Below are 72089 nucleotides of genomic sequence, written 5' to 3'. Positions count from 1 at the left end.
GTCTGTTTTGTTAAATTGGTTTTATCCCAACACCAGGTCACATTTCATTTTTTACTTCACATTCTCCAAAAACAAAAAAAAGAAGGAAAAAAAAGAAAGAAAGTAGTTTCATTTTAAAGGAAAATGAGGTTACCGTTTCAGCTTCCTGCTGTTTAATATCACCACCATATAAACAATACATGAGACCCACATTAACTTTGTTGAGTCTTTTAATAACTACAGCTAAAGTTTCTAAATCGTTAATCAAGCACTAAAATATAAAGAAAAAAATACTGATCAAAAAGCAGCTGTTTGGGACTGTAAAGACTGTAAATAAATACAAAACAGATTTTTTTCTTAATCAATTCATAACAATCATAAAATCTGTAGGACTACTGAACATCACCAGCTGGTATTTATAAATCCTGTTTATTACCACTGTTCATAGGTCAGCAAATGAAGACTGCAAAATCCTTATAGACCAGCTGGCATTTATAAATCCAATTCCTGATTCAAATAGTGATTTTTTTTTTTTACTTGGTTCATAAACTCTGCTGGGTCTTCTAACATTACCAGCTGTATTTATTAATAGAAACTGAAGCTGATGGTGTTCAGCTGTTTATAAATGCTGCACAGTGACAAGCAGCTCTGGACAATAGAGTGTTTACAAATGTCATAAATCCATACTGAAACTGGGTGTGTAGCTACTGTTTTCATTGCAGTTGGTACATGCCATCAGAACTGGAAGCTAGGGACCAGTTTTCAGAAACAATACGTGCTGTTTATGGAGGTTTAACATCAGACTGGTGATATTAAATCATTTGTTTGTAGGAATTAACAACAGATTAGTAGAGAGAAACTGTCTCCACAGTGTCCCAGAATAAAACGCAGGGAGCATCTACATTTTATTAGAAACTTCTGTATTACTGGTGGGATAACCTGACTCCAAATTGGGTTTACAGCAATGCTTTAGGTCTCAATGGGATCTAGTGGACAAAACCCAGAGAGCGACAGACAGAAAACAGAGCTACTGGTCTAAACAAACAATATGTTTGTTTCTTCTAGGGCTGGGCGATAATTCAATAACGATATATATCGATCGATAGACGTGTGGCGCAATAGAAAAAAAGAGGGTCGATAAAAGTTCGATAAAAAAGAAACGCAGTTTTCCTTCCTTCTCATTGTAGCCTAGCATGTAGGTTTATGCTAGTCACTGCTTCCTCCCAACCAATCACAATCGCGGACCCAGGCATGCCGTCACCAAGCGCCGCCCTCTCAAACCACAACACAGAGCACATGAAGATGCAGCAAGGAGAGGCGGAGGAAATTGTTTCAAAGAAGGGTTTTTGTAGTTCGGCAGTCTGGCAGTATTTCGGTCATGGCAAGTCGGACCAAAAACAAACCACAGTCATCTGGAAAATGTGTCGGGAACCAGTGAAAACCAGTCTGATAACGAAACCAACTTTTTTTTATCATCTCAGCCGCTCACAGCCGCAGGAGTACGAGCTGTGTAGGCCCCGACGCGGCTCTCCTCCGAGGAATCTTCGGAAAATATATATATATTTTCAGTTCTGGGCAGTTTCCCACGTAGTTCTAACAATTTACCTTTTTCACGACAACCGGAAGCTGCGTCTGAAAGGGCTGGAGCACTTCCTGTTTTACTCTGAAAAATGTCTCTCCTCCGGTGCTTTTCGTCATCCTTACTTAGATGGCCAACACTTGCTTTCGCGGATGCGGAGAAAATCGCTGCGGCGAATTCCCCCACCAACAAATCTGTGAAAGGATACAAGTTCTTCCACGAAGAATATATCCACAGCTATCAAGGTAAGAAAAGACGTAGCATAGCGAGCTAACCGCTAGCTGCAAGATATGAGCTACACAAACATCGTAATGAAGCCTAACTTAGTATCTAAATTATGTGGAATATTGGAGACGGACATAGTTTAAACTTTTCAGTTATATTTTGACATTCTGAAATTTGTTTGCCACTACAGTTTGTGAAAAACAGCATGCTAGAATGTTATGTTAGTTCTGAGATTCTAGATGATGCTTGATGTTGAAACTATGCTTTACTTCTGCATGCCTGTAGTGTCAAATATTGTCGAGGGGCAGGTAGTTGTCAGAGCTAGATGCTTCAGATCCATGAAGAAAAATGAGGAACCGCACAAGCTGCAGGTTTGAAACAGTCAGAAAGCCGGTTGGCTCTTGTTCGTTGGTTCGAGTTCCTGTTCATGTTTGACGGCTGAAGAACTTTCACGTACGACTTCTGGACTACTTAGAGCTTATTCTAACATTTTCCTGTTCAGTTGTTACTATTTGTTTTATGTTTCTGTTGCGGTTGCAACATAATCTGTGGGAATGCATGATAGGACAGATATGGCTGTTTTCTTGCCCCACATGAACAACCAGGTACAGAACAAAAACAACTGCGCCGAGACTGAGCCATTTTCTTAGACTTTTATGCTAACGCTATAGCCACCGGAAGTTGTCAAACCCCACATCCGCTTTAAAACCCGGAAGTGTGAAAAAGGTCTATTGAGATAAAAATGCTGAGGGCCCAGAAACTTCAAAGTAATAACTCAGGTTAAAGCAGGAAACGGGGGCGGCGGCGGTGGGGGGGCATTTATTTATTTGTTATATTTATTTTGGTCACTTTAGTTTATTCTTTGTCAGTATTTAATAACATAACTCAGGTCTCTTAAGTTATTTTTCTTTAAAACAATTCTGTTATGGTTAAAAAAGTTGGTTAAATAAAGATTTAATTCGAAGTCTGTGTTTGTGTTTTTTATTAAAATTAAATCATTTAGCAATATTATAAAAAGTCCAGGCAGAGCTGCACATAAAATATGGTTTCAAATCTTTTCAATAATTATCGATATCGATCAATATGCATTTTTTTTTATCGATAAGCTTTTTTTCTATATCGCCCAGCCCTAGTTTCTTCCATTGATTATTAAAAAATTAGCTGACAATAGAAGCTCCTTCTCCACATTCCCAGCAGAGTCCACCTCAATACAAACTAATGGGGAATCTATTTAATAAAACAACAATTTCTTTATGCAAAATCTATCTTTTTAAGTGTTCTGTGACATGTTGTTGAGCAGGTTTTTAAAACAGGACAGGGAATGTCATTACAGAAATTGTGTATTTTATCTGCTGCAGGGATTTTTCTAAACTTTCTAAAATTCACAAAAAACAACCATACAGGTTTTTAAAGCCAACTACAATACTTATTTTTTGACATACACTATATTGCCAAAAGTATTTGCTCACCCATCCAAATTATTGGAATCAGGTGTTCCAATCACTTCCATGGCCACAGGTGTATAAATTCAAGCACCTAGGCATGCAGACTGTTTTTACAAACATTTGTGAAAGAATGGGTCGCTCTCAGGAGCTCAGTGAATTCCAGCGTGGAACTGTGATAGGATGCCACCTGTGCAACAAATCCAGTCGTGAAATTTCCTCGCTCCTAAATATTCCACAGTCAACTGTCAGCTGTATTATAAGAAAATGGAAGTGTTTGGGAACGACAGCAACTCAGCCACGAAGTGGTAGGCCACGTAAACTGACGGAGCGGGGTCAGCGGATGCTGACGCGCATAGTGCGAAGAGGTCGCCAACTTTCTGCAGAGTCAATCACTACAGACCTCCAAACTTCATGTAGCTCAAGAACAGTGCGCAGAGAGCTTCATGGAATGGGTTTCCATGGGCGAGCAGCTGCATCCAAGCCATACATCACCAAGTGCAATGCAAAGCGTCGGATGCGGTGGTGTAAAGCACGCCGCCACTGGACTCTAGAGCAGTGGAGACGCGTTCTCTGGAGTGACGAATCGCGCTTCTCCATCTGGCAATCTGATGGACGGGTCTGGGTTTGGCGGTTGCCAGGAGAACGGTACTTGTCTGACTGCATTGTGCCAAGTGTAAAGTTTGGTGGAGGGGGGATTATGGTGTGGGGTTGTTTTTCAGGAGCTGGGCTTGGCCCCTTAGTTCCAGTGAAAGGAACTCTGAATGCTTCAGCATACCAAGACATTTTGGACAATTCCATGCTCCCAACTTTGTGGGAACAGTTTGGAGCTGGCCCCTTCCTCTTCCAACATGACTGTGCACCAGTGCACAAAGCAAGGTCCATAAAGACATGGATGACAGAGTCTGGTGTGGATGAACTTGACTGGCCTGCACAGAGTCCTGACCTCAACCCGATAGAACACCTTTGGGATGAATTAGAGCGGAGACTGAGAGCCAGGCCTTCTCGTCCAACATCAGTGTGCGACCTCACAAATGCGCTTCTGGAAGAATGGTCAAAAATTCCCATAAACACACTCCTAAACCTTGTGGACAGCCTTCCCAGAAGAGTTGAAGCTGTTCTAGCTGCAAAGGGTGGACCGACGTCATATTGAACCCTATGGATTAGGAACGGGATGTCACTTAAGCTCATATGTGAGTCAAGGCAGGTGAGCAAATACTTTTGGCAATATAGTGTATGTCTTACTATTAGGGATGTCCAGATTAAGGGTGAGAAAAAAGAAAAAAAAAACATTTTGCGATATATTGTGATTATCAGGTTTCCAATATAACATTGATCATTTCAGTTCCTACTATCAATAATAAAAATAAATAAATAAATAAAAAAACTAAAACAAACATTTAACCTAAAACAATGAGGGAAACTTCTACCTCTGCACTGCAGCTCTGGCAGATAGAGCTGTTGAGCCCTTTTGCAAGCAGCGCAGCACCATTTTTTAAGCTGAGCCAGTCACAGTGAAAGACGCAGACTGACTCAAACCCCAAACAACATGAACACCAAAATAACTAAATTATCAATTTCTTCTGATGAACACGTACAGCGCTATCTTTTTTTAATCTATACATTAAATTTTTTATAGCTGTGAAAAATATATAGAGATATTGCAATACTGTTGTAATGTCGTATCGTGACCCAAGTATCGTGACACGTGTCATATCACAACACCAATGCCAATACTCAACACTTGTCCCGATCTAGTATTAATATGGGATTTTGGTCCGATACTAGCCTAAGTAATAATATCCGATTTCATCAGCTGCATCCTAAATATCAGATATTATCATCCTGATAGAAACAACCTGCTTCAAAAGTTTTAAAATTAAACTCACTGATTCATTTTACATGGGTCAGTTTTTTTATACCTTTTGTTGTTAATGTTTGTTCCCTGTTTTAATAATATTATTTGATCAAGCCTATCCTAACATTCTAGATGATAAAGTAAGTAATAAAAGCTGGTAAGATTCATGTTAATATCGTATGTTGTCAATGTCTGTATTGTCCAAATGTCAAAACTGCAATATCATCATAGTGGAAATGAAACAGTTGTATCGGGACAAACCTTACTTACGATATATGCTGCCGATATTTCTGGGGCCGATCCTTTAAGCCAATATTGCTTTTTCTTTCTCTATTTACATGATAAAATTAACAAAGTACTGGTAAATGTCAGATAAATTATATAAACTGAAAAGTCTATTAAAAAATCAAACAAAACATTAACAATGGATAGAAAAAGGAGGGAGGGACAATGGAAGCGCATCACGCGATTTTAAAGCATGACTGCTAAATGCTCTATTGATTCAGAGATCATGCACGCATTAGTCAATGCCAATAGAAGAATAATGAATGAATGAATGAATAATGACAGTGGACGTTTATAGCCAACGCTTTATTTTATTTTTGCATTGTTTCAACACAATCTGCAATATTGCAGAATGGGTTTTAGACTGTTAAAATTGGAAAAGCCTTATTGAACCAGAACATCAACCTTACAACAGGTTTTCATAAATCTGATAGAAGCTGACCTTGAACAGGTAAACAAATCCTAAAAGCAGGCTGGGATTGCAGCCATGTCTTCACTCTGTCTGAAAGGGAAAGTTTCTTGTTCATCTGTTTTTCCCTAGCCCAATCATTAACTGCTGTAGAGCAGCTGCTTAAAGTAACATCAAACTGATACACAGGTAAACAAGAGCTGCTCAATATATACAGTTCCAGCCAAGTATATATACCAATGATATTTGACAAGCTGAATTCTTGACATTATGTCTCTCAAACCATGCTGTATTTCCACCCCGTCATCGAACAGGAGGGGCATCTATTCTGACCCATGCAGATCTCAAATTTTACAGGGTGAGTCGTTGCGGTTTACATGATAAACAAAGTCGAACAACGGAGTCAGCATCTCCAGATCCCCTCCCAGATGGGCCAGTATCTGCTTCATGAGCCGTGGCTGAATGTTCACTTCCAGGGGAACCCCAGTCTGTCCAGGACTCAGTACCAGAAGCGGCTGTACTGCAGCAGGGGGCCCCCTGTTAGCCTTTGTCTAAGAAAAGCTTTGTATCTAATGCGCAATCAATCACGCATCCAGGGCTTCAGTGATTAACATGACCCAAAATGCTACAGAAGTTCAACGTTTCCAAATACTGTGAGATTTTGGTTTGCTCTATTTCCATATCCAACGCACCAAAAGTTGTGCAACTTCTCTATAATCGGCCAATTTGCAAGTCTATTAATGCATCCTTGACATCCCTGCCTGCTTTGTCATTCCTAAATGCGCCTTTACATTTGACGAACAGAGAAATCTCTCAATCCACATCTCTGCCAGCTATGAATGTGCATTTTTGGCAAGAGTTGCATCTGGCTTAACCCTATTGAAAATCTGTGCCCACACCCGACATAAATTATACTAAATGATGAGGGTCATCATGAGGAGAAAAAAAAAAAGAGCATACAGCAATTGCACCTCTTCCTCACATTGTTACGAGCTAGTTTATACCAATAGTGTCTAGTATCCCCCAGAAGATGCTTTCAAACTGAAGTAGACTTCTAATATGCATTATTCATCTCAGAGGAGATACAAAAAAAAAAAAAAAACATAATATCAAAACATTAGCCTGTTTTTGCTGTGTTCACACTACAGTTAAAAATAACTCACTTTACCAAGGATAGGTTTCACTTTATAATAGTGTGTTAAGCTGAAGTTATCAGGGAGAAGGAAGTAGAACCTTCTGAGAGAAAAACTTTCAGTTCAAAAAGTTCAGTTCGTTCTCCCTCATGGCTGACCTTAAATATTCACCTTCCTCTTTTTTAACCAAGGTTCTTATTATTTCTTTCATCTTAAGGCAGCTCAAAGCACAAACATGGTGACTCATATGAAACCGGAGGACTCTACATCCCTCTGAGCTCATATATTACAGTCAGAAAAGAGTTGGAAATCAGTGACAATAAGATGATGGGAAGCTGTTGCCAAGGTCAGTTATGACTTTATAATTTACCTCACCCTCCATCCCAAACTTACGTTAAGCATTATCTTACAAACCTGAGCAGAAAACCAACGCCTAACTTTATTTATAATACAGCCCAGTTTATTTATAAAGTCACAATCAAAAACAAACTTGACACTTTATGGCATCATCCTATCAAACCGTTTGAGTCAAGTGGAAACTAGCAGATGTGCAAATTAGGAACGTAAATTTTACGATACGATCGGTATCATAATACACGTGTCACTTTTTTAGTTTTTATTCCTATTTACCCAGATACAGTAACAAAAACGATATATTGTGATTTTTATATTAACGTAGCCCTGGAAAACCTTATGAGATCTTGTTGTTGCATTGTTGCAGATGGTGCACAGCATCTCTTGGGCAGGAAGTTGTCAATTAGCAGCTAGGGGTTTATGTTGAATCGATAAAAATTATTTCTAATAAAACATCATGATTTTTGAGAAAATCAATATTCTGTGCCCTCCTATAGCCAAATGATTTAGTTCTTAACCATTAAAAAACTAAAATTAATATTTCATTTTAGGAATTAAAAACAAAAAACATTTAAAGATTAATACAAGTTTGTTACAGGGTAAGAAACTGTGGCTAGTTTTAAAAGGGGGAAAATATATTCCACACTGATGAATATTACATTCAAGCTGAAAAAAAGGATCGCAGGAATGACATTTACAGTCTTTAAGAATTTTTTTTTTATATTTCAGGTCAGTTTCTTCAATTTCTGATTATGTTTGACAGCCTTTGACAAGTTTTATTATAAATAGTGGGAAATAAACAACAGCTGAGCTTTTCCTTACAACCTACTTTCTTGGTATTGGTTCTAAAGATATAGTTTTTCATGAATTTCTATGTTCTGACAACCATTTCCAGTGATTTTATAAAGACAACACCCCAATGGGAAGACTATCACCATTCCCACTTACTGGGTAATACAACAGTATGGTAGATTACATACTATGATCTCAAGCACAATTAGCTCAATTTTCATAGCTTATTTATACAAATCAGTAAACAACTAATTAACACAAAAACAACAATCAGAGCTTTCTGTAATGCACCAACATCCATGACACCTGATTTGATAGACTGAGTACATTAATAAAAATAGGATTTTGAATTAAAACTGTTTGGTTGATGGAGTTTGATTTAAACAACCAGGTCATGGTGAGATTTGAGCATTCATTCATCACCTATGGGTTTAATTCATCTGTAAATCAATCAATAATCAATCATCACCTTTCAGTCGCTGGCATGTATGAATGCGGACCTTTTTTTACTGTTTATTCTATACCTACAAGCACCCAAACTTCTCAACGTTAGTCAACGTAGGAATTGTAGTTACATGGTCCCACTAAGTGTGCCAGCCAGGTGTGATCCCCACGAGGATCTGGGTTAGTTTGCGAGATTCTGGTCACACAGCTGAAACTTCCCTGAGATGTTTCTGTAATGGCAGCTAGTAGGCAGCAGCTTCTTAGCAATAGCTAGGCAACCTAAGGCATTGCAACCCAAACTCACCGGGTTCCGTCAGCGAGGTGACTTGCAGCATCCGAACCTTCTGGGCCTCCAGTTGGCGGAGAAAGGGGGCTATAATCGCTCCAAATCCTTTGGACCACCAGCAGCTTGATTCTGTCTGTTCAGATAGCGTTAGCAGAAAGCCTTAGCAGCTAGCGTTAGCCACTGGAGCGCCAAAAAACAATCACAACTTCTTTCAACGGTCGTTAACGCTCCTCTACGTGGAGAATAAACGAGTAGAACTCGTCGCAATCCATCGGTCGTCGTTAGTGGGTCACTATAAGCTCCGGAGTTCCTCTAAAAAAACTTTTCCTGCCCGAAATTAAGTTTTGTGAACTCGCTAAATCTTTCCGCTGTTAGCTGTCTGTGGGGCTAAATCACGGCTCAACTTCCGGCTCTGCCGCGGCCTGGCGCGCATGCGCAGAAGGGAAAGTAAGGGCCTAGGACTAAACAGAATTTACTCATAGCAATGACTCACGATAACCTCACAATAACACAAAACTGACACCATAAATCTCAGCACGCAATCAATATCCCACATTAGATTTATGATATTGCAAACAGAGTTAATAATACAACTGAATAATACTGGACACAGACATAAAAAACACAAAAGTCACAATGATAAAAAGAAACAATAATGCACAACATGGTCATAATAATTTACAAAGTCACAATAACCTACAAAACTCACCATAACAAACAACATACTTATTATGGAAGTGAGGCAAACCTTGAAATACTGTCACAAAAAGACTATCTTAAGATATTTCACCGAACATTATACACACCTGATGTGCTGTGCTTTAGTATATTATACTATATGTTTTGCTGCATTTAACTTATTAGGTTTTGCATGCTATAGTTCCATTACTTGTTACTACTCTGCAGTTTCCTTTAGTGTGTTTACAGTAGCTTTGCAGTGTTTTAAATTTGGCAAACTTGTTGCAGTGTATTTGTGCTATTACACCATTGTTGCAGTGCTGTTTCAGTAAAACTGCAAAGTGATATTGTTTGTTTGCAATGTGGTACATTGACAAGATATTTAGTGGAAAGGCAACAACATATTTGCTGCAAAGGTGGAGCTATTGCATTGTTGTTCCCTTTAATTCTCAAAAGGTCTTTTATTGTTAAATAATGTAATTAGGATCGTTTTTGTCTCTACAGCTGTAACATAGATGCAGCTGTTGTTTAAACTAATGTCATACTTTCATACTTTGTTTTAAATGTTGTTAAAGCTACAGTGTGTAATTTTCAGCGACATCTAACGTCCAGACTGCAGACTGCAGCAACATGAACGTCTCCCCCCCACCGCTTCTCCCCCCCAACAGTACGGCGAGCGTTACGGGAAAAATGTCTTCCACGACGTCGGAATCACCTACCTTCTCAAGTGATGAGGTTTGTTTACATAGATAATTTTACAGATAGTATTTCATTAGTCTGTGTAGGGTATAGATTTCATGTAGACTTTAGATAATAAATATACCCGTTATTTTTTCTACGTCGTTGTGACGTTTTTGTGAGCTGCTTTGCATGGTGATATAAACAGACAAAGTAATTGTAGTCATTAGTTTAACAGCGAGATTGTGTTCGCTGGAAGAATATATATTCCCCGTTTACAGAGTCCAAGTCTTGTTTGTGGCACGGGGGTTACAAGGCGAGGAAGAGGGAGAGGAAGAGGGTGACGGCAGAGAGGCCGCGGTGGGCGTGCAGCTAGGGCCAGGCGAGGGAGGGGTGCCAGCGGGGTGACTAGAGCAGAGGAGGAAAGGCTTGAAGATCTCCAAAGGAGCCGGAGAGAAGTAACCGAGGTATATATCCAGAAAATTATTTTACAGAAAATTACTAAATCATTACCTGTGAAACGTCAGGGACGTTGCTGAATAAGTATAGTGGAGAGTAACAGCATCATCACGCAGCATGTTATTGTTTTAGACGGGTCTGAGCATCCTGTACTCCAAAAACTGCAGTGATATTAGACAATTGTGTGTGTAGGATTAATTACCTGTCCAAGAGAAAACTGGCAACTTGAGCGTCACTTTGAAAACCTTTTTCCTCCATCAGTGACTTCCATCGTGTAAATGCCGTGCCAATGTTGATCCGTGTTTTTTGTCGTTTCTTGTCACGCTTGCGTATATTCTCGTCGTGTTTCCGCTTCTTAGATGACGGGGGTTCGGTGTCTGCCGCTTTTCGTTGTGATACAGAGTAGGCATGATCCTCCATTCGTCTGATGTTTGGCCACACAGTGCCAAACAGTTTGCAAAGTCACTCACGCCTGCCGCCTTGTTCACCTTTCTTGTTACTGAGGCGCAGTATACCTGCTTCTTCTTCTTCTTTGGTTTCAGGCAGACTAAACGCTTCTCAGGCATAATACTGCCATCTACTGTTCAGTACCGTCTCAGTTAATCTCTCTCAACTTGCCGTAGTTATTTTCGAGCGTAATGGGAGATCTCGCAATCGCTAGTTTGTTGCCTCTGCGCTTGCCGTAGCGCAAAGATGTCTGCCTCCATGGCTGCGAGACCCGCTCCTAGGTAATTATAAATAACGAATTCTAAGGCAACGCAAATATTATGGTTAAAAGGCTGAGCTCATAGGTGATGATAAATAACATAGTTATGTATAATATATTAAATTTCTGACTTTATATCCCTGTAATTATTACACACTGTAGCTTCAAAGAGTTTTTGCATTTTTTCATGCAACTTTATCAAAGTTTTGTCATCTTAAATATTGTTTGTTTCTTTTTGGTGTGTTGAATAACTACCAAAGCATAGTTAAAACCGTCAGAGAAATATTAAGTTAGTGTTGCTGAAGTTTAACAGTGTTGTTGAAGGGTTCCAAAGTAGTGGTTAGGGTGTTGTTGCAGCATTTAAAAACAAAAATCCTGCATTGTCCCACAGCAAGGAAATTCAAGTGTGTTAGTGACAAAGCGGACAGGTTAACACATTACTGAAAAAGCACTAAATGAAAAACAGGTTTAAAAAAATTTGTATAAAACATAAAAGAAAGCTAGAGTAGTTACAAAATTGCACTCTTAGATTAAGCTAAGTTTGCAACAGTCGAGGGACTCTAAAACCGCAGACACCTGATGGAGCGTGAGAAAAAGAGCAACTGAAAACTGAGCTAGACACTGTGCAAACAATAGCATGAATTTAAAGACACTTACCAAGCTTGTTTTGAGCAGTGGTAGCACTCCTCTGTGCATCTATGGAGCAGCATTCCATAATTGAAGAGAACCTCCAGCTCTTCAACAACTTCATGCACTCGGTGGGAGACACCGTCCAACACTAATTATTTTTGTTTTGAAATTGCGGTTGGATAATTTCAGAGCCTATATAGAAAACCTTTTGCTGTAGTTTTTTTTTTTTTGTAAACTACTGTGTAATTTCAATGTTGATTTAAAATCATTAGAGATCTGTTGTATCATTTTTGCTCTGCCGTTGCAGTGTTTTTCAGTGTTGTCAAAGGTGCATCATCTTTAGTGCACTGTTAGAGTACTGTTAAAGGAATTTTTGTACTGTTGATGCGGTATTGTAATTGTTCTATTAAAGTGTTGTTATAAGGTTGAAGCTTATGGAGTTTACATGTTCTCCCAGTGTGAGCGTGGGTTCTTTCCAGGTACTCTGGCTTCTTAGGCCAAAAACATTTCTGACAGATAAATTGCGGCCTCTAAATTGTCTCAAAGTGTTAATGCATGTTTTTTTTATCTTTGTTCCCGCACTGGCAGCTGGTCCAGGGTGTACTATGCCTCTTGCCCATAGACTGCTGGAGATAGACACCAGCCCCCTGTGACCCTGACAGATGAGCAGCAGAAGGTGTGTGTATGGATGGACAGATGAAATACTTTTTCCAGTGTTTAACAGCATTGTGAGGAGTTAGAAAAAGTTCTTAGGAGTGTTTTTGATTCGGAGTTACATATGAATATTTCTTTGGTGGCAGAAAGTTTTAATCAATTTTGATCAATAACAACAGAAATCAGGTATTTGTACACGTGCTGCATGTTTAATGAGCTGTTCACACACAGGTATTGTTAGGTAGAGGTACAGGCTTGGAATTCGGTACAGAACTTGCACAGGTACAGATTTGGCTACAAGCAGATCTCCAGGTACAGGTTAAGGTAGAAGAAGATGAACAGTTAACATACAGGTACTGTTGTTCATCTGTATACATATATTTAACGAGGAGCTCAGTCTGCTATTGATAGAATACATTTTCAGCAGTGGAGTGTGCACCTGTGATCAGAGCTGATTGAAATATTCAGTCTCCTGAGGTTGTTTCATCGCGAGCTTCATCGTGACACAGAAACACAGTGTACAGCCACAGACGCACTCTAAATCCCGTTACATAAATTATAATAATTCTTCAGAATAAAATATGGACACTGATAGAAAAATAAAAGGTTGTGTTTTCTTTTTTTTCTTTTTTTTTGTTAAGCTCAACAGTCACTTTGCAGGCAGTACAATCACAGTATCTCTGTGGGGAAGGATTAAGACTCCTGATTAGGGACTCTTCTGATGGTTGTTGATAATTCACAGCACGATTGCAGGCTCACTCACCTCTCTGCCTGCTGGGATTCACATTCTTGGAACAGTGTGGATGAGGCTTTCCTGCTCACTGCGCAGCTTTCGGGCTCTGAGAACATCACGAATGCACTGATGCAGGTACAGGTACTGACCCTGGTGGAAGAGGAGGGATCTGTTAACGACAATCTGAATACAATTCCCCTTCAAAATACCAGAACAGAGCTTGGGGTGTCATAGGGCTACTGGAGTTAGAAAGAGAAAAGGTGATCAGTAATAGCTTCTTTGTTTTTAAACCTTTTCCTGAAAAAACAAGCTAACTTTTTATCATCTATTGATTTAAACCAGGGAAAATATCTAAAACTCAAAGAACAGAACAGAGGCCCCTGAAGAATGGCGTATAGATCATTTGAGTAGGGTACTCACGCAATCTCCTTAGGACTGTAGACCCTGAACAATCTTACCAGAAAGCCCTGAATTAACTGTAGGGTGCTATCATGAATTACTGTGGATCCGACAGAATTAAATCAGTCACGCTTTTATTATCCATCCATCCTTCAAGTTTTGAAGCTATACTCTCTATTTTCTAGACCTCAATGAGGGTTTTAAACATGGGTGGATTGCAGCAAATTTGGAGAAGCTAATCCCCGCGTGAAGAACATCCTATTGCTGCTACATTCTTCTTGGCATGGATAATAAATCTGCACTTAGATGCTCATGTGTCACCCTACAGCCACCTTCCTAGATGCTTGGGGATCTAAACTTTACGCAGGATTGAAGTGCCAAGTTTAATCTATTAAAGGGCAGTTTAGAGTCTGCAGGATTTCCTCAGTAGTAAGTGGAGATGACCCATGATTTACCATTCTAAAAAAACTTCATCAAACTTGCATGAAGTTTGACTCTTTCAGATTGACCAAGATAAAGTTGGTGTCATTAAGCACTAGAGAAAAAGTATATATGTAAATGTATGAAAGCCAAGAGTAGTTTTAAAGCTATATCCCCACCCACTAAAAACCTGTTAAGCCTCCTTTTCCTCTTTTTTCATTTTCTATTTAATTTAAATACCAAATTCGTACTGATAGAAAACATCTGACAGCTCCTTAACAGGACAGCTCCATCATAATGACGGCATTAATCCCAGAATGCATCAGACCCACCTCAGTCTGCACCATGTGTGATCGGTGGAGACGCAGGTCGAAGACAACGCCGTATATGTCCGCTGTGTCTCTTGTGTCGAGCTGCTGCAGTACTCGATCCAGGACGATGAAGGTTCCAGTTCGGCCGACACCAGCACTAAAATTAATTCAGCTGACTCAGTTACGGTAAGAATGGTAAAAACATAAACATGTCAGTCTAATTATAGGTGTTAGTCATTAGACCCATTAGGGGTCTAATCACATGGGTCTAATGACTAACCTGGGCTGCTTTGCTTTGAAGATTTGGTAAAAACTGTAGCCTATTTCTTAGCAACTACAATTTCCTCTATGACTCTCAAATAAAATCTATTTATCAGCATATTTCATCAGTAAAGAGAATTCACTAAACCATCTTTAAAAGGCTACAACAAAAAACATTTATAGTCATTTAATAGCTTCAAATCAAAATAATTTACTTCAGGTCAAATCGTAGATTTTTGGTAAAGTTGCTCTTCAGGTATTACCTGCAGTGGACCACGGTGGGACCAGAACCGGGGGTCCTGTTGACATAGTCCCGGACGGTTCGAACAAACTGGATGAGTGACTGTGTGCTCTCTGGTACTCCATGATCGGGCCACACTGTGTAATGAAACTGCCGAACAAGGCGGATGAAGCTCAGCTGCTGCTCCTAAACACACAGGAACTTTAAGTCAACACCTAAATTCGCTCAGTGAGGGAGAGTGAACATATTGTTCTAGCTGGTTTAGTGATCAGGAAACATACACTACAGATTCTGAACTCTCTGATTGTCCATTCGGGCAGAACCGACTCTGACAGCATTTGAACTATGAGGTCTCCATAGTAGAGAGGATCCTGATCAAACGGCCAGTAGTGATCGCACTTTACCTAGATGGAGAAGTAAGATGGGTTCAGGGGATATTTTCAGAAACTTTAAAACTCTATACCATAGGCGTTGGGTCACATTGTACTTACCCTGCCCTTCTCCACACACTGAGTGACCATGACCACATTATGGACATTCTGTTCCCATACCATCTTCCAGAAGTCATCCTTTGTTCCAGGGAGAGGACCCTGTGTAGCGATGTACTCCCGACGGAAATTGTTGCCCTAAATAATATACAGCAAACCAGAACACAATTCTTGTGAAACATGCTCACATGAGAACATCTTTGACAATAGATTAGTGAAAATCATTCTGCTGCATTGTTTTAACAGTCTGACTGATGAACAAATTCAAGTTCATGTTTGAACCTCAGAGATGATCATGCTGGTCCACTGTTCTCACCATTTTCAGGCTGTGATCTAGAGTGCGATTCAGAGTTCTGCCATAAAGTCAGTCTAAGCTTAGGTCCAAGTAACAACCAGTACAAATCACACCAAAACCAAATTTGCAATAAGAAAACCGCTGTTCAAGCTGAAAAAAAATCAAAGCTGTTCCAAACAGATTAAATACATATAACTACCAGTCTACTCACAAAATGTCCACACATAAAACACAAGATTTAACACAATCTAAACCCAAGTCACAGTCCAAAAATAATGCCACAACCAGTGTAATCCAAGTAAGAAAACCACTTGAAATTCCACCAAAGCCAGTACACACACAACCAGTACAGAAGTAGGTCAAACAAAAATGATAGTTAAACTGGTCAAAATCAAGGTCCAAGCTGATGCCTCAAAAGGCTCAAATTTTACACCATAAAGCCAAGCAAATTTTTCATGTCCAAAAGTGGTTAATAACTACTCCCAACAAATTTAATCCCTTACACCACAGCCAGTCCTTTCTTAAAAGCATGAGTATAAACTAAATTCAAACCAAAGTCTAAATCACATTGTATTGTATTGTAGAGCTAATGCCACTGCTAGAATAAACCCAGTCAATCCCACCAAAGCCAAGATACAACAGTAGAGAAGTAAATCTCATAATCCAAAAAATGGTTGAAATCCAAGTTCAAACTAAAGTCTTAAAGCCAGGGGCGTTGCTAGGCACAAAGCTTTACTGGGGCACTGGCCCCCTACCGCATATGCCCCTCCTGCCATACACAAATACAGACAAGCACACTGCCCAACCCTGATACATTCCAACCAAAATTACCAGTTGAGATATTAATAACTGTAAGAGCATATTTGTTTTAACAAACATGAACATTTTCAACATTGCAGCTATAAAAAATAAGACATTACCAACTTTAAAAATTAAACGTTTCCTTATACACATTCTGAAGTAATCATTAATTTCTAGGTTTCAGAGTTTTAGTTCGGGGGAAATGTTAACTCATCCTGAACTAAGTTCAGGATGAGTTAATTTTTTGAGCATTAAAGTGTACCTCCTATTTATCATTTTTGCAAAGCAGTCAATCACTTGACTGTGACTCAGCTTAGAAAGTTCTTCCTTTTCAACTGATAAAATAGCAAGATGATGGAGCCTGTCTTGTCCCATTGTGCACCTCAGCCAAGTGTGGAACCTTCTCAACACACTGAATGACCTTTCATAACTACAGCTTTTGACTGGGATTGTGAGGGAGATCTGGATGACCTGTGTTAGTCTTGGGAATATGATGTTATCAAGCAAGTTGAAAACACACTGCATATCCTTGATGACAAGGCTTTCTTTTTCAATCATAAAAAGCTTTCAAACCATTTTGAATTAAACAAACGTTTTTTTTACTCCAAATTTGTGCTGGGGATAGTGGGATAACTTCACTTGTTTAGGACCATCATGCTTTCCCCCTAAGTCACTAATGTCCCCTTCTTGTTTTTGGAGGCTGGTTGTTGCTCCCTCATCACCTTCATGGTCCTGTATCTCCTGTCTCTCACCTGTCTCTTGCCTGTCAGTCTCGCCTCATCCTCCCTTTCCTACTCCAGCACCTTCATTCTCATCCTCTACAGCAAACATTAAAAAACGTAAATCTATAATTATGAAAATATCTATCATATTGCTTATAACGTCCCTAATGTAACTGCTTAGCTTAAATCACTAATTCATCACGGGACCTTACCTCCCTCTCTCTCATCTTGTTTTACTGCTTCCCTGTCTCTGCTTCGTGTGAGGAATTTCCTGATATCCATCTACAAACCAATGCAGTCATTTTCAGTTAGTAGCCTATAAATCATGTGGTTTCACTGGGAAAATAATAAAATTGACAGGTAAGAAACGTTACCAGAACTAAAAATGCGTCGCGGCCGCACAGTGTCCCATCCAAAACAGTTGAGAGCAGTGTGTTAGTTTACCTGCAGTTCATGCAGTGACATGCGCTGACGTGGGGGCGCTAATTCATCCTCAATTTGGAGTTAACAACACACTTGCTGCGCGTTGGAATTATCTAAATTGATGCATTAAAAAATTTAATACTGTTGCAAATATTCATGAGATTTATACTGGGGCACAGCTCATTTATACTGGGGCACGTGCCCCAGTAAATGGGGTCTGGCGACGCCGATGCTTAAAGCCCAACACTGAGTTAATAATCATGGCAAGGAAAAATTGAATCAATATAGACAAATATGAGGCATTTGCTTTAAACCTACCCCAGAATGAGTCTAAAAGTTTAAATCAAACACTGAACCAGTACAAAACACAGTCAAACCAAGAAAAGAACAACAACACATCTTAACTCAAATCGAAAGTCTTTACTGGAAGTCTAACATTTGTATGAGTCAGAGAGATTGGTGTCTTACTGGAATGTAGCTGGCATTGATGTAGTCTGAACAGGGATCATCATCCATGTAGGTCAGCTTTACCCTTGTAGAGTCATCTGAAGACAGAAATAACAGAAATAGTGAGATGAAGACACAGATGTGAGTGTGAGCTGAAGGAGATGTCACATACAGGGCAGAATGTTGTTGTATCGGTTCTTCCCTCGGTTCTCTGGCAGCAGAGCCGAGTCCAGTGGTTGATTATGGCCAACGTCCTTTAAGTCCTGTTGAGAAAAGTAAAGGAACAAAGGCACATTGTTAGCAACTGACATGTGGATTATTTTTCAGTTACAAACAAATCTTGAACAAAGACCCATCTAAGTGAACCGGGGGTCATACTTTAGGGTGGTTCTGTTTGATCTAGCCAACCCTAACAATACAACCTCTCTAGTTTAACAAGGTCTGACTGCGGATCTGTGCATTCTGAGGTAAATTAAATAACCAATCACAATCATTCATTTCAATCAACCCTTTTTCTAACAAGATAAACAAACATCTCTGTTACATTAAACCCAAACTGCTCTGCAGCTCAACAGGTTGCAATCAATCAAAGAAAGGTGAACCCAGAGTTACCTGCTCAGACTCAGACTTCAATTGGTTCTTAAAGAAAAAAAAAATCAGGTTCTGATTGACTGAGAGGGAGATGGCTTACCTCATACTCCTCAGATAGGAGATAGCTTGAGTCAGCCAGCAGTTTATTGTAGTGAGATTCAAAATTCATGATCTTGATGGGGCTGAAAAAACAAACAAACTTTAAACTGCAAAGAGAAAATTATAAGAAATTTTAAGACAAAATCAAAGAAATCTGAATGTCTCACCTGGAAATTCTCCGGCTGCTGGGGACCAAGAGGAAAATGTATTAGAATTCAACAGATATCTGATCATTAATAATACGATATAGACATTAGCAAATGTATTCTTATTATTTTAATATACAAAATAGTGTTGCACCGATACCGATACCAGTATCGGACAGGGCCCCGATACTGCACTAAAATGGTGGTATCAGTATTGGAGAGTACTGACAAATAGGGCACCGAAACTGTTTTGAGAGCCATTAAGAGGTAAGCCGTTCCAGGTAGGCAATAAAAAGTTCTACAGGATTCACTTTGTATTAGGTTTTTTCCTGCTTCACAAAGGTAGGCAGCAGCTTGACAAAGCAATGATGGAAATTATATTACATCAAGGTAGTATGCAGTTCTTCATATACACACACATCAATTTCAAAAAGATGGTATTGGTATGGTATCGGTATCGGCCAATACTGCACAGCCAGGTATCGGGGCCAAAAAATGGCATTGGAGCAACACTAATATAAAGTGGCTGCCATGATTAAGTTTTTCAACGTAATTTCCACCTGATAAAAAACTTTGTGTTAGAAAGAATTTTTAGATGAGAAAAGCTAGATGACATAGCAGGAGGGCGAAAACAATTAATGGGATTAATTGTTATTCATCAATAATTGAAATAATTGTCAACTAATTTAATAATTGATTAATAGTTAACTGGAGTATGGAGACTCTAAAACATGCATTTAGCTGACAGAGCAACTCACATAGAGCAGTAATTATAGCAACTGCCAACATGTTCTATCTAGAACTCCTCAAGTGGAAATGTTTGAGTTTCACCCGCTTTGATTTCATAAAAAGTCTTCTTTAAAGAATCTTTGGCTATCTTATTATTAATCGGAAAAATAATCAACAGATTAACTAATTTGCAAAATAACTGTTAGATGTAGCCCTACATAGGAGCATTGGCACACTATATTATTTTCTTTCAATTAATTTTAATCTAATATTAGAATCACGTCAATATGATTGACACATTTATTTCATTTATTCCACTCATCTGGAGTATTAATGCTGTTCAAATAAAACATTTTCTTCTTAATAGATAATAATATAGAATATGATTACAACCTTTACGGTAATCAGTACATTTTATGTAATATTTCAAATTCTAAATCACAAAATAAAAATCACCAATTTCAAGGGTTTAAGAAATGACCAGCAGCCAGACAATTGTCTCAGTTAAGGGATTAAACACATTGTTATGTAAATTGTAATTCTTTAAGTGCAGAATGTATTTCTTAATTTGTACTCTCCATATTGTCTTTGGTTCCAATGTTTTCACTGCACTAACATCTAGTGGCTGTAGATGGAACTGCATTCTGTTTTGGTTAAAACAATGTTATCACTTAAAGTGACTTGGTGATTGATTCTTACCCTCTGACTCCCATTTGGACTCCTGCTGTCGACCTTTCTCTCCTTAATCCTCTTCTTACTGCAGGTCTCTCCTCCACCCTGATGACAACATAAAAAAACTTTTTATTTTCGGTAAACCTTAGCGGTTGTTAAGATCTGCTACACAGGTATCATATTCTATATTGATGTAAGTTTTTCTGGTATGCTATAGTATGATGTATCATCTGGTGTTTCTGTCATATGTTGCTATCATTTACCTTGTGAACCCCCACTCACTTGTGTCTACAAATACTCACAAGTTGCGAGCCTTGTGCCTGCAAATGAGTAGAGCAGTGATGGCAACAATCATCATTATGAGGAAGAGTCCGGCACTGATACCTTCGATGACACCACTCAGGGGTTCTGCAGGAGAGAGAAAAACAAAATGCATGCAGCTACTAAGCCTATTATATACATCTCCACTTGTTTCTTTTTCTACCTGAGTTTAGGAGGTTGTATAATGCAAGTAATTTATAGGATATGCCATTACCTGTCTCTGTGACAATAGGCAGGGACAAGAATGTGTCGGTGAACAAAGGAGACGATAATTTTGAGTTAGTAGCTTCTTCATCAAACAGCTGAGTGAAAGCTCGGATGCTGATCCTGAGAAAAGGAAAATAGATAGGCCTGAAGGGTTTCTTATTTCTGGAGGATTAATGATCCTGAATTTTTCCAGTTCAACCTAAATCATTAACAGTCCACTAGAAATTTTATAGTCGAACTAAATCAAAGAGTTAGATTTTTTGACACAGTAGAATCGATTCAAAAATAATTGTCAGTAACCTTAAATTTTTTTCAAGACAAACCAAACCTGTTTCAGCACCTAATTCATTAATTTCTTTGAAAAAAATAATAGCCTGTTTTATATGTGTTTAGTACCTGTAAGATGTCTTTGACTTTAGAGGTCCATCACAGAAGTGGCTGAGGTCTCTGATTGCCTCTCCATGATTCAGATCTGTGCGGTCACAGGGACCCCCCAGAAAGTCTGTACCAGACCCTAGGCTGACATTATAGAGCTGGTTGCTACTGTCTGGGCCATCTGAGCAGAGGCTGGGAAAGTAGTTGGTCTGGTAAGACTTTACTGAGCTGTTGTATCTGTAGTCCAGATAGGAGGGCAGAGGGTGGTGCTGGTCTGGCTGCATGTCATTGACACCTACACGGACAGGTTTCAGGTTGAAGGTAGATTCTGATGTTAGTAAAGCTTAAGAGTAGGACTGATAAGATATAAGACAAAACCTTTATAGTACTTATCATAGTCTTAACAACTGACTCAAGCAATCACTACCAGAATTCTGTTCAGAGACTGGTTAGTTCAGTTACCAGACAGTGATGCAAATAAAATATTTATGATGGAGAAGAAGGAAACTCTTAAGGTTATTTAAGCCCCTTTTGGTCTTGGAAGTGGTTTTAGGACTTTGATCCTGCTCACCTTCAGATTCAGTCACAACCACAGCGAAGAACTTCACTGCTCCATTAATATCACTGAACCAGCTACAATTAAACTGGAATATGATTGAGGACCTGGTGACCATAGTGGACTTGTCACTGACCCGGGTAGTCAGGGGCGGCAGGGGAGGACCTATAAGAACCAAAATTTAAAAAAAGATCAGATTAACTCATCTAGCATGTCTCTGGAGGACAATGTCAAACTTTGTTCTTTCTCACGATCGATCATGGTGATTACGCTTTCCTCTGCCTCCTCACTGGTCGTTCCGTCAGATATGACCTTCACAGAGATTGTGTAACGTTTGTGGGGTTCCAGCTGAGTGATGACATAACTGGTGGAATCTCGACTTGTACGCCTTGAATAGACTAGGTTGTGAGTGTCCTGGTGAAGACATTCAATGGTGTAGGAGTCATAGTCGGCTCGTGGAGGTCCCCAAGAGCAGGAGATTGATGTAGAACTCTGAGGTCGACAGTGGAGGTTGTGGACCCGTTCTGGCTCTGCGGAGGTAAATCAGATAAGATGACACTTCATAGTTGTTTATAAAAGGGACTCTGTTACCTAGTAATCTAAAAATCTGCCTTGCACTTCTCATTGTTTTCCTCACATAGATCTCCCTTTGAATAAAATACAAATTTTACATTCCTGATGCATGAATAAATCCAAATTACTTGCAACTTCAAGACCAGTATTTGAAAAACAAAAGTAATATACTGCCACTTACTTGTTCGAATGCTCTTTTGTATGGGAGTGCTGTAGGTGGCTGTGGTGGCTTGGTCCGTGGCCCCACTGACAGTTCGGAGGCTGAAGGAGTAAAGACGTCCAGGGAACATTCCCTTCAGGATTCGGCTTCCAGACGTTTGGCTGTGGTACGGATTAATGACAGACAGCTGGTCCTTGGGAGTCCACTGCAGGTCGAAGTTATCATAGTCAGAACCTACTGGACCATTCCAGGTGATCTCCAGGGATGTGTTGGTGACTCCCCCGAACAGGAAGGAGGAAGGGGGGTTGGGAGCTGGAGGGAAGGTCGATCAGACACAAATTGTTACATTTCTTGCTGTGTTTGATCTTGTGCAAAATACTTCGAAGTGAAGGAAGAAAGAAGTTGGTTAAAACTATTATTATTTTCTGGGACAGGCCCATGCTTTCTCAAAACCTGGCTGAATAGGTAATGCAAAAAGGGGATACTAAGTTCCAGCTGCCAGTCAAAGTTTCTTTAGATTAACATAACTGAAGTGTAGCCAGAAATAATCAAGTAAAAATAAATGAGGCACTGTTTGTAAGTAAAAATGATTCAGTGTTGTTAAATGTGGATGTTTTAGGAATTGATAATGTAAAAAGCTGTAAGATGTAAAATTCAACAGGCCAAAACGTACTAAATAACTAATAAAATAAAGCTAATCCAAACGGGTATAGGAAGAGCAAGAAAGTAGAGGATATGAGGGGCGGCCAGATTTAAAAATATGAGGAACATTGGATTCAGATATAACCAGTCAACAGAAAACCTCTCCTAACTAACCTGAGAAAGATTACCATAAACTGAGGCGGACCAACAACATTAAACAATACATACTATAAAACAACTTTGCTGTATAAAACTTTGTGCAATCGGTTGGTTGGACTTACCGGTACGGCCTAAAGTGCTTGCTCGGTTGCGAAGCTCTCCACTGAGACTAAATACATCAGCTTGGTACTTTCGGCCAGGCACGAGGCCTGTAAATCTGAATTCGGTCACCTCGGAGCTCAGTTGATGCTCAGCCTGCCGGGATCCATTGGGATTGTAAAGCAAGAGGATATACCCAGTAATATCACCGTCACCATGATCCCACTTGATCAACAGAGTATCAGACTGGTTTCCACTCTGAGCTTTGAGAGATGCTACAGCTGCTGGTACTGAAAAGAAAAATGTTCACTGAATTTACCTTTTGGTGATTCAACAGCACAGCTTCCCTGACTGATTGAACATTTGTCTGCTCTCACCTGTCCTAGCTAACATTGATGTGTCATTGGTCTGGTCTCCACTGTGGACCAGGATCACCAGATTGTACAGCGCTCCAGGTCTGAGACCCTGGAAGGAGCACTGCTGAATACTAGGTTGGATCCATTGACTCTCCTGCAGAGATTCATTACTTTTATACAGAAAGACTTCATAAATTTGGAAGTCTCCTTCTGGTGGTGACCACTGAAAGGATAGGCTTGTAGTTGAGCTGGTTTTGATGGACAGACCAGTAACAGACGCAGGTTCTGATTGCAAAAAAGACAGGGGAAGACACCATATAGTTAGCTTTTTTGAGTAACAAATGGTCTTAAACACAATTGAAGTTGTAATAATAGGAGGAAACTCAAACATTCGTTTTCCTTTCAATTAAACTTCCTTCTGAATATTTTGTAACATATCGGCTTAAGGTCATGGTTCATTCTCAGACAGATAAAAACCATATTGTCTGTGTAGAAGCAAAAAACATACGTGTTCGAGCTTCAGTGCTAATCCCCAGGCTGTGGAGTCCCCCGCTGGTGGTCTGCACCTGGATTCGATACTTCTTGCCCGGCGTGAGGCCATCAAACCTATACCGCGTGAATCCAACTGGCTGTGAGCCATTGGCAATAATGCTGCCTCTTTCATCCAGAACCTGGAGGATGTATCCATCAGACACACCAAGAGCTTCTTGCCAGCTCACCTGCAGACTGCATGTGCTTGGGACAGGCTCCACCTGCAGACCTGTGACTGGTAATGGGACTGTAGAGCGGGAAGGGTTTAGGCTTCATATACATTTGGTATGTAAACAATTCATATTTTTATAGGTAAATATAGGTTTATGATGAATTTATATGAGATATTTCTGCAAGCAGCATGCTGTAAATGTAGGAGAAGGAAGTGAACAAATAGGGATGAAAAGGAACAAAGGAAGGAACATTGGACACAAGGGAGGGAGATCACAGAAAGAGAACGAGGACACAAGTAAGGAACAGAAAACACAAGAAATGAATGACATTCTAGATAGTTTGATGTGAAAAAAGGAACGGAAGAAAAGGATGACCCAGGAAAGATGGAAGGAAAAGAAAGAAAGAATGCATGGATGTAAAAAATTAAGAAGGGAATTAAGGGAACACAGAAATAGAGGTAAGAAGGACAGAAAGACGACAAGAAAAAAAGACAAACAGCAAGAAGCAAAATTCAGATTAGGATAGAGAAAGTCTGAAAATACAAAATCTTTTACAAAATTGATTTCCAAAATATTGATATTTCCAGACTGTAAGAATGTTGTACAGCTCACTTGTACAGCCAATTCTGTGTGTTCTCACCTGTGCGTCCTGTGGACGTGTTGTTGTTCAGCAGTTCTCCACTTGCAGACTGCACCACAACACTGTACTGCTGACCTGGCTGTAGCCAGTCAAAGATCACCTCATTCTGGTGCTTAAGGACAGCTTGCATGGCCACTTTTCGACTCTCTCTGTACAAAAACACTGAGTATCCATCCACATCACCTGGTCCAGGCGTCCAGCTCACTTTCAGACGGCTGCTGTCACCATTAACATGGATATTCTTCACCTTACTGGGAGCTGACAGAACCAATTAAAGCACTTAGATTAAACAGAAAGCAGGAGGATTCCTATGTTTGCAGCTCTTTAACTAATTCCTCTCTAATGAACAAAACATGTTTACACACAGCTACAGTTTGCCAAACGTTGGGGTCCAGCAGTGAGAAGACTATGAGTTCACTCGCAACAGATTAAAGCAGCACTAAACCAGAACACAGCAGTATGACTGAACCAGAAGTTACAAAAACCTGCAAGTTTATTTAATAAGCACCCTAAGCCTATATCAGACAAAACACATTTAGTGGACTCAAATAGACAATTTCTTATAAATGTCTCAATGTCTTAATAAAAATCAGTATTTGTCCTACCTGTGCGACCCTCTATGAACTGGGTCTTCTGATTCGGCCCGCTGAAGGTGGACACCAAGATTTTGTAGAGTCGTCCAGGTGTGAGTGATGACAAGACACACTCCCCTACATTGCTACCCAAAGTGATGGGAGGAAAGACCTTCATGTCGCTGAACAGCAGCTGCACTTCATAGTGATCCACGTCTCCTGGAGCTGCTGACCACGTCACCCGAAGATCCTCAGTACCCCGTCCCGCCAGAGTTAGAGACCGGACCGCTGCTGGGACTGAAGCAGGGATATCACAGAAGCTGTGGTTAGTCACTGTGAAACCTGTATGTAAATACTGAGACATAACCACGATTATGGATAATGAAGAGTTACTTACAGGTTCTCCCATGGGTCGAGGCACTGGCCTCGTAAGAACCACTCCAAGTATTCACTAGTACCGTGTAGAGCCGTCCTGGTACTAGACCCGTGAACACACACTCGCTCTGAGTCTTCTGCACAGTCTTGTTCTGCAGGAAGGTGTTGTTGTGTTTGATGAACACCTGGTAGAGGTCAAAGTCTCCTGCAGCATGACGCCAGTAAACCTTCAAGTAGTCGTCCCGAGCACCATGAGTCGCGGTAGGGTTTTGGACCTTCGAAGGTTCTAATAACAAAAAAGAGATAAAAATTATAAGTCAGAATGTTGTTGACTGTGTGCATAAAAGATTGAAAGTAAGACTTTTGAAACATTTAAAGTCTTTTGAGCACGTTGAAGAGGCAATGTGCCTGAGTGTCTCAAGTGTGCTAGAATACGTTAACTGAACCAAAAAGTTAGGCTATGATCAGCTGGAAGTGACAGCATGATAATAACGGTGGGGGTAACTGAGATCACCAGTCTAAATCTTTCCTTCTGAGCTTTTGCAGAATCTAATTTAAAGCCATTAGATTACCCAGATGTCATCAAAGAAACAGGTTTTCTTCGCTGCCTGAGACTGGTTTGCATTTGGGTTCCCCTAAAGTGGATGGAGCTAAGATCAAGCTGCGCACCAGAGCTGCATCTAGAGCAGTAGCATATATATAGCCAGGGAAACATTACGGACTGCAAGCAAGGGTAAGAAATAAAAATCCTAATTCATACTATAAACAGTGCCATAATGTTTTTGGATCATATGCTACAGCATGTTACCTAAAAGAAGTTTTATTTTTTTGGCCTTATTCAAAATTCTTTTTTCTAACCTTCAACTCGGCGGTGGGAGATTTTGACTTTTTGGTACAAGTTGGTCTGCAAGAGTTGATGTAACAAAAGCTTTGGCTACAAAGCTATTCAGTATGCTACCAATGTTATCAAACTTGACCATGGAACCCCAGAACTGCTCAATACAAGGCGTGTCAATAAATAGCAGTGATCAACAACCTTGAAACTGTAGTTATGATAGCACTATGGGATGACCTGCTGAAGATAAGCTCTTTAACCAGCAAACATTGCAACAAATACGGATTAATGTATGTGCTAATCCTGTCCTGTACAGTCAACTCAGGGAGTTCATAGGAGAGGCAAGAAAGGATTTTGATGTCTGTGAAGCAGAGGCCTAAACTGTAAGTGCAACAGGGGCATACAAAGCAGACAGACAAAGGAGGCAAGTGATGAAAGGCATTTTTCGGTGAGTCAGCAGGTCAAGAGCTGCTGCCCTCAGACTACGAAGCATTCCTGATTGACTCACATTATGTCACTGCTTGTCCCAAGAATTGCAATGACCAAATTTGGAGAAGAAATTTGGTTTCCCAACTAGAAAACAGTCAATGATTATTAAATAAATCCATGCACCAGCAAAAAATTTTCCAGTTTGTATCTATGGTAAAAGGGATAAAAACATGATGGACATCAAGATCATCTTCATTGAAGAAACGATTGAAAACATACCAGAGAGGAACAGGAACAAAAAAAAAAAAAAAAAACTGCATGCCTTTGATATGTGGGCAATTGAGAATGCATTTAGAACCTCTCTGGATTTTGAAGACAATATTAAGGACTTGGCCCAATCAAAACTCAGAAGAAAGCATCTAAAAGCGTGAGTTTTTCATTTAAAAATCTAAATCTAAATAAGGAAAATGAAGATTACAATTAAATATAAAATTCCTATTAATTAAATGTATAACTTAGAGTTATACTTTCCACTGTTATGACATTAGATCTCAGAAACAAAATAAGTTCATATTTATCTTAATAAATATGAAAGGCCGATTGGGTGAGTGGGCAGCCTAGTGGTTAGGGCATAGAGCTTGGATTCCTGAGGTTCTGAATTCGAGCCCCACTCCCACAGACTGCCACTCTGGGTCTCTGAGCAAGACCCTTAACCCCCGATTGCTCTCTGATCGTCACACAGTGGCAGCCCACTGCTCCCCAAGGAGAAGGATTAAAGGCAGAGGCAAATTTCTTTAATGTGAGATCAATAAAGTTTAAATATTTATCATTATTATGAAAGGTTCATGTTGTTTGTCTTGTTCATATACTTAACCCTGTAATGCCAAATGTATCGTATTTGATACAGACAGTTTCTGAAATGTTTTGCATCTGACACCTTTTGCATACCGTAATTTAATGGTAAAAACTTTGCTCAAAATCCTATTGTACACAATCAGATATACCAATAGATAATAGCCAGTAGAAGACTACACAAAAATAATCTTGACTTATCTCATAGTAATAAATTATTAATATCAAAAATGTATTTCTGTTTTTTTTTTTAATACATATTTTGTTAAAAGGGCAAATAAGGAATTCAAACCAAAAAAAAGGAATTTTCTGTTTATTCTTGGATCAGGCTTTAAATGGTTAATCAGAGGTGTGAATATGTGCTCTAGAGGAAAGAACAATAATTTTTGTTCATCCAATTCAGTTTTCCTTGTCTTAGCAGGTCATTAAATAAATGTGGAAAATGTGTTCTTGGTTCAAACATAAGCAGAGGTGTCAAGTAACAAGTTAAAAGTACTTTGTTACTGTACTTAAGTACACTATACACTTTACTCCATTACCTATTCATCTTCCTACATCTGACTTCTACTCATTACATTTACACACAAGTATCTGTACTTTCTATTCCTTACATTTAAAACAAACTTTACTTGTTACTCTTGGCTTCAGGTTACTGCTTAAAAATATTAATTTCACGTCATGTGCGCCATCCAATGCAGGTCATTGGCTCCATCCACATCTAGTGAAAACTAGTGTAATTGGATGAGTCATATAACGCAAACACTCATTGGTTAGCTAAAAGAAATCATCAGAAGCATGCAGGTGTTCTTCAAACTGTACGTGTGAATTGTCTATGCCATGCTACAATGTCAGATTCAGAAAAAATTTTAAAATGTCTGAAAGGTCGGACACAGGCGAGAGCGTATCAGGAGACGGAAACCAACAAGACCTCCTTCATCCATGGCCCTATCTCAAAGAAATTTTTGAAAATAGTCCTAAAATTGAGCTTTCATTTCAAATAGTGAAATGTTTCTGTGATTAAATCGGCTTACACAGTACAGTGTGCAGAGAAACAATGAGAGCAGTGGAGAAAACGGCTGATCAGTCCAGACCAGAAGTGTTAAAGACTGTTGAATACCAGAAATTGAAGAGAGATGATGCTTGTCCATTAAAATACATCTTGACTTTACGATTGCAACAGTTTCTCTTACTGCATTTTTTGTTATCTTAGTAAATTTGACTTCCTATTAACTATTTAATTTAATCACCACATTTAATAATTTTTTTTGCAAAATGCAATAGCTTACACACTGTTTTTACGAAGCAATGCTGACACATCAGTGATTTACTGGACTACTGCCTTAACAATGACATGTACAACGGATAAGATAAGCATTTAACAGAGCCTTGTATTAAAGTATAAATATGGAAAAAAAAATGCTTGATAGAGTGTTTATTTGTGACTTATTTGACATATTTTGACACACAAAGAACCATATTGTCGTATCCAAAGACTACGCTATGTAAAATATTAATTAGCTTTTATAAGTAGCTTTGGTAAGTTCAAGGTTTTATGTCATAAATAACATCAATGGAGGGGGTCCAAAAATTGCAGTTTGCCTATTAAATTAATTTTATCTAATCCGGCTCTGCTTATCTGACCTCTTTTTTGTCATATTTGAAAGCATAATTTCAATATTTAGTTAAGAGACAAAATAAGAAAATACATCTTTAGTGAGGGTGCGACTTAAACCTGCCTCCACCTTGCCCTCTAATTCTTTTAATGAGCTGGTAAATAAATTATTCTAAGACCTTGGATATAACTGATTCAGTTACTGCAATTAAATTTAATGTTGCTTCTGCGAAGGAAAAGTCTCTGTGGAAAAGTGCTCCACAAGTTTGAAGTGAAAAAAGGGAATGTTAAAAAGCTAATAGCAAATACAGTTATAAATAGAAAAAACTATGCATATATAACTTATAACAAAGTAAGAGAATTTTTATTTTCTGAGATGATCAACAAAAACATGCATGATTGGCCAGACTAACAACAGGTAGCAACTAAATTCAACTCCCCCAGGACCTGCAACATATTTGTCAACTTCTTTCCTAAATAAAGCCTGATATATTGGAAGAGCAATCTGTATGACCCGATTAACTGCAGTACCAAATTTAACTCCAACTAGAAATGATCTTAATTGACAAAATTTCCAAATTTTGCAAAATAAACTAAAAAAACAAAAGAAACCAACATAGCTCTTCCTCCCACTGTCTTAATGTTTTACCAACAGCTCTGCCTGTCATAACATCTGATTTAACTTAAATAATAAACATTGTGCCACATGATAAACTATGCTGACATCTTTTAAACTTTTGTTTATAAAGCTAAAGCAAGCTTAATTCCACTATGGTTTAAACAGTAATACAACGTTAAGGTTCATATGATTTCTCAGATGCTCATTACATTTTTATACCTAATTGACTAATGACCAATAGTCATTTAATGGGAATCCTCATGTCTGCTAACTACTAGCTCAATAAAAGAAGGTTAATAATCAATTAACTAATTAACTAAAGGTCATTTATTTATGATTAAGCAAATCATTTAATGTTTTATTCACCTCTTGGATTTGAACTGTGAAATGGTTTGAACACAGTCCAATTGCTCTAAATAACTGAAAAGCTAATTTGATCACATTCCAAATTCTTCAAGGTAACATAACATATTTACCACCCCTACTGTGGTTGGCAATAAATATATTATAGCTCCACAGCATTTGTTATCATTGTAAGTATTTCTTTCAATAATTGAGGATTACCAACCAATTTTGTCTACATATGTACTTAAAAACAGTGGCCTTTCACTGTGTTACCTAATTATTTTTAATGAAGTTTGCAGTTTAACTTTCCTTTCATTTTTTATCAATAATTTTATCATAAATGTTATATAATCATCTCATCATCTTAATTATTCAATTTTTTCTCTGAAAATATTCATGTTCATCGATTATTTAATGACCTTTATGCCACTGCTATGTACCTTTCTTTTTCCATGTACAGCACTCAAACTGTCTTGCTATTGGAATGTGCTATATAAATAAACTTGCAAACTTACAAAGAGACACCCCGAATCCAAAGACAATTAGAACCAGAACAGAACCAAATCACCACATCCACAGACTCAATAAAGAGTTGCTTACGTGTTCTCTTCTGGATAAAGGTTTGGTTTTGGTAGTTTCCACTGCAGCTGGTGATGGAGATGTTGTAGATGCGTCCAGATATCAATGAACTGAAAACACACCCAGGATTGAACTTTGACACTGCCAGGGTGTGCAACGTCTTGTCTCGGTCCTTCAAGGTTACCAGATAACTGTCCACCTCTCCTGCTGCCTGATTCCAGGAGACGGTGAGGAAGTCTGTGCGACCGTTGTTACTGACCCGCACATCAGTGACCGCTGCAGGCACTGTGGAGAGAAAAGTTGAGTCAGACATGCAGGCAAAAGTTGATACTACACAGCATCCTTACTCATCCATCCCATTTCAGAGTATTGCTTTTATATTTTCTGAAAGGAAGAGATTTGTTACCAAAATTAGATAATTTTTACCTGACCAAGAAAACTGGCTGGACAACAATGTTACAGGATTAATTTCAAACAAAAGATTAGACATATGATCCTTTTCAAGCACTGAGGAAATGTTTAGAAGAAATCAATGCCTGGATGTGCCATAATTTTATTCAACTGAATAAAAACAAAACTGAAGTAATAATCTTTGGACCAATAGAGGACAGAGCTAAAGTTAGCACACAGCTTCAGTCGCTTCAGCTAGTAACCACTGATCAGGCCCGAAATCTAGGTGTAGTGCTGGATTCAGACTTGAACCTCCAAAATTATTTAAAGACAATTACAAGGTCGGCTTTCTATCACCTGAAGAACATTTCCAGGATTAAAGGACTAATGTCTCAGCATGATCTGGAAAAACTAATCCATGTGTTTATTTTTAGTTGAATTGATTACTGCAATGGGGTTTTCACAGGTCTGCCTTAAAAGTGGATCAGACAGCTGCAGCTGATCCAGAATGCTGCTGCCCGTGTCCTCACTAAGACTAAGAAAGTAGAGCACATCACCCCAGTTCTAAAGTCCTTACACTGGCTCCCTGTATCTCAGAGAATAGACTTTAAAATACTTCTGTTAGTCTATAAATCCCTGAATGGCTTTCCCTGAATGGCCATATATATCGCAGACTTGCTATCAGTGTAGCAACCCTCCAGACCACTCAGGTTTTCTGGCTCCAGCCTGCTCTGCATACCTAGAACCAGAAGTAAACATGGAGAAGCAGCATTTAGTTCCTACGCTCCACTTATCTGGAACAAACTTCCAGAAAACTGTAAAGGTGCGGAAAGCCTGAGTTCCTTTAAATCAAGACTAAAAACACATTTGTTTAGGATTGCATTCGACTGTTCTAGTTAAACAGTTAAACTGAAACATCATTAATTCAAATTTGTTATTTTCTTTAGTCCAACTATTTTTAATTTTCTTTTTTGTTTCTGCATTTTTTATTTTATTTTTTTCCTACTTGCTTTAATACTTTTTTATTTTCCTATATTTTAATCATGTAAAGCACTTTGCATTGTCTTTGTACTGAATTTTGCTATACAAATACATTTGCCTTGCCTTGCCAAAGGCATATGTATAATAGCCAAAAATATTCCCATTGTACACTCAAACCTAAACTAGTCTATGCAAGAATTGTACTTAAAGAATTTTCAAAAGTTTCCCCGCAGCAGTAAAACACCAAAGCTTTTCCTGAAAGGAAGTCTGACTACAAACTCTTTTGTGTTGTTGTCCCTTTTGGACACTTCCTGTAAATTCCACAAAAAATTCCAGCTTTTCAATAATATCCGGCTTTCTGCTGAAAGCAAACCCAAACACCGTCTTCCTTTTTGGTCTGCTATGTTGCCGAGTTCCAACATTCTGAAATAAGAAACTTTCTGAAATCTTCTAAAACCGGGATTTGATCGTCTTATCAGTTTCATTTTATCACTGTTAATATCTAAGATTGCAACGCATTCTAGAATGACGTGCCTCAGTTATGATTTCCTTCCTTGTTCTTGTTCCTTCTCCCAAATATGTTAGATGTCCCATTACTGATGACTTCTCTAAGCCAGATAAACTTGCAGCTGCTTCCTGCAAACACGTCTCAAGGTGTTCAAAAGTACAGAGTGATTGTTTTGTTTCTTATTGCTGCTTCATTATCTGTTATGATGAACTAAGGACAAATGGGAGTCCACTCTAGCCCCTTTTTCCTGTTTTTACCTTTGGAATGTGGTTTTCCTGGACTTGTGGAAAAATATACAAGTGTACCTTAAAAAGTTGTAGTCTTTTTAAAAAATGTTTACTGGGGTTCGGTATACTAATGCTGCCATCACAAATATGGAAATGAGCTTTTAGAGGGCCTTGCTACCACCTCTTATCATTTTACTACTCCATACCTAAGAGGCCTGAGGAACTTTTCCTTATTTAATTTGCTTCTCTAACACTGAACTGTTCCTCTGGATCCTTAAAATAATTGTAATCCAGGAGGAGTTATGGTTGCATTTGGACAGATTATGACAGAGTAAAGTTTGTGAATGTTGCCCATTTTAAATCATGACATTTTAGCTCAAGAATGAAAAATAATCAAACTATCACTGCTTTGATTATCAGCGACAGGTTATCTAACCTGTCCGCCCTTCAGCTACAGTCTGTCTGGAAGTGAGTCCGGCTCTGACAGTGGTGACCACCACTTTGTACTGCGCTCCAGGTCTCAGGTTCTGAAAGCTTATGCTACTGATGTTCGCCATCACACTCCCATTCCTTATGATGCTGCTGTCATGGACCAGCAAGACACGGTATGAGTCTTTATCTCCAGGTGCTGGCTTCCAGTGAGCCTGAAGGCTGTCAGTGCTGTCGAGGTTAGAAACCTGTAGCCCACTTACTGGAGCTGGTGCTGTGATGACAGAAGAAGAAGGATTGTTAATTTATAACACATTTATTTAATTGTTCAACAAAAAACTATAATCACTCCCTCATTGTAATGTATCACTCTTTACAAAGATAACAGCCTGAGACTTACTGGTCCATGCTGTCTTGGAGGCATAGCTGCTCAGGTTTCCACTGCTGGTTATCACGGTAACATTGTAACGGCGTCCTGAGGTGAGACCGTTGAAGGTGTACTCTGTGGACCCACCGCTGAGGATCTTCTGAGTGTCAGGAGTGGCGAGGTCCTCGTCTGTAAGGAGCAGGAGGAAGCTGTCCCATCTTCCAGCAGGTTGTCTCCACCGGACACTCAGAGATGTCTCATCAGCACGAGGGACGTCAAGCTGCTGCACAGGTCGAGGTGCTGGGAGTAACAAGAGATTTATATTTTTAATACCAGAACACTGAAAATTCATAAGTAAAACCCTTCCTTATAAGAGGAGGTTGTTTATACATTTGGAACCAGTCAAAACTGGTGCGTGGGCTGCCTTTAACTACTGGGATCACTGGTGTAAATTACTGTGCTTTTTTTTCACAAGATCTGTTACTTTTCTGTGATTTTTATTGCTTATTAATTTTGACCCAGCTGCAGAGAGTGTCAGCTAGTAACACTGATGCATTATAGCAGGAAATTCTCCCCAAGCTTGTGGATTCTCGCTGGGTATTCTGACCTTCTCACACTATCCACAAGCATGACTGTTAATAGGATGTAGTTAAAACAGGATTTTGGTATCTGTGTCTGTCTATGCTAGGTAGTTCCTCCTATGTGTTCCTATTTCCCTACAATGGGGACTTGTCAAGGGTATGACCGGCATCTTGCCTACTGGGACAGATAACAGCCATCTAAAAACCATGCACAGAGAAGAGGGTATAGACAATGGCTGAATAAAACATAAATCAAATGAGTGTTGTAATGGTAACTGACCTAGCCTGCTGCTGCAGTGTGCCGTGTTACTTAAACCGCCGCTGTTCACGATGACATCTGCAAAGTACAGGTGTCCTGGAACCAAACCGAGGCTCTGGAATGGCTGAAGAAGCTCCTTGCTCTGCTTACTAATGGTCTTATTCATTAGAACAGCTGAGCCATCTTTCAACAGGATGCTGTAGTTATCCCAGTCACCTCTGGGTGGGGACCAGCTGAGACGCAGATTGCTGTTGTCAATGGACATGGAGAGGATGGAAACCTGGTCAGGAACTGAAACAAACGGACACAGAGAGGCCATTATAACAGGTCCCAATGGTACTAAGGCAGCAGTCGAAAACAACTATTTTATTTCTAACAGCTAGGTGCATCAAAGAAAAAGAAATCATCATCTCCTTTGTATTCTTGAATTGATGATGTTTAGTTTTGTATTTGCTCTGATGCCTAAAATAGGTCTGTTTAGCTTGATAATCCCCCTAAATGTGCATTCAGACCTTAAACTGTTAAAAATGAGACTTGGAGTGAACTAGGGCGACCCTCACACCAACGATAGTAGGCTAGGTTAACCTAGGTCAACCTGCCACCATATATTTTTGTCTGTTATTGAGACAGAGTACCTGACTGCACTTTCAGGGGTTTATGTCTCACCTTTCTATTAGGCTGGTACTTACAAACTACCACTCATATTACAGATTTTTCAAGTGATTTATTTGATATACCTGTTCTCCCTGCAGTCCTGCTCTCCGAACTCAAGCCACCAGCTGACGAGTTGACAGACAACTGGTAGTGGCGTCCAGGAGTTAGATCATAAAATACACACTCATTAACATTGGGGGACAGAATTCGTCGCTGAGGGGTCAGTCCTGGAGCCCACATCGTCACCGTAAAAAAATCCACACCGCCTTCAGGTGGGGTCCAGGAGACCCGAAGAGTGTCTGAACTACCTTCGTTGTTGATGGTCAGATCTGACACTGCTGCTGGGACTGAGGAAGAGAAGAGAGCACTTTACAATTTTCCCATTTTTCCCAATACCCAATCTGACCAGCACAGGTTTAGTCGGAACCTTTTTAACCCACCCCAGAAGACAGACAATATTTGGTTGAACAAGTTTACAGAAGTCATATGCGGATGTGTCTGTGTTTAGGATTCTGAGTGTTCAGCTACACAAGGTTTTTAAACCAAACTGAACTTCAGCCTTAATGGGGCTTCTGGTTTTCTCCTCAACTGTTATACCTCCCTAATCCAGTTCACTTTTGCAGAGAAACATATGGAGTCTTACTGGATTGATTTCTCTCAAACATAAGCTCCTTATGTAGCATAAACTTCAGGGATCCAGTCAGAGTTAGCTTCCAGTTTAGAAGAGCCAGGTCAAGGTTTCTGATTATCTGTCAGATTAGTTGTTGCTAAATGTCTCTTGCTACAATAACAGATGCATGACAGTGCAGACACTCCAGTGCCACATAATAGGCATAGGTTCTGCTTCCTAACCTGCAATTGTCTCAGACTTCTCTCTTCAATAGACAGACATCATTTAGTAGTTGCACCAACCTGTGTAGGTCTGGGTTGAGATAACATGTTGGAGGCCAGCAGCGACTGTTACCACAGAGACCCTGTACAGTGTCCCTGGCTTCAGCCTGTCCAGCTCAATAAAGGTTGTGGTGTTCTTCAAAGTGACATTTCTCAAGAGAAACCCCTTCTGGTCCATCAGCAGAACTCTGAATAGCTCTATCCTTCCCTGGCCTGGCTGCCAGGACAAGCCAAGGCTATCTGAAGATGAGGATGCCACTTGGAGGCTGTCCACAGCTGAGGGGGCTGTAGGAAAACCAAGACAGTTTATCCAGCAACTGAATATGTTATTTATAAAAAATACACCTCTAAAAAATATAGCAGTTTATCCATATTTCTAAGGGATTTTGAAAACATTTGTAGTTATAATACTGTATCTGTGGCACTATTGTCCTTCTTTATCTAACCTGTTACTGCAATGGTGTGCACAGAGGCAGCAGTCTTGTTTCCAGATGTAGCCAACACACTGATGTTGTACAGAGTTCCCGGGACCAGTGAACTGAAACCAGACTGGGTAGCTGCAAAACCCATAATTCTGGTACTGCGAACTAACCCAGAGTTGACATCCTCCAGAGTAACATCATACCAGTCGACATGTCCTAGAGAGGGAGACCAGTCGACCCGTAACCCAGATGATGCAGCCTGAACTGAAGTTGTTCCTTCTGGGTCCAGCTGGACCTTAAGATTAGCTGGACCAACTGGGTCTGTAGGAGGAGAGAGGAAAACAATGGTTGGGATCCTGACTGGAAGATATTATATTTGAATATAGCCTACTGAAGGACAAATATGATAAATATCCAAGGGATTAATTACTCTAAGAAATAGAGTTGGATTTTTGTGACTGAAGACATTTTGTCTCAGAGGGTTAGGTTTAGGAGAGATCCAGGATTGTATGTTATCGAGAGGGTTGGACAGGCTGGAACCAAGTTAGGTTCAGGGTAAGTTTGGGTTATTAATAGATTTAGACATGCAAGGAAAATGTCAGATTTAGGGTACAGAAAATCAACAGATTTGGAAATAGGTTAGGTTCTCGTGGGAATGAAAAAGGCCAATGTTTAAGGTTCTGGTTGAGCTGAATGTAGCAATACATATAAACAGGACACAGAAATACAGGTGGGGCAGGAAGTGAACAAGTTTCACTGTGCCAACTTGGAAAAAAGAAACTGAGTCCTGGGGGGCAAGTGACATAAAAACACTGATGGAGACACTGATGTATACTGAAAGTCATTGAGAAACAGGTGGATGTTACGATTAGCCAGACTCTGTCACAGAAATCTGTAGCCATCTCCAAAAGTCAAAAGAAGTATGTCTTAATATATTTTTTTAAAACAGAAAGTGCTCAACCAAAAGTGTAGGCAAAATGAAACCAAAAAACACAATATGCAAAGTATTTCAATTCTTTTGTATTATTTAAAAAATAATCTCCAGTGAATTTAACTTAACAACTCAGTATGATATCAGGACAAACACAGTGTAACCCTTAATGGAGATTAAAGTTCAGAAAAATGAAAGAAAACTGAATCACTCATAGACATTTTTGAATAAAAAAAAAAGTAAATTCTTACCTGTTTGTAACAAGCCTAGGCTTATCTTCTCATTCTCCCCATAAATAACAGTTAACTTGTACAACGTTCCTGGCTCTAGCTTTGTTATATTGCAGATGAAGTTAAATCTATTCTTTCCATCCAAACGACAGTGTCCCCAAATTGGCCCAGAATCTGAGTCCATGAGGGCTATCAAGTTAGGCGATGGACAGGCAGTGGTGAACCAGACCATGGCGGAGTCCCAGCTGGTCCTGACTCTTGTCAGTTCCAAGGAGCACTTGGGTCCAGGCGAGGTTTGGACCTGCAACAAGAGGTTACATCTTGAGCAAAGAAAATAACCTAAAACCAGCTGACCCAAACTGCATTGACTATCACTAACTTGGTTTAGCATTAAAGGTTATGGATCGGTTCTGTAAAGTGTATTTTAAGGAACGCCAATCGAATTACCAAAATAGTAACACCACATATGTCATGATAAAGTTTGTGACTGTTTTTTTTGTGTTTACAGAAGGCTCTGATTCATAGAGACATAAAAAGGCTCACCTTCCTGATGCTCCATAACAGACTGAGGATCAAACATCCTGGGAGCATTGCTTGTCCGTCCCGTTAACAAAAAGTATACATAGTCCATTTCAACACAGGCCAAAACACAAACGAGGTCACATGTTAAAGTTGCCATCCAGCTTAGACGGATCATGTCCAGAAATGCAACATCAGTTCAATAGCTGATGAGATGTCGGCTGAAACTCCCCTTCAACCTTCATCTCATCAGCCCCTCTTCTCAGTTCACTTCTCTACGACTCAGAATCTTTTACTCCAAATAGAAGCCTGACCCACCCTGCCTTCCTTCCTGCACGCCCCGGACTTTTCTCCACCAACATCAAACTAGGCTTTATTAGGGCCAACAACATTAGGCATTGTTGAGTTTTCCAGTCAGGAAGAGACCACAAACACCCTAAACAGAGTTCAGTTCGAAGTTAGTGAGTGGATGTTAGACTGACTCTGCTTTGTAGAAGTGTTTTAGGGTTTTTAGGGTTTGTGGAAGGATTGGGACCTGTCTAAAAACTATACAAAAATAAGAAATTGGGACATTGTCATTGGGCATATAAAATCAGAATCGAGACTTTAAAACTACTCTTAGTTAAATAGATTAAGCTGAGAATTAAGAGCGAGGGGGAAGTGAAGAGCTTTAAGGCAACATTTTCTACAATCATACTCTGAGCACTGAAATTTTGCAGTGAGTTTAATTTGCATTTAATTTTCTCATCTGAGAAAATTAAACGCAAAAACATCACAATCCCTTATGTTGCTGGAGTGTTTGAAAAGCTCAAGAGGATTTTCTCCAAACACAAAATCCCAGTACATTTCAAGCCAAACAAAACCCTTGAGAAGAGGCAAGTGCATCCTAAAGATAAAACCCCCAGACCGAATATGAGCGGAGTGGTATATGCTGTTCAGTGCAGCGAGGAATGCTCTGATCTTTATATTGGAGAAACCAAACAACCTCTCCACAGACGCATGGCCCAACACAGAAGAACGGCCTCCTCTGGACAAGACTCCGCAGTACATCTACAGAACACCTTGTTGATAAAGGACATTCTTTTGAGGACCAGAATGTTCACATTCTGGATAGAGAAAATAGGTGGTTTGAGAGGGGCGTGAAGGAAGCCATCTATGTTAAGGGAGAAAAAAACAACTTTAAACAGAGGTGGTGGACTCAGATTCCAGCTTCCAAAAACTTACAATTCAGTTATAGAGATGATCCCTTCCAGATATCACCACACCCCTCACCCCATCACAGAGGAACAAAGTACCTCCCCGGTCCAGCCAGTGATCAATACCTCCTTAACGACTGACCCTTAACAATCATAGACAGGTTTCAGGTACTACAGGAGACAATCCCTCCCTTTAACGACCCCCCCCCCCTTAACAACTGACCTTCAGAATCATAGACAGGTTTCAGATATTACAGGCTAACAATGGAACCAAATGACCCACTCATTGGTTACCATTTGCATGTTTCCAAGCAATACAAGGCCTTGTCTATATAAAGACGAAAACTCACTGTGGATCCAGACATTTGAATTGAGAAAGCTTCCTGGAGAGGTAGCGAAACATCTTCAAATCTTGGAAACTAAGTCCAGTGGATTTTTCTTTTTTACTTTTACAGAAGTTCTTACTTGAAAAACATAGGTTTCACAGTGTTTTCAATAAGATGTTGGAGATCTCACATAAATTTGTTTTACAGTGTTGGCTGTCATCACCCTGTGAGCTGGCACCTTAAAGTGGTGGGGTTGTTTGAGTGCCGGAATGATCCTAGGAGCTATGTTGTCTGGGGTGTTATGCCCCTGGCTAAACAGAAACGATATACTCACTTTTGTAGTGGTCAGCGGTGGAGTTGTAGAAGATTTTGTTGTTTGTGTGGTGATGCTGGAGAGGCTCATTTGTACAGTTCTGATTGTAGTCATTGTGGGTGTAGAGGGGGTGGATACTGTTCTAGTTGTTCCTCTGGGTGAGGTCACAGGTGTAGAACTAGGTGTTGCTTCCATTGTAGAAACACGTCTTCTGGCTGCTGTAGTTTTAGATGTGGGTGCAGCTCCAGTTCTAGTTGTGATGGTATGCATAGTTGTTGACTTAACAATAGGCATGGTCTCATGAGAACCACCAGGCTTGGTTGTATTTTCTGTGGTGATTTCATGTGTGGGGGTTCTAGGTGTGGACTTAGGTGTAGAAGTTGCAGGTGTGGCTGTAGGTGTGAATTCATTTGTGAAAGTTCCAGATGAAGCTCTAGGAGCAGAAGTTCCAGGTGTGATTTCAAGTGTTATAGCTCCAGGTGAGGTTCCAGGTGAAGAAAACACATTTTTAAAAGCAAATGTAGATTTAGGGGTTGATCTTGGTGTGACTGGTTTGGTCTCAGGTGTTATTGCAGGTGCATTTGTAGATCCTGAAATAGCACGTGTAGAGTTTGGTTTGGTTTCAGTTGGCCCAGTTTGTGCACTTTCAAATTCTTCGGACACATTCTTAGTTGTGTCTTGATGTTGGGTGAAACCTTGAGCTGAAGGTGTAGCTTCTGTGACAAGCTTAACGGTGTGATGGTTATATACTGGCTTTGTCGCTGTCATGGATACAGGTGTCAGGTGTGATTCTCCAGTCGTGTAAGCTGTGGTTGGTGGGGCTAAAGTAGAACTTTCTTTGTTTGTAACAGGATACGATGTTGCTGTGGTGTTAAGTTGAAACTTGGTAGATAAAGTATCAGGAGATGTAGATGGAGTGGCTGTTGAAAACTTAATTGGGACTGTTGAGGTCTTTGATTCAGCCATGCTCACTTGAGGGTATCCTGTAGAAGAACCCAGTCTGGTGGTTCTGCCTCCATTGGTGTTCACCAGGTCTTCATCAAGGGACGATAATGTGCTCAACACGGATGATATTTCAGTCCTGGGCCACGAGTATGTTTGCCCTCTTGATTTGTCTGACACTTCTAATGGGTTGTCAGTGGATACCACAACACCAAATGAACCAGTTTGAACTTCTGATTGGTGAATGGTAAAAACACCAGGACCCAAAGAGACACTGTAAACATCTGATTGGTCAGTTGCAAACCCATCTGGACCAGAGGAGACAGTTCTGACATCCAAAAGATTGGTGGTGGACACATCCAAACTGTGTGAAGCAATGAGTGTATTTAACTGGTCAGTGGTGGACACACCTGGTCTGGCCGGGACACTGTGACCACTTACTTGATTTGCAGTGGAAATGCTGGGATCTGATAACCCGCTTTTGTCTGAGATTGGATGTAACAGCTCTGAGATAGACGTTATGCCATTTGGATCTAAATCTGGAGGTTTGGTTGTGTTGACATGAGTTGAAGCTCCGTGAGTTGATGAATTGTGGATGTAGGAGATATTGGAGTGTTGGGTGGTTCCATGGGCTTCGTCTGTGGTAGGTAATGGTTTATTTGTGAGGGTTCTGGCTGAACCACTGGATAGTTCCTCTGGTTCATGGGTGGATGAATCAAAGCTAGGAGCATATGTCATGTCTGCAAATGAGAACAACACAAGAAATAAGGATCATCATGCGGTAAAATGGGTTTAAAATTTGTACTGAGCAGTTTAGCTTTGACTAACTTAGCAAGAATTTCATTAAATTTTCAGTTTCAGTTTTTTTCATTAAAAAGAAAAGTGATGACGTATCTGAAAGGTCAGAGAGTTTATCTGGAGGAAGATATAACTGAATGAAAAATATATAAAAGAAATACAACTAGGGAGAGGTTAGATCTGCTCCTTAATTTACATTTCTTATGGGACAAACGTCTAGCTTTGACACAAGGATAGAGCTACAAAGTCAAGGTTTTCGTTTTGGTCTGATATACAGTAAGGTGGTTCAGGTTGCTGCTTTATTTATATATAACTTTAATATCTTTTTTTTTTATTTTTTTATTTATTTTTTTTTTTATTGAGCATCAGTGGTACAATCTATAATTTCCATACAAGAGGCATGATACTCATATTTATATTTTAACCCCCCCATCCCGACAACCGTTTGGACACCAATCTAGCAGGAGTAGGTAGTTAAAAGTAATACAAAAATAGACAATAGCTAAAAAAATAAAAGAATAAAAAAATAAATAAAATTAGATAAATAAATAAATAGGGGACATATACATATATACACATGTATACATGCACACCTACATATACCCGTACTTATACATATATATATATATAGAATATTGATTAAATAAAAAAAAAAAAATAAAATAAAATAAAAAAAAATAATAATAATAGTAAAATAAAATAAATAAATAAATTATCGTAATAATAAATGAGAGTAATGAAATATATGGATAAAAAAAAAAAAAAAAAAAAAAAAAAAAAAATTATAATAATCAGTTTTACATACATATATACATCAAGATATGCACGCACGCAAGTATACATAACGAACATTTATCTCAGTTCTCCAGCACCAAGACTGTGCACCTCACCGGTAATGGTACACATGGGTTGAATGCAAATCACATATACAAACTCAGAAGGACTGGCAGAGGGTATTTAAGTGGGCACAGTTTTAAGTTTACATATATGTGTCAGTAACGGATCCCAGACAGAGAAAAATTTGTCCTTAGATCCCCTTAGAGTATATTTCATTTTCTCTAATTGCATGAAGTGTGTCAGGTCACTAAACCACAAGGACACCTTGGGTGGATTTTTAGATTTCCAGTGCAGTAAGATTCTTCTCCGTGCGAGCAGCGTTGTAAAAGCGATTATGTTTCTATGGCCTTCCCTTAATGTCATATATCTTCCATCTATGGCACCAAATATGGCCATAGCGACGTTGGGTTGAAGGTTAATATTCAATCCTTCTGATAGTGTTTTAAAGATGGTTGACCAGTAGGTTGCCAGGGCTGGGCATGACCAAAACATATATGTCAAGTCAGCTGGAGTGTTTTGACACCTGTCACATCTTGCATCTATGTTAGGATATATTTTAGCTAGTCTTGATTTGGAATAGTGAATACGATGTAGGACCTTAAATTGTATAATATTAAGCTTAGCACAGAAAGTGCTGCTGTTTACTCTTAATAACGCGTTTTCCCAAGTGTCCTTTTCCAAGTCCTCCCCCAGCTCTTCCACCCAGTCTGCTCTGGTCTTTTCTAGTGTTATGTTTTTAAAAGAGAGTATACTATCATAGATTCTGGAGACCAGTCTTTTGGAATTAAACTGAGATTTTAATAGATCATCTAGACCAGAAGGTAATATGTATGGAAAACTGGGGTCGTGATGTTGAAGAAAGTGGCGGATTTGGAAATATCTAAATAAGCTAGACCGAGGGAGGCCAAATTTATGTGACACATCTTCAAAGGTTCCAAAGCTATCATTTATGTACAAGTCCTCAAAATTAAGAATGCCACGTTTCTGCCAGAAAGTAAACTCAGAGTCTACCTTAGCTGGGAGGAAAAGGTGATTATTGTGTATAGGACCCAGATGGAGAAGGTTATTAAACCCAAAGTTCTGTCTGAGCTGAGACCATATTTTGAGAGTGTTTATAACTATAGGATTGTTAGTATATTGTGAGAAGGGGAGGGGAAGGTTGGAAGTGATCAGGGCTCTAAGAGAAGTAGAGATGCAAGATACAGCTTCAAAGTGGCACCAGTCTGCATCAGGAGTGTGGAGCCAGTACATAATTTTTTGAACATTTGAGGCCCAATAGTAGTGACATAAGTTTGGAAGGGCTAAGCCACCTTGGTTTTTAGGCCTCTGTAACAGTTCTAACCGTATTCTAGGCTTCTTCCCGTTCCATATGAATGAAATCAGAGCCTTATCAATAGATTTAAAAAAAGATTTAGGAAGATAAAGTGGGATACATTGAAATAGGTAAAGAAATCTGGGAAGCACGTTCATTTTGATACAATTAACTTGCCCTGCCAGAGATAGATGAAGTAATTTCCATTTCTTTAAATCTAATTTAATTTTCTCGAATAACTGATAGAAGTTTTCTTGGTAAAGATTCTGCAGATCTCTTGTAATATTAATGCCCAGGTATTTAAAGCCGTTTTTAGACAGATGGAACGGCAGGGCACCATCCTGTATTTGAAGGGCCAAGTCATTAACAGGATAGCATTCACTTTTATTTAAGTTCAGTTTGTACCCAGAGAGGGCGCCAAACCTCTTCAGGGTGTGAATGATATGAGGAGCACATAAAGCAGGGTCAGATACATACATTAATAAATCGTCAGCATAAAGAGATACCTTGAACTCTCTACCCCTCCTAATGATCCCAGTAATGGATGGGGAAGTTTTTTAGAGTAATAGACAGGGGTTCTATAGCCAAGGCAAACAACAATGGACTGATTGGACAGCCCTGACGGGTGCCCCTTGATAGATGAAAGTACTGTGAGCGTTTACCATTAGTGATTACACAGGCTTTTGGGAGAGGTATACAAAAGTTTAATCCACGAGTTCAGTTTGTACCCAGAGAGGGCGCCAAACCTCTTCAGGGTGTGAATGATATGAGGAGCACATAAAGCAGGGTCAGATACATACATTAATAAATCGTCAGCATAAAGAGATACCTTGAACTCTCTACCCCTCCTAATGATCCCAGTAATGGATGGGGAAGTTTTGAGAGTAATAGACAGGGGTTCTATAGCCAAGGCAAACAACAATGGACTGATTGGACAGCCCTGACGGGTGCCCCTTGATAGATGAAAGTACTGTGAGCGTTTACCATTAGTGATTACACAGGCTTTGGGAGAGGTATACAAAAGTTTAATCCACGAGACCAAATTGGGGCCATATCCAAATTTCTTTAGACATGCAAATAAATATCCCCATTCTACCCGATCAAAAGCTTTCTCTGCATCCAGCGCGATAACTACTTCAGGTACAGCGCTGGACACAGGAGAGTGGATAACATTTAAGAGCTGACGGATATTTGTGAATGAATGTCGGCCTGAAATAAAACCAGTTTGGTCAGCAGAAATAACGTCATGTATTGTGGTTTCAAGGCGTAAAGCAAGGGCTTTGGCCAGGATCTTCACATCACAGTTTAGGAGGGAGATGGGTCTGTACGAGCTACACTCTTTGCTATCTTTACCTGGCTTTAGCAGGAGGGTAATTGATGCTTCAGTCAATGTCTGCGGGAGTGATCCATGGGACAGTGAGTCGTTAAACATATCGAGTAGAATTGTTGATAGTTTATGAGAAAACTTTTTAAAGAACTCTATGGGATATCCATCTGGGCCTGGTGCCTTGCCACTCTGCATCGATTTTATTGCAGTAATAATTTCCTTACAATTTAATGGAAGTTCGGATTCTGTCCTGTGATTTGTTGTTACAGAAGGAGCTTGGAGGTTATTAAAGAAATCTTCCATGTCAGAGCAATTATTTGTCTTCTCTGAGGTATACAGATTTGAGTAAAATGAGGTAAATGTGTCCTTAATTTCTTCTGGATCAATAGTTAGGGTGCCATCTTCTCTACGAATTTGTGGGATTTGTTGAGAGGCAGAGTGGCACTTGAGTTGATGTGCTAATAAACACCCAGCCTTGTCACTGTGCTCGTAAACATACCCACGTGATTTTAATAGGAGACGTTCTGTTTTTTCAGCTGATAGTAAATTATAATGTGTTTGGAGGTCCAGCTTCCTCTTATAGAGCTCGGGGGAGGGAGAAACAGAGTATTGGGCATCCACCATAGATATAGCTTTAATAAGCTCCTCTTGCTTATTTCTATTGATCCTCTTCATTTTTGCTGAGTAGGCTATGATCTCACCCCTAATCACTACTTTTAATGTTTCCCACAGGAGAGAAGGAGAGATATCATCTTTTTTGTTGAAATTTATAAAGTCCTCAATCTTTTGGGATATCATTTCACAGAAGTTCTCGTCAGCCAAGAAGTTTCTGTCAAGTTTCCAGGGGGGATGTTGTAATTGATGAAGAGGAAATGTAAGATCAAGCAGTACAGGGGCATGATCTGATTCTACTATAGATGAATATTCAGCTTTTTTGACAGAGGGAAGAAGGTTCTGGTCTATGAAAAAATAGTCTATTCTGCTATAGGAGTGATGTACATTGGAAAAAAAGGAGAAGGACTTACTTTGTGGAAATAGAAAGCGCCATGGGTCAACACCTCCTATCTGATCCATAAAATCTGATAATAGTTTTGCCTTTTTGGAGAGGTTTGCAGTTTTAGAGCTGGAGCGGTCAAGTGTTGGATTCATCACACAGTTTAAGTCTCCGCCAAAAATCATCTGTTTTGAGTTCAGATCTGGGATTAGTGATATAATTTTGACTATAAAAGTCTCATCATCCCAATTTGGGGCATAAATATTTACTAGGACCACCGGCTTGTGATAGAGGAGCCCTGAGACCATTACAAATCGTCCCTGTGGATCAGAGATAACAGCAGTCGCATTAAACTGAATTTTTTTATTGATTAATATAGCTGTTCCGCGAGTTTTGGAGTTAAGATTGGAATGGAACACATTGCCCACCCATCTCTTTTTAAGTCTAACTTGATCTTTTAGTAATAGGTGGGTTTCCTGTAAAAATGCAATATCGCATTCTAAATACTTTAGATGGTTAAATATCCTGGCTCTCTTAACAGGCCCATTCAAACCCCTCACATTCCAACTAACGAATCGTATAGAAGCCAGTTCTGTGTTGATACTATTTACCATGTTTAACTAGAGTTGATATGAGATGGAACAGAAATATGAAATGGAGAGAGAAAAAAGAAGAAAATAAACAAATAAATGAATAAATAAGAGAGAGAAGAGAGAAAAAAACAAACAAAAAAAAAAAACAAAAAACAAAACAATGTACAGTTAAGCTATCTTTATCACTCAAGCTAGTAGAAAAAAGTATATGTTGCAAACATTCAGTGGTGTCCCTTTCCCCAGCCCTCCCCACAAACAAACATGAAACTAAAACTAAGCCTATACTTGTAGCTCTCTCTGAGGCAAGCTGCAGGCTAAACACTAAATAAAAAAACTTCCAGAAGCACATTTTCTCAATACTCTGGAAGGCTCCCAGTCAACAGTAAGCTGGACTCTCTTAACCTCAAAATTGAAACAAACCATGAAGGGGAAAAAAAAAAAAAAAAAAAAAAAAAAAAAAAAGACTGATGGTTAGACATCAGGATAATCAACAAACAAATAGGCACATATATAAGAATATATATAACCTCAAGATTGAAATGTAACGAGAGTGTTTTAATAGAGAGAAAAAGAGAAAAAAAAAAAAAGTCTAGATATAATTCAGCATAATGCTGATAAGTCTAATAGTTACATCACTGAGTGATCAAACCTCGGGTCCATGAGCCGCAGGTTGACATCGCATGTCATGGAGAGTTATTCTGAGTTACCGAACCTCCGATCATAGAACTTCTGAGCTTCCTCAGGTGAGCCGAAGGTGAACACGTCGTCTCCACACGTCACTCGCAGCCGGGCCGGGTAGAGCAGTTGGAATCTGATGTTCTTCTGATACAGGGCCTGCTTGACGCCGTTAAACGCGGCTCTCTTTTTAGCGAGCGTTGCACTGACATCCTGATAAATCCTTATTGTGGCGCCTCGGTATTTGAGCTCATGATTCCTGGCCCAACGCAGCGCAGCTTCTTTCTGTTGGAATCTGGAGAAGCAGACCAGGAACGCTCGAGGGGAAGATCTCTGGCCGGCTCTGGAGGTCGGGGTACGGTGGGCTCTCTCCAGCTCAGGCGGTTTAGAAAAAACATCAGGACCCATAACTTCCATCAAGACGTCCGACATGTACTTTAAGGGATCTTTGCCGTCTTCACTGCCCTCAGGAATATTTAATATGCGGAGGTTAGATCTCCGTGAGCGGTTCTCGAGTTCATCGCACCGGTCCAGCAGCGACTGGGTCTGGCTCTGGAGCATTTTGATGGTAGACTCGGCCGCTGTTACCCGCTCGAAGTTATCACCTGCCACCGACTCAACGGCGGTGAGACGGTTCTGGAATGAGGTCACTGTTGTCTGTAGGGAGTCAAGTGAAGCTTGTAGCGGTCTAATGGCGTCTTGAATAAGAGTAGAAACATCTTCTTTAAGTGATGTTCGCTGTTTAGCGAATTCCGCCGCCAGTTGGTCCATGGCCACCACCGTTGCCGCAGGTTTGTCGGGTGACACAGGGTCCTCTGTTGTTGTTGGAAGGTTGCTAGCTGCAAAGGCTGCTAGCTTGCCCGCCGCACGTGTAGCCGGAGTCTGTAAGTTAGCTGATTTCGCGTTTTTGGACATGTTAGTCACTGAAAAAACAATTAAATCAACTTTAGCATTTAATATTGTGTCAAAGTTCGTGCAGAAAGTTTGTTCCAAGGGAGCATAACAAAGTGGGCTGGGAGCCTTCGCGTGTGCGTCCTCTCCCTACATGTTCCGGAAGCCTGAGGTCTAACTTTAACTTTAATATCTTTAAGTTTGTTTTGAAATCAGTTTGTACATTTTCTCTATCAATGTTTATCTACCACGGTTCATACCCCACCTGGATTTAGTACTGATTTCTCAGACTGCCTGTGTTTTTGGATGTTCAGTTGATGCTGCTATGTCATTGAATGTTCTGGTTTTGTCTTAATCCTGCTCTAAGTATCCTTGTGTTTAGGTCCACCTAACCCTTACCTCCAAACAGTAAGGATGCTTATTTTAGATGTTGCAGCCTTCACTTTAAGCAGAAAATGAAGCACTTTTAGGTTTTTAATGATTAGGTGGATGACCTGTAGCTCAGTTTGACCATAAAATGTCTCAGACTTTTAAGACCTCCTGTTGTGTCCTTTTCATTGACACATGCCCTTTGCACTTTAAAAAAACATGATTTTCATTATTGGATATCATGTCATTCTTATGACATAGAAGCAGCTAGATAAAGTAACACTGTCTGGAGTCAGCACCATGTTTTCTGATCTTGGATCAGAGTAGAAATAAACACTGTAGCACAGTGAATAGTGTCTAATATTTTCACTCTTTCTCTCCTTCCCTCATCTTAAAAGATTTGGAAGCGTATTTCTGCATTACAGACTTCACAAAGAATCTTTCCTTCTCCTTTCCATGAGTTTCTATACATTTTAGTTCTAGGTGATTCATTAGTTTTCATCTAAATGCAGATTTCTAGCTCCATGGTGCTATTCCAAGATTGATTTACATAACATTTCTCTGAGTAATCCAATGTCCCATAGCCCAATTTATAAAGGTGACTCCAAAACAAAACAAAGGGGGATTCTGGCTAAACCTTGTTATGTGAACATGAAGGTCTATCATGCACCTACAGTGGCAAAAGAAATCTGGAATAAAACAGAGCTTTGCTGAACTTTCAAAAGCAAAGAAACCGTCATCTACAAATAGCAGAGTTTAGCCAGAGACAGATGTGCTCTCAGCTAGTAATGTCAGTAGTAGTATAAACTGAATTTTGTTCCATTATTGTTTCAAACAAATAACATTCATCCATCCATCCATTTGCCTTCATGCTTATCTCAAGCGGGGTCGCAAGGGCTTCTGGTGCCTATCTCCAGCTGTCTATGGGCGAGAGGCGGGTTACACCCTGGACAGGTCACCAGCAAACCATCGCAGGGCACAAGCAAATAACATGTTTCATTAATTGAAATTTGGAAGAAAAAAGCATATTACCCGTAAATTCTCTAATATTGGCCCGTATTCCATTAGCGGCCGGGACTCTAACATTGGCCGGTCTCGCTGTCAGAGGAGGTAAATAATGGCCGGTCTCTAATACAGGCCGGGGCTATAAACGTTTTTCCTGGGCATACCTCAACATTATACTTGTGGTAGTAACATACAAGTACCACAGCCCTGCGCTGCTGGACGACAGGCCCTGACTGCTGCCCGTCTGCGCGAGGAAGAGAACAGACACGCAGCAGAACATGAGGAGGAGTGCGAGTGATGAGGAGATTAAAGGGAGAGATGAAGAGGAGGAGGAAACTGAGGAGGAGGATTAAACAGAATTGGAGGATTTTTTTTTTTCTTTTTTACTTCAAACCAAGCGAGACATGGTAACTGTACTTTTTCAATAAATGAACCTAGTGTTTTATAGGTTCAAATAGACACAAAATCTCATTTTTATTCATTCCACTGGTAGTCTGTTTTGCTCAAATAGCAATAGAGGCCTGTCTCTAATTCTGGCCTCTTTCCAATAAAGGCCTGGACCGCGATGCACTTGAGTGAAATAAAGGCCCGGGCCTATATTAGAGGATTTACGGTAGATATAAAACTTCCACAAAAAAAATTAATAAATAATTTGGAGTAACTTACTTTCCTCAGATTTTACTCTGTGCTTTTTGATTGTTTTTATTTCGAAATTGAAATTTTTTAAATTCCAACCAAAACCATCTAGTGGTCGTATTAAACAGCAAATTTATTTTTGACTAAGAATTCTTTTGATGTTTCGTGTCTAGATTTTATCTCGTAAATTTCCATTTACAAAATATGTTGATTGTTTACAACAATTATGGAACAAAATTCAATTCATACAGCAGTAGGCTTGAAGGTATTAGATTCGTAGCTGCACTCTGTCTTCAGCCTTCAATATAACACAGAGGAGATCTTCAAAGAATACAGTTTAGATCATATACGGACTCCCTCCCCCCAACCTGCTGCAAAAACCACCAATTCCGTGAAGCAGAAAACCTCCCATCAACTACCTGGTAATCTACAGATTGTAAGGGGTTATCTATCAGATCTCAGATCAGCAACTCCTAAAGCCATGATTCAGCATTGGTTTAGACCTGCCTCCTTCCAGGTAAGAACAAATGAGTGTTTTTTAATGTTATTCCAAGCCAGCTTGGTCCAAACAAAGAAGGAAACACAAGTTTTCTTCAAGGCTTATCCGTACGAAGGTTCATACAGTTTCAATAGATCAAATTCCTTGGTTTAATCCCTACACACACTAAACATTTGAAAGTCATATAAAAAATCTGAAAAACTGGTAAAAGCAAATATGTATGTTTCAGAAATGTAAGATATTCTTTGCCATTTCTTGCTGGTAATATTCTAATATTGCTAATATGCATGTCATGATTTTCCATCAACTAAGTTATTGCATAACCTCCTATTCACAGGCAACAGCCATAACAATCAATCCGCTAAATTAGAGCTTAGAACATTCTCCATACAAAGCCTGTTTGAGATCACTAATGTCAGGTTCTGCAGAAGTTACATTTTAAAAAAGCTAAATAATTTAAGAGTAACACATACATTTTTGCATAGGTAAGTGCCCAAGTCCCCAGTGAGCTGGTTGTTGCTCCCTCACATGAAGAGCCAGCAAGTGGAAACCTAAGTGCCTCTAAGAATGTAATATTTTTCTGTTCATGGATCTAACCTGAGAAACTTTCTGAATCCTAAAACCAGATTCAAACAGCAGATGTTTCAGGTACAATATTCAGTGTATTTCTTTAAAAAAAAAGTCATGTTATTATAACTTAAACTAAGACAGCTTTAGTGTAATTTGCATACACAGAGTTTATACAAAATGAAATTTTGTTTTGACAGCTTCATGATATTTCCATTTCTTAAAGTGCTGCAGTGATCAAATGTAAACAGTGTGGGAGAAAGAACATGGTGCAAAAAACGCATTGATATTGAAGTTCAGAGCATTAGATGTATATTTAGGAATTATGCAGTATTTTGGTTTGGTGTTCTCAGTGTGATGCATGACATGATTTATAGTTTTCTTTATAGTTTTCTCAACAGTTTAGCTCTGATGGCGGCGGGAAAGAAGCTATTTCAGAATCTGCTGGACCTGCATCGAATATTGTGAAGCCTTTTCCCAGAGGGAAGCAGGGAGAACAGGTCATGATGGGGTTTAGATTTCCTTTTTTAGGTGTAATTTAAATCAGTATTTTTTTGTAAAGGTCCTTCTGGGAAACGTTTTCCCAGATTGCTTAAAACTTGAGGTGATACAGCATATCATATGTGAAATGTACATACTTGTCCGTAATAAATAAATAATGTTAACCCATTAAAAAGTAGAACACCAGGAGTAGAACCATCATTATGCGCCAGACAGGATAAAACAAGGTTACTATGTTGAAGAAGATGGATGACCTGTGTTAATTTAAGTGTACTCCACTTCTTTTTGCCAACACCCATATGAACTCAGGTCTCAAATCTCTCTTTTCAATTAATCTTTGACTGAACTACAAGTTTTTATTGCGCCTCCTGCTTGCATCATGGGACTCTTGCTGAATGTCTGCCTTATTGTTTCTTATGAGACACCTTAATAATGTTTGGTGATTTCTCTTGTATGTATTTCTTTGTAATTCTGACCACTGCAAATCACAAATGTAGGGTGTCTGCATCAGAACATCCCTTTACCTTTACTTCAAAGACATTCAAAGCCTAGACTAATGTATTTTAGGACGCTGACAATACAAGGAAACAGAGGGTCCTTAGGTTCTCTCCTTAATCGTCAATATTTTAAAGCCCTGTTTTAAGTGCCTTGCTCCTATGTGGAAGGGCTCTGAATATTGAAAATAAATCAGTGGGTCAGAAAATTAACCAGCAATGCATGTAAGCCTTGTCTTAAAACGTGTCTGAACCTAAAAATCTGCCAGTAATTTTTACACCAAGAACAATCATTTACTGACGTAATGGTGGTGTGCTTGGAGAGGGAGAGATGCAGGAGAACACCTGCAGGCTTAAAATAACTCCACTCTTTGAAAAAAAAAAAGCCACAACAGGAATACCTATCTGCTCACACTAACACTCAAAGCTAACGGCTTTCCGTTCCTCTGCTGCTTTGTTATTTTCTTTGAATTAACTCCAGTTACTTTCCTTAGCATTTTATAATCCTTGTCAGAGGTGTCAAAAGTATTAATGTTTATTACTCAATTAGAAATATAAATTCTGTTGTTTCAAAACCCTTTAGTAGAAGTTAGAGTATAAACCTAAGCTTTTTACTCAATAAAGTACCATTTTTAAAACTTTTTAAAGTATAAAAGTATAAGTAATGTAGGTAAAAAATTTTATGACGGATGCTTTAAATCTTATACTGGTTAATGCACTACCCTGTTAAAGGAACATTTTTCTACAATTCTGGATGATAACTTCCTTTTACTTAATTTTCTAAGTTTTATAACGGCAAAATAATGGCAACACTGTCAAATCTAGCTTTACATAATCTTGAAAACCTATTTATTTTGAGATGTAGCAAACAACAAGTTCCAGACAAAGAAATAGGCTGGATAAAACAAATTATTGTGATGGTTTTTATTCTTTTTAAATACCAACAGGCCATAACAAAATTGAGCTCAAATAAAATGATCCTTGTTAATAGTCAGGTTTTGTCTGAGGTCAGAGCAGCCTGCAAACACCTATAAATACCTAAATAAACCTTTTAATCTTATTCAACTTCAGAGTTGGCGAGCGCGCAGCAACCCTGGTTTATCTATATTCCTTTGTTAAACACCATACTCTGAGAAAATATTTCCCTCTCAAATATGTTCTTTTTATGCCTTTTTGGCGCTGTTAAATATTTCAGAACATCCAAATATATGTCATTACGAAGTAAAAGCTGAGCAATCAAAAACAAAATTCAAATGATGATTTCAGTTGGAAAAATAAAAGCATGTTTAACCAACATGGCTTGCAATGAAGATGTAATTACGAACCTCATACTGTCCATTAATCAAACTAGTATTTAACTTTGATTCACCTAATGTTTTAGACAGCTGATTGCTGTTTCAGAAATCAGTGAAACAAAGCCTGTCTCACAGGCTGAACGTACAGCCTGTCTACTTCTAAAGTAGATTGGATCTACTTCACAGATCTAAAAAAGAAGTAAATCAATCCCCTGGTTTGAAAAAATGTAAAGACATGAGAAAGGTCTGATATCTGTCACCCTTCACTGAGCTACAGTTTCATTGTCATGGTTCTCCCGTTTTTGGACTCTTAAGATTTTAGTTTTCAGTTATTAGTTATTCTGTTTTGTTGATCTTTGGTTTATTTATTATATTATATTATATTATATATATATATATATATATATATATATATATATATATATATATATATATATATATATATATATATATATATATATATATATATATATATATATATATATATATATATATATATATATATTATATTGAAGCAGTCTTTAGTTACTCCCTGTTGCCCCCTTGTGCTTGTTACCTTTCCCCTTGGCTTCCTTCCACTCAAACCTGCTCCTTATTCAGCTCATTAGTACATCCTTTGTTCTATTACCCTTATATACTCCACCTCTGCAGTCACTCAGTGCTGGTTCCTTGTTTTTGTTTAGTTGTTCCCTTGTCTTTGGCTTCCCATGTGAGCTTTCCCTGATGCTTTCTGTTCTTTCGTTTCTTTGTATTTTATTTTATTTTATTATTTCTTTATCTTGTATTTTTGGATTTTGCCTCAGTTATTCGTTAAATCTACAAGATTCACCTCTCAATCATTAAGAAAATAAAAAAAATCAGCTGGAATCAAAATGCTAAATATAAAAAAAAACATGATAACCTGCTAAGCAAAAGATAACCTTCATCAAATATGCAAATATAAGGAATGTAATAGCCTCTAAAGGAGCAGAGTCATGAAAAGATTCACATTTAACTAAAACTACTGACCTTAACAAGATTGAAACAGTAATAAATAATTTTCACATTTTGATCATAAATATATTAAAAAATCTCTCTTAAAGAGATGCTGATAATTAGCTGATAAAAATGGTAAGACAAGAAATAAAACTATAGAATCTAAAAACAAACTTAAAAAATAAACGAAACACCGATACAATATAAGCTTAGGCATTGAATTAGGCAGCATAACATAAGGTGAACAAGTGGAGGGAAAAAAGCAGCCTCCCCTACATATTTTCTTTTAGTCTAGTAACTTTAAGAAGATTAGTGCCGTGAGATTGAAGCGCTTGGCTGGAACGTAGAGGTGCAAAATTTCGGATAGGTAAGAAGTAAGAAGAAGTGATATATAGTGCCTTGTAGGTGAGCAGCAAGATCTTGGCAACACATCCAGTCAAAAAACTCTTTAAAGCACCTTGGTAAAGATCCACTTCTGCCTCTTGCTCCATCCTGCCTTAAGGTTGAGAGCTATATCATCAGTAATAAAGGAATCACCTTCAAAATCTCTCTCCCCAGCAACAGTTACATTGATGAACTATTTCTTTAACACATACACATTTCACAACATGAGTGGGATTTTCATTCAGCAAATCCACCTTTTATAAAACATGTTGCTCTTTAATTTTGAGAATTCTGTGACTTAGTTATAGTGAATCTGATTAACTAAAACTTACGTTTATTCACATTACAGTGGGAAAAAAAACAGTCTGATCTACCAAATTTAATAGTGCACATTGTTTTTGCACCAACCTTTTCCTTTGGCAGCATCCACAATATTCTGTTAATGGAAAGCAATTAGTAACATTTCTTTAGCACATCTTACCTCCAAAACTATTTCATAAAATATAACTCAGGTGTGAGTTTTTAGGTAATGGATTACCTGCTATTGGACCTGTGAATTACTCAAGGTGTCTGTGGGGGGTCTATTTGATGTACCAGCAATGGCGGTGATAGAGTTTGAATCGGGATCAAAGGTGCGGGAACGCTGCAGTGTTGTGTGATTTTTGTTTTTCACCTGAAATATTCTGTTTCCTTATTGAGCACATTCTGTGCATCTTCTTGAACAACAAGTCACAATTGTCTCTCTTGTGTAAGTACGTAAGATTACATAATGATGGAGAGTTTTTATTGACACAAACCTTTTGACATTAAACCTAATATTCAGTTTTACCTTCTATTTTGAGAAATATAGAATTGATTCCTTCTGGTTTTAATCAACCTAAACTGAACATGATAATATGCAAAAAAATCATATTTTTTAGTATTTACACAATATTATTAAGTTTTCCAAGCACATTTAACAGTAATCTTAAATCAATGTGCTTAAATGTGGTTTGATTTTACAGATTTTTTTGTCTTTTTTTGTCTTAGTCAGATCTACACAATATTATCACATTATCTTTAAGACATGAAACAATGGTTTTATAGCAAATACATGCTTAAAGAGATCCTCCAGATTCTCTTTTCCAGGGGATTTCATTATCATTTTCCAAATTCTTAATGGCTTTCTTAAACTCGGAGCACAGTTTGCAGAGAGGAAGCAAACATGTATCTTGAGTTGCAAAACGTTACTTTGATCCCAAAAAGATTATGTTTTTTAAGTTTTTTTTTTTTCTGAAGATGGAGTATCGAGGTGAATCAAGTCATCAATCATATTCAACAGAAAAATTGCTCGAAAAGTTCAGTAGAGGACCAGGTGACTGATGAAAGCAGTGGATGAGATAACCCCTTACAATCTGAGGGATTTGGAGAATGCATGTTGTACAAATTGAACAATTACTGCCCAGTCAACATGTGCATTAGCCACATTGCAGATTTGTCTGAGTTACATTTAGGCCAAATTGCAATATCTGCCTAATATTACCCTCCTAACACTACTGCCTAATTGCACATATCCTCAGTCTCTCAGAAAGGTAAAAAAAAATCATCATCTGTTTAATCATCTCTAAATCATAGCCAATTCTGACTCTACATACAAAGATGGCAGAGCCCATGAGAAAGATTACTCTGCTGACTATGACTGAACTTTAGCTTCGCTTCTTGATTCACCTGGTGTTTTAACTTCCATTTCTTCAACTTCCTGGACAATTAAAGTACTTTCAGTCAATCACAGCTTTTAGAGAATGTTTTTTTAAACTAATAATCATTTTCTTTCACAAGGTTGATAAAGTTGTAGTGTAAGAACTAGAGGTAATAAGATCCTGATGAGAATATATGCCTAATATTCAGAGGTGGGTAGTTACTAGTTACATTTACTTAAGTAACACTGAAAAAAAATACTTTTAAGGTTATTTTACCTTATTACTTTTACTTGAGTAATATTCTTGTATCGGTATTCCTACTTAAAGTAAAATATCTGACTACTCTGATTTGTGAGTAATTTGAACTATTCCAAGATAAGGTCAAGATACAGTAAAGTATTTTAAAGGATATTATCAGTGGAAGTTATTTACTTATTAGTTCTTTATTTGTGGGTACTTTACCCACTTATGCAAATAGTTTAGTTAAACAAACAAAAATTACTTAAAAAATCTTCAAAGTAAGGCTAACTCAGTTTTAAACATTTGTTTTGTTTGTTTCATGGACATTTTGAAATGTGAAGAAGAGTGAAATACACTATATTGCCAAAAGTATTTGCTCACCCATCCAAATTATTGGAATCAGGTGTTCCAATCACTTCCATGGCCACAGGTGTATAAATTCAAGCACCTAGGCATGCAGACTGTTTTTACAAACATTTGTGAAAGAATGGGTCGCTCTCAGGAGCTCAGTGAATTCCAGCGTGGAACTGTGATAGGATGCCACCTGTGCAACAAATCCAGTCGTGAAATTTCCTCGCTCCTAAATATTCCACAGTCAACTGTCAGCTGTATTAAAAGAAAATGGAAGTGTTTGGGAACGACAGCAACTCAGCCACGAAGTGGTAGGCCACGTAAACTGACGGAGCGGGGTCAGCGGATGCTGACGCGCATAGTGCGAAGAGGTCGCCAACTTTCTGCAGAGTCAATCACTACAGACCTCCAAACTTCATGTGGCCTTCAGATTAGCTCAAGAACAGTGCGCAGAGAGCTTCATGGAAAGGGTTTCCATGGTCGAGCAGCTGCATCCAAGCCATACATCACCAAGTGCAATGCAAAGCGTCGGATGCGGTGGTGTAAAGCACGCCGCCACTGGACTCTAGAGCAGTGGAGACGCGTTCTCTGGAGTGACGAATCGCGCTTCTCCATCTGGCAATCTGATGGACGGGTCTGGGTTTGGCGGTTGCCAGGAGAACGGTACTTGTCTGACTGCATTGTGCCAAGTGTAAAGTTTGGTGGAGGGGGGATTATGGTGTGGGGTTGTTTTTCAGGAGCTGGGCTTGGCCCCTTAGTTCCAGTGAAAGGAACTCTGAATGCTTCAGCATACCAAGACATTTTGGACAATTCCATGCTCCCAACTTTGTGGGAACAGTTTGGAGCTGGCCCCTTCCTCTTCCAACATGACTGTGCACCAGTGCACAAAGCAAGGTCCATAAAGACATGGATGACAGAGTCTGGTGTGGATGAACTTGACTGGCCTGCACAGAGTCCTGACCTCAACCCGATAGAACACCTTTGGGATGAATTAGAGCGGAGACTGAGAGCCAGGCCTTCTCGTCCAACATCAGTGTGCGACCTCACAAATGCGCTTCTGGAAGAATGGTCAAAAATTCCCATAAACACACTCCTAAACCTTGTGGACAGCCTTCCCAGAAGAGTTGAAGCTGTTCTAGCTGCAAAGGGTGGACCGACGTCATATTGAACCCTATGGATTAGGAACGGGATGTCACTTAAGCTCATATGTGAGTCAAGGCAGGTGAGCAAATACTTTTGGCAATATAGTGTATTTTTGCTGAGAAATTATTTGTATTTGCATTAATACATATTTAATATTTCATTATTGTATTTTTATTGCTGCAATATTATAGGGTTTGTAAAATACTAAGAAATATAGCTTTTTAAAATGGTAAGGGTTGTTGTTTACTAAAAAAGAAAAATCTATTTAAACACATCATTGCTCATTACTGCTTTTGTTCAATGGCCTACAGTATAGATCAGGGGTGGCAAACTGGTTCCAGAAAGAGCCGTGTGGCTGCAGGTTTTCTTTCCAACCAAGCAATGGCACACCAGACTCCATTCATCTCATCAAGTGAGTCCAATCTGAACATGATGACTTGATGAGATGAATGGAGTCTGGTGTGCCATTGCTTGGTTGGAAAGAAAACCTGCAGCCACACGGCTCTTTCTGGAACCAGTTTGCCACCCCTGGTATAGATGTTCCACAGTCCTTGGACTCAGGTCTAAGTTAAGACATAAGCCTGGTCTGCTGGGCTTAATTTAGGCCACAGCAACCAGCACATAAATAAATAAAGATAGTCCCATCTATTCTTTCCTGAAAATCCTACTTTAAAAGACCCACATAGCAACAACATGCTGGATTTTTCACATCAACAAAACTTTAAACCAGATCACATGAGGATTTGAACCAAGCTGTTTTCAGCTTCTTAATGGAGTCTGAACAATAAAGAAAATGAATCGCTGAGCAGGGATGTGAGGTGTCCCAGTTGGGAGAAGAACCAGCAGCAGAAGCATCTCATTGTACTTACAGACACAGCTAGATCCCAGCAGCAGAAGCAGAAGCAGAACAAGGGCCTTCATGTTTCTCTGCTGCTCCTCTTTGTGTCCTGTGGCCTCTGATGAGCAGGGCTGCAGAGCTGGGAGGAAGTGCGTCTTTGTGGGAGGAAAAAGTCAGCCAGCAGCACTTCCTCCCATTCATCTGAGGTTCAGGATCCTCAGAGCTGCTGGAAACACCAAAAATGAGGAAATTCCTTAGGATGTTCAGTTATTCTAGTAAACCTGAGCAGGAAAACTCAGGAGGACACCCTAGAGGTCCATCCGCAGTCCGGTTCTGCTACATAGTATTGAAGCGGACTGATCTGGTTATGGTTTTAAAACCAATTCTGCTTGGATTCTGCTTACAGTTTGGGTCTCTGATCCAAATTTACAAGACAAGTTGTTTTAAAAAAAAACAACCCAACAACAATGAACTATATGAATCAGTGGCCCAAAAGACCAATAGAAAACAGAACCACTTCCATCTTGAGTTTAAAGACCCAGCAATTTAAGAACATCTCTGATTTTCAGGCAGTGTTTTAAACAAAGGGGGGCTGCACAGTATTAGCACAGATTACAGCAACAGGGTTCTGGGTTCAAAGCCTGGGTATTTCTGCATGGAGTTTTTATGCTTACTAAGTGCATGCATTGATTCTTTCTAGTTTTTCCAGTTTCCTCCCACTGACCAAATTGATGAATGCCCGTTCCCCCCTTAGATATGAGTGTATGTGCATTGTTGTTTGCCCTGTCCCTTCTTTTTTTCCACCCCCCAACCCCAAACCCTGCATAACCCATTGGCATCTGAGGAGAACCACCAGCACCCTGTGAGTAACCCTGCAAGGAAAGGCTGGTATAGACAAAAGACAGATGAATGTTTCTAGAGCTAAAGAGAATAGAAGCCAAGTCCTACTTCCCTTTGTTTCTGGTTCTGGCATTGCAGAGTAAAGCTCACTGTGTTTGCAATGTTCATAAACACATGGACATAATTGTTGGTACCCCGCGTTTAAAGGGGTCATATAATGCATAGCCAAGTTTACATTGTCATAGATAGATGAATAACAATAGTTATGTGGGATGCCATTGACACCCCCTTTCTCTGCAAATCTTACAATTTTAAACTTCCACCATAAAACGGGCAAATTCAAACGAAGCACCGAAGTGACAAGTGTTCAATTTGGGGATGTTGCCTTATTTTGTTCTGGCCTGTACTTTTGTCACGCCTCGAAATTTACATACAGACCAGCCCACTGATTCACTGACCCAAGGGAGGGGGCTTGCACTTTAGTTTTATTTTGAAATTCCCCCCGGATATTTTTTTAGGTATACAAAGTAGGAAAAAAGGGGACGTCTGGTCACCTTTCCATATCAACAATTTTGTTGTTTCAGCGAGTGAGTGCCTATTTGCTGTGATGCTGCTTTGCTCAGCAGCTTCGTTCGTTGTAAACCAATCAATCAGCGCACAGCTGGTCTAAATATTCATGAGCATACCATAAAAGGAAGATAACCTGTTGTTTTATTCTAGGGCGTTTAACGAGGCTTGCATTAGGGCTCATAGAACAGCAAATATGCCATTTTCTGCCCAACTAATGTTACACAACCTATTCAGAGACGTTAAAGACCAGCACCAAATACACTATATAATAATTCTATGACCCCTTAAATCAAGAAAATCCTAAAAAATGAACTCATGAAACAAGCCTAGAGAAAAATGATGGTAAAAAAACAAACAAACACGGAAAATAATGAGACCAAAGGGACCTTTTAAATCTAAGTGTGTACACTAATAAGCATCACATGTGTCTACAATCTTTTAATCAGTCAGTGGGCCTGTATGTAGGACTAAAGGTAGTCACTCTGCTGTTTAGTGACTGGATGTTTACCACACTCAACATTGACCAGAGAAGGTAAAGTAAATGGTTGTCTCAGGAGATAAATATATATATATATATATATATATATATATATATATATATATATATATATATATATATATATATATATATATATATATATATATATATATATATATATATATATATATATATATATATATATATATATATATATACTGTATATATACTGTATAGAAAAGCATGTTAAGGCTAAAGGGTATAAGACCATCTCGTAGCAGTTTTATGTCCCTGTGACTCAGGTTTCACATATATTTCAAAAATGTAAGATCTATGGGACTGTTGCTAACCTTTATGAACAAGGACACAGGAGGAAAACTGAGACAAATAATAATTGTCTCAAAGCGACACATAATAAGAATGTTAATAAGAGACCCAGAAAAAAAACAACATATAAAGAGATTGTCATTTAATTAAAAGTTTAAGGAACATCAGTGTCAGATCTAACCATCAGTCATTGTTTGAACTAAAGTGGACTTAATGTGAGAGGGGGGACACAACTGTTGAAAATAAATCATAAAAAAGCCAAACTGGAATTTGCCAAAGTAGATAGTGACAAACCACATTGCTTCAGGAAGAATGTCCTATAGACAGATGAGACAAAAGTGTAACTTTTTGCAAAGGAAGATCAGTTCTATGTTCACAGATGGAAAAATGAAGCATATAAAGAAAATAACGTTGTCCCGACTATGAAACATGGAAGAGGCTCTGTTATGCTTTGGGGCTGCTTTGCTTCATCTGGCACAGGATGTCTTGTCTCTGCAGTGTTCAGCATAATTAAATCTCAAGATGATTGAGGGATCCTAGAGAGAAATGTGCTGCCAAGTGTAAGGGTCAAACTATAGCAGGAAACGTTTGAGTTATATTACTGCAATTTTTAAAGCCTTTGGAAAATGGGACATTGAGAAAAAAAACTTTACACATACATGGACACATGTCTGACTGTTAAAAACCCAATAGTGAATTCATCACTTGAAGTAATCTTTTTTTCACAGAGCTCCTTTTAAGTAGTATTGTGAAAATATGATGTTTAACTGTTGTGAGAAGCTGTTTATTGTTACAATGCAATATAAGACTCTCCATACTTCAGATGGTTCTCCGACTTCCCACAGATTAATTGTTCTGTAGACAGCAGGTTCTGCTCCCTACCGGACAGTCCCAATCCAGACCTGTTCTCATCTGTCCATCCACTATTGTAGAATTTTCTTTTAACTGTTGTCAGAGCAAGAGCTTTTCAACATTTAAATATCTCCTCCATCACCTTGACACAACTAACATACACTGGCTTCTGGCCTACTGGTTTTACTGATCTCAGGTGATGTGTTTGGCTTGATCTTGCTGGGATTCTTTCTTACTGGGGTGCTCTAAGGCAACAGCTTACATACCAACTGGATTTTGGTTCTTTAGTTATTTTCTGTGGTGTTACACTGTATTACTCCTGGACTTACAAAAGTGCTGAAAAGCAGCGTGTTCATATCCACATCCTCTTCTCCCTCCTGCTCTTATCTTTAGGCCGGCACTCGTTCAGGGAGACAGTAAATCACACCTCCTCGTCCCTCCCACATCCTGCCCTGGTTAGGAGGAACATCTCGTCCTCCACCCTGAACATCCTGCATGCAGGAGCTGAAAGTTGCACAGCCTCTCAGAGTTGAAAGGAAATTGGTCTGGTTGGGTTCTGATAATATATGAAATTATGAAAGTAACTTAGAGAGATACAGGAGTTGAATACCAGCTATTTTAACTGAAACCAGCAAAAACACTTTAATGCATTTCTCTGCCAGAACATACAGAATGTTTTTTTTCTGGCTGTTACTCTTTAGTTGTAGTGATCAGATCCAAACAGAACATGTAAAACACTGAAAATTATGTTTATCAAAGAGATTTATAAATGTGACTCAAAAGTCTTAAAATGTTCATGAGTCACAGTGAAGGGAACCATTACCGGCGACACATAAAATCCTCTTCCTGTTTGAAAGTCGGCTCTGGTTTCCTGACTACAGTAAAAAACTTTTCATTCTAAGGTGAAACATCAGTTTAAAAAAGATCAGAGATACTGTTAGGTTATGTTTAATGCATGGTTATTGTGTTTTCTGTTTAAATCAGGTAGAGTTTTTGTAGAAGATAATCAGATTTATACAGATTTTTAAGACTTCCATGCCCATTTTGGTTGTCAAGTATGGAAGACCCTTTCAGAAATAATTAAACAAGTTAAATAAATATAAATAAATACAAAATTAAATAAAAAAGAATAAAGTAAATAAATAATTGTAGGAAAAAAATACAATAACATAAATGAGATTTCAAGGTGGTTCAGTTTGTAGCACTGTTCCCTTGCAGCATTTAGATCCTGGGTTCAATTCCTAGCCTAGGGTCTTTCTGCATGGAGTTTGCACGTTCTCCTCATGCATGTGTTGGTTCTCTCCAGGTACTGTGGCTTCCTCCCACAGTCTTATATAATGGGTGTTTGGTTAATTGGCATCTCTAAATTGCTCCAAGGTGTGAGTATGTGTGTGGGCTTGGTTGTTTTTCTCTGTTTCGCCTCGTGATAGACTGGTGACCTGTCCAGGGTGTACCCCTCTGTTTGTCCATAGACTGCTGGAGATAAGAACCAGCTCCACCATGACCCTAACAGATAAGTGGAAAAAAAACGGATGAATAAATACATAAATGCAGATATCTCCTTTAACTAGCTTCTTAAAGACCCTATCACACCTCGACGATTTAGCCAGTGTATGACTGACATCCCAGAATCTTCTAAAACGCTGGCATACTGTATGCTGAACTTTTTGTATTTTGGACGAATGCATAGAGTATTCATAACGAGTTCAGAACTTCTGTCCAACGACAGCCTAACTTATGCATAACGCACGGCAGGGTAATGCCTATGAAATGTCACAAGCCAGTGTCAGGAGGGAGCAAACATTGCACTGGAGGTGCCTGGTCTGCCTGCATAAAAATATTTCTTTGATCGCGGTATTAACCTAGCTGCTGTTTAACGAACGTCAAAATTTTTTTATTAATAGATAAAAAGAAAAGAGAAAAAAAAGAGAAAAAAAATGTATTACTTTTTTTAAAATGAGAATGGATGCTGATCTTTAAACCAATCAAAGTCATAACAATTTTCATCATAGAGTTTGACATTTCTCTGAATAATAAATAAATAAATAATTTTTAAAAAACACGGGGAAATACCAGGGACATGACCTCTGTGTTTTCAATGCTGGCTACTGGCCTGCTTGCTACAAGTTGTTTTGAAATGGGATGTTTACTGAGCTTTCTCTTTTGTATCTCTGCTTCCTTTTTACATAGACAACTTGCTCTATTTCCCATCTCATATCTTTGATCTGTAAAATGTAGAGCTCCTTCAGCTTAACAAAAGTTTGTCTAATCTATATCTGTTTCTATCTTTTGAAGATGGAATTATTCTTTTTTTTTGTTCTACTCCTGAATTTGCACATTTTTTGCTTGTTTCACTGGAAAGGATAGAGTGATTTCTCCTCTTGTCACTGCTTTCCTCCAAACCAAAGATTTGCTGGTGATACCTTCACACTATAATTTATTTCCAGATATTCCCGTTTACATTTTTGTATTTGCTTTACTTCTTTTTCATCTGTCAGGATGGCAGTTTTAATGTCATAGATTAAAAAATAAGATTATTCTTCCATTTATACAGTCACTGTATTTGTTATTTATAGTTACTGTCTGTTAACCACATTCCACGATTCCAAGCTTTTCAGTTCAGTTCAGTTTATCATATGGAGCCAATTCATAACACATTTAATCTTAAGGCACTTTACAGAGAAAATTCACTCAGATCACAAAGATTGAGAAAACATTTCTAAGGAAAACCATTTATTGGAATAGAAGAAGGGCCCATCTCACTGTGAACCTGGAAGGATTAAATTGCTATAAAATTTTGATGAATAGATTACTCTTTTTTTTTTTCTATAAATGATGAGTAATATGACATATTTTCCAAAAAGAATTTCCTTGAATGACAACATATTATTTACCCTATATAAGTAGGACTCAAATCTCTGAAACCCTTAGCTGAGCCTGTCCTCTGTAGGTCATTGTTTCCAATGAGTCAACCGTAGTTCATGTTTAGGTGTATGGATCTGTCCAAGGCTTCTTATTCCAGTCATTCTCCACTGAACCAGAGAAATCATATATGAAGCAATGAGATTCCTCTGTCCATGTCTCTGTTTCCAAGTTAAAGTTAGGTTTGTCCTGTGTTTGCAGTCTATTGCATGTCATTTAGCATGTTGGTTCAGTCTCCACCCGCTCATCCAGACAGTTCAGACATCCATCCGTCCACACATGGGTTAGAGGTCAAGGTCTGGGCATCGGTCCAAGGTCTTCTCGCCCTGATTGGAGAGGAAAGAGGAGTTTCCTGAAATCAGAAAGCCATGAAAGATAAAGAGGAAGAGCCTAAACCCATCAACGTCTGTTTGTTGTTACCTTTGTCTGGGTTTACAAAAGGTTGGCTCTGTAGGCTGTACTAAAGGGTCCTGAGCATGCTTAGATAGATTCTGGCGGCTCTTGATAGGACTATTCCTCACCTTAAAGCTGCCAAGGAAGAGTCTGAACTCATCTTCTTTTACAATACAGTTCTCTGAGTTCCCTCCTCTGATTCTGATGAGTCCCAAACATCTTGTTGAATTCTGATGCTTTTAATGGTGCTTATTGATCTGAATGGGACCAGACTCTTCTTTTAGGTTTTGGCAAAGTTTCATAGTCCTGATGAACTCTGATGGTCCTAATGGCTTCTAATGGTTTATCCTACTGGACCTGTTTGGTCGCGATGCTATAGATAGTTCTAAAGACCTAGGATGGCTTTCAGGACTGTGGGGGTTTCTGTTGGGTTCTGATGGTTCCTGTTGAACTCATCATCCTGGTAGAATCTTTTAGTCCTAATGGATCCTGGAAGTGCTGATAGGTCCTGTGTGCTAAACCAGGGGTCTCTAACCCTCGCCCTCACGAACTACTGTGCTGCAGGTTTCTAGATGCATCCCTACTCCAAAACAGCTTGATTAAATTAATGGCTAGTTAGCAGAACTTTGCCAAACCTGATGGCTTGATAAAGAGGTACTCTAGTCATTTGTCCTAAAGATTCCTGATTGCTTTGGTGGATCTTGATTGTCATTGGCAACTGTCACTGGTATCTGCTGTGCTGCCCCCTGCTTGCCACCTACCGGAATTGCCTAAGGAGTTCTAGGTAACCTCCTGTTAATAATAAAGCAAATGTGTCCAAATTTGATCCCAGATGTTCAAAGTTACACACCATTAAGAATACATTTACAGCAGTTTGAAATTCAGACCTAAAACCTAAAGGAATGTCTGATTGTCAATGGAAACACTCCAAAAATGACCTTATATCTACAATGGCAACCATGGGAAGCCAAGAGCAATGGGGGATTGAACTGTAAGGAAAACAACTATAATAATAAGTTGGTTTGTTTTTTTGCTTACCTTATTTTTATTGTTTTGGCACTCATACAAATCCTTACTAGCATGTCTTTAGCATTCAGACGAAGCACATGCTCCCCGCTTATCTGAGTCTGGCATCCTCTACCTGTGCAGATTGCTAGTTTCTAAAATTTAGCACAGAATGGAGCCATGTCCTGACACCTTAAGGGTTTATTATGCTTGACGCATTGAAATTCCAAGTGGAAAATGAGCTGCATGTCACAGCGTCTGCAACATTTATACTTTCTGTGGCTTTCCCCCTAAATCTGGCGAGCTCAAGGGGTGTTCAGCACAAACAGCAAGCTTACAACACGACGAAGTAAAAAACACAGTCAATTACAACTTTATCAAAGCCTCTTCACGCTGTTTAAGAGCGACAGTAATTTCTTTCCTGGAGTTTTTACACCATCTGTTGATCTTAGTGATATTAATGAGTACCTGCATATATTTTGTATCATTTTGAGCAATAGATGTTTTACTTATTAGCCACTTGTAGGTAGATGTGGGAAATGTAAGGCCATGTTCACAGCAGAAGAAAGTATGTGCTGCTGGAAGTTAGAGGCATACTGGACCTTATTGGAAGTGTCGGCCCTATGGTGGAGGTGCAGTGCTTAACAAAGCATCCAGGATTTGAGGCCTGCTGTCTAAATCCTTTTGTTCTGCAGATAGCACATATACCCTACAGACAGCAGCATGGTTCTCTTCAGGGCAGCAGACACAAGTAAAAACTTCTTACCAAGTTTATTCAATTATATTTTTGAATATGTTTTCTCATAATTTTACTGTATGTTTGTTACTGAGATTATATTGGGTTGCAGTGGTTCTGTAAAGGGTGCAGTATATTGTAAGATACTCCTAATATTTTTATGACACATGACAAAAAAAAGACTTGAGCCATCTGAAAATAAAAGTGCTCCAGTTCATGCAATCTTCTAGAGCTCCCTCAATATTACATATTTTCTGACAAACAAAGATAAAAATGTGTGTACTTTGAAAATAACATTCATCAGCAGATTTACATAAATGTTCCTAATTAAATCTGGATCTCTGTGCAAAGTGCACACAAAAAGCCTCTTCCTTATTTATCCTCTGAATAGAGGTGGAAAGTGGGGCTGGTGCAGAGGTGGACAAAGCCATGCTGAACTCTCTAAACCTATAGTGACCTGGAGTATTCATCCTTGAGAGACTCTGTGAGGGCTGAAATATATGCTGGGAAAAGGAAAATACAATTTAGACCACACTCATGCCACTGTTGTTGATTCACAGATGGTCTTTATTACATGATACTGACTGAAACTGCTAACCAAAAGGCTTTTCCCTCACAGGACGCAGTGCAAAGCCACTTTTTAGGTAGCAAACTGTATAGGACACCCCGCCCCTCACCGGTTCCAGCACCTCCTATTGATATGAAAATACAAAGCTACCATATCATCAATTTGATGTTTCAGTGAGTGAGTGCTTGTTGCTATGATGCGTCTTTGCACAGCAGCTCATTGTAAACCAACCAATCAGCGTACAGCTCATCTAAATATTCAATAGCATACCATAAAAGGAAGAAAACCTTTTGTTTCATTCTAGGACTTATAACCAGGTTGCATTAGGGCTCATAGAACAGCAAATATGCCATTTTCTGCCCAACTAATGTTACACAACCTATTCAGAGACCTTAAGAACCAGCATCAAATACCCTATATAATCATTCTATGACCCCTTTAAAATTATGGATCTGAAGTGAACAGCCAGATCATCTTAAGCAGGAACCTCTCCTGGAAGAAAACATAGGTTAGTGACGCCTTCGATCTGGAAAATTATGAACGTGTGAGTCACTAACCTGGTCTTAAAGATTAGTCGATGCCCAGAGGACGAGGTAGATTCCAGCCGGTTGTTGAAGCCCTGAAGACTGAAGTACAGTCAGGAGATCAGATCCTAGCAAATGAAGGAAGGTGAGAAAATCCAGGGGGTTAAGCTAAAGCCATTGTCAAGGGCGTTAACAGGATTCCGGGCCAGAGGATCAGAGATCTGAAAAGGTACCAAAGGGAAAACAAGGACGGTCTCAGGAAGCAGTTCCAGGTTCGGTAAACAGACAGATAGAGCAGGAGTCTGAAGACAGGTGAGTAATCCGGCACTGATGAATGGAAGAAGGCTGGTTAAACAGGGACTGGAGCAGGTGAAACAAATAAGTGGTAATGACAAAATGGGTGGAGCTAGGCAGGTAAATGAAATAAATTTTTAAGCCAGACATCATCTCCAAGGTCATGACAGGCTTGTCCCCTTCAGATTGGAGGAGAGCCTTTTGCCTCAAGTGAGGTGTTTAAGTATCTTGGGGTCCTTTTCACGAGTGAGGGGAGAATGGAGGGAGAGATTGATAGACTGATGCTGCTATAACGTTGATGCTGCACCAGTCTATCATGGTGAAGAGAGAACTGAGCAAGAATGTCAAAGCTCTCAATTTATCGATCGGTTTACATTCCTACCTACCTATATGGTCATGAAATTTTGATCATGACCGAAAGAATGAGATCCCAGATACAAGCCACTGAAATTAGCTTTCTCCACACGATGGCTGGTCTACTCTCTTAGAGATGGGGTAAGGAACTTGGTCATTCAGGAAAGGCTCGGAATAGAGCTGCTTCCCCTGTTGATTGAAAGGAGTCCGCTGAGGTGGCTTGGGCATCTTTTTCAAATGCCCACTGGAAGCCTCCCGAGGTGTTCCATGCACATCCCATCGGGTGGAGGCCCAGGGGATCCTACGCTGAAGGGACTGTCTCTTGGCTGGCATTGGAACACCCAAGGCTTACCCCAGCATAGCTCGAGGATGTATCTGTGGAGAGGAAAGTTTGAGAGTGTTTACTGATATTGCTCCCCCTGTTATCAAGTCCCGGAAGAAGCAGGAGACGACGAGTATGAGGAGTATGATGACCACTAATTAAATTCCTTCACAAAAACCCAAGAGTAGTATAAAAGTGATTTATTTATTGGCCTAAGCAATATAACTATATTAAAAAAAATATTAAGGGAAGATAATATTATGGTAATAAAACTAAATATGGTTTTTAGATAGTTCATTATGACTTTTCAGTGCCTACAGATACTAAAATTAAATGTTTAACCCAGGGGTCGGCAACCCAAACTGCTAAAAAAGCCATATTGGACTAAGAAAACAAAAAATAAATCTGTCTGAAGCCGCAAAAATGTAAAAGTCTTGTATGCCTTGTATGGCATCACGGGCTCTAAGTGTATTATCCAACTATAGAAACTGTTGGGAAGAGTTGATTGAGCCATGAGGAACCAAGCAGGAACTGACATCCATCAAAGCAGCGCACTCTAACCCTAAAATCCCACATCCTCCGTCACCAGTGTTGCTTGGTTTGATTTAAATTTTTTAGGATTCGGGTAAAAAATTTAAGAAAGTTTCCATTCCTGCATCAGAGCTGTTTGATCTGTGGACAGTTTTCGATCCTTGCAACAAAATTAGCAGCAGTAGTGGAGTTTGGAGATGCAATCCACTTCTTAAATCTATCTTTGTGCTCCTCTAATTTATTCAGAAGTTCTGCGATCACACTTTTTATCTCACTCCCAGCTTGGTGGTGGGCTGCATATTTAGATTGCCTTCCCTGGAAATGCCTTTCCAAATTTTTCTTTTTATTTTTTGCCAACCTCTCATTACAAAGCAAAAATGCAGTAAATCCTTCTGTATTGACAATGAAAGCAAATTATTTGGTCTTTTCTTTGAATCCTCTTTTCTCATCAGCTTTCTTCCTTTTTTCCCTTTGGAATCCATGGTCAGAGACACACCTGCAGCTTTGTTTGCCTGGCACAGCGCCACGCTGGTTGCAAGTTATGACCACTGATCTCTATGGCTATGATGTAAATTATTGTTTAAATTTATTTATTATATAAATATTTACAGCATTGGAAAACATTATTCATTTTTCTTTGACCACCTGCACACCATATTAAAACAAACATAAAAAAGCTCCAGAGAGCCGCAAGGGGGATGCTAAAGCTCCAGAGCCGCAGGTTGTCAACCCCTGGTTTAACTAGATATATAATTTATCTTTTATACTTTTTTAACTAGTCGAGTAAATTAAGGTTGACTTTCTGTTATTAAACAAAAACAAGACCTATTGCAAAATTTTATAAATTTTGAATGTAAACATATCCTATTTATCCATAGTGTAACACATCAACTATTGATGATTAAAATCCATAATATCACAAAAAAATAAATGAGTCAGAATATCATGTGAGTCTAACAATGGTAGATATAACTGAAGAATAATGGCACTGTACAACGGAAAAGTGAAGTTTATGTACATCATGCAGCATTATCAGGGTGGCAGTTCCCTGTGTGGGCACCAGAGGTCAGACATAGTCCCACTCTGAATATATAGATGAGTTTGTAGAGCTGCAGATTGCTCACAGTAATCATGTTTTTGTAGGAATAATTTCAATATAAGTATACACCTAAAAACAATAATCTCTTCTTTATTTAAGAAAACTAAAGTGTTAAACTTAAATTTAAAGAACCTTAACTATACCTTTAAATCTATGACATCTATGATGTCATAAATGTGAAGTGACCTGAAAGTGTTTTTTTTTTATTTGTTCTTTAAATTAAGTACCTTTAAGTAGGGCTGAATTAACTCCATGTTGTCATTTTAACTCGTTAGTTTAGGTGATGATGGCTTATGTCTGTTGCCGAACCGTTTACTTTTTCTTTC

At 39.0% G+C, this 72089-nt stretch overlaps 2 protein-coding genes across 4 annotated transcripts in view; both read right to left on the bottom strand.

Moving 5' to 3' along the window:
• The window catches only part of LOC119787248 (fibroblast growth factor receptor substrate 2-like), a 21793-nt gene extending 12580 nt beyond the window's left edge, over positions 1-9213 (bottom strand). The window contains exon 1 of the mRNA XM_038291000.1: positions 8805-9213. The gene's annotated coding sequence lies outside the window, so the exon portion shown is untranslated. The remainder of the gene's footprint in view (positions 1-8804) is intronic.
• A 3560-nt stretch (positions 9214-12773) lies between these two features.
• On the bottom strand, positions 12774-60149 carry LOC119787247 (receptor-type tyrosine-protein phosphatase beta-like). Of its 3 annotated transcripts, none has more exons than XM_038290997.1 (32): positions 59980-60149; positions 40625-42285; positions 38271-38550; positions 37113-37409; positions 36688-36951; positions 35859-36122; positions 35143-35412; positions 34315-34581; positions 33922-34188; positions 31401-31664; positions 26131-26394; positions 25767-26030; positions 25162-25419; positions 24326-24595; positions 23839-24102; positions 23485-23751; positions 22583-22873; positions 22080-22358; positions 21844-21993; positions 21294-21567; positions 20905-21017; positions 20672-20777; positions 20397-20474; positions 18990-19007; positions 18824-18905; positions 18305-18395; positions 18154-18230; positions 15448-15582; positions 15238-15360; positions 14979-15142; positions 14476-14611; positions 12774-13474 (listed from the first exon to the last, which is right to left on the bottom strand). In XM_038290997.1, exons 1-32 carry the CDS (start codon positions 60029-60031, stop codon positions 13373-13375), a joined length of 7692 nt encoding a protein of 2563 aa, XP_038146925.1. In that variant the 5' UTR covers positions 60032-60149; the 3' UTR covers positions 12774-13372. The 3 variants fall into 3 exon arrangements, with proteins under 3 accessions (XP_038146925.1, XP_038146926.1, XP_038146927.1); XM_038290998.1 differs by having other exon boundaries at positions 18990-19004; XM_038290999.1 differs by lacking the exons at positions 40625-42285; positions 59980-60149 and adding an exon at positions 38793-39038.
• Positions 60150-72089: the final 11940 nt, after the last annotated feature.

Source organism: Cyprinodon tularosa, unplaced genomic scaffold (genome assembly GCF_016077235.1).
Source record: "Cyprinodon tularosa strain WSP-4 unplaced genomic scaffold, ASM1607723v1 ctg290, whole genome shotgun sequence".
Classification (NCBI taxonomy): Eukaryota; Metazoa; Chordata; class Actinopteri; order Cyprinodontiformes; family Cyprinodontidae; genus Cyprinodon; species Cyprinodon tularosa.
The sequence above is the reverse complement of the archived record's forward strand: the minus strand, read 5'-3'. Positions and strand labels throughout refer to the sequence as shown.

Excerpts from the sequence above, each read along its gene's own strand:
- LOC119787247 (XM_038290997.1), bottom strand. The coding sequence starts at position 60,031 with ATGAAGGCCCTTGTTCTGCTTCTGCTTCTGCTGCTGGGATCTAGCTGT. Across the intron at positions 21,568-21,843 it reads GGTTGTGACTGAATCTGAAG|GTGTCAATGACATGCAGCCA; the intron begins GTGAGCAGGATC and ends CTGTCCGTGTAG. Across the intron at positions 18,396-18,823 it reads TCCTATCTGAGGAGTATGAG|GACTTAAAGGACGTTGGCCA; the intron begins GTAAGCCATCTC and ends TTTTCTCAACAG.